The 72,089-nt window shown below is 39.3% G+C and overlaps 2 protein-coding genes across 8 annotated transcripts; both read left to right on the forward strand.

Moving 5' to 3' along the window:
• The first annotated feature begins 7,239 nt into the window (after nucleotides 1–7,239).
• nap1l1 (nucleosome assembly protein 1-like 1) lies at nucleotides 7,240–29,823 on the forward strand. 4 transcript variants are annotated; one of them, XM_028449985.1, is made up of 16 exons: nucleotides 7,240–7,361; nucleotides 15,556–15,594; nucleotides 17,737–17,825; nucleotides 19,008–19,110; nucleotides 20,923–21,064; nucleotides 22,303–22,383; nucleotides 22,552–22,680; nucleotides 22,863–22,934; nucleotides 23,298–23,437; nucleotides 23,556–23,701; nucleotides 24,014–24,033; nucleotides 24,406–24,528; nucleotides 24,611–24,643; nucleotides 24,749–24,799; nucleotides 26,739–26,775; nucleotides 28,465–29,823. In XM_028449985.1, the coding sequence occupies exons 2-15, from the start codon at nucleotides 15,578–15,580 to the stop codon at nucleotides 26,742–26,744; spliced, it is 1,152 nt and encodes a 383-aa protein (XP_028305786.1). In that variant the 5' UTR covers nucleotides 7,240–7,361; nucleotides 15,556–15,577; the 3' UTR covers nucleotides 26,745–26,775; nucleotides 28,465–29,823. The 4 variants fall into 4 exon arrangements, with proteins under 4 accessions (XP_028305786.1, XP_028305785.1, XP_028305782.1 ...); XM_028449984.1 differs by having other exon boundaries at nucleotides 28,468–29,823; XM_028449981.1 differs by lacking the exon at nucleotides 26,739–26,775 and having other exon boundaries at nucleotides 28,465–28,595.
• A 4,203-nt stretch (nucleotides 29,824–34,026) lies between these two features.
• phlda1 (pleckstrin homology-like domain, family A, member 1) lies at nucleotides 34,027–42,550 on the forward strand. Of its 4 annotated transcripts, none has more exons than XR_003674282.1 (4): nucleotides 34,027–34,683; nucleotides 37,040–37,198; nucleotides 39,232–39,417; nucleotides 42,324–42,550. XR_003674282.1 is itself a non-coding variant. In XM_028449980.1 (2 exons), the coding sequence occupies exon 1, from the start codon at nucleotides 34,198–34,200 to the stop codon at nucleotides 34,642–34,644; it is 447 nt and encodes a 148-aa protein (XP_028305781.1). In that variant the 5' UTR covers nucleotides 34,027–34,197; the 3' UTR covers nucleotides 34,645–34,683; nucleotides 37,046–37,063. The 4 variants fall into 4 exon arrangements, 1 of the variants encoding a protein (XP_028305781.1); XR_003674283.1 differs by having other exon boundaries at nucleotides 39,232–39,319; XR_003674284.1 differs by lacking the exon at nucleotides 37,040–37,198.
• The last annotated feature ends 29,539 nt before the right edge of the window (nucleotides 42,551–72,089 follow it).

The following is a 72,089-nucleotide window of genomic DNA, read 5'->3' on the forward strand; positions in this document are numbered from 1 at the left end:
TATCCAGACAGTAAAACATCATTTGTAAGCAAAGCCAATGCAGAGGTGATGCCATTCAAATGCATGTATGCCTTTAAATGCCTCTGGGACATATTCAAATGGTAGCTTAACTTGGAACCAGAAGCCTGTAATGAATAACTGTGTTATTTAGGCCTGAGTGGAGGAAAAACCAACATAAAGAGAAGTTTCCAGTGAAGGTCAGAATGTCAGAGTCACTCCACCCAGCATGCTGGATAGCTGATAGTCGACTCTTTCTTCTGGTTCACTGCTCGTCGTTGAGTTCAGGCGGGTTGGGCTTCGTTTGAACATGTTGGACTGGAAAAAAGAGCTATGATTCGTGAGATTATAGAAAAACATCTCAAAGAAAATACAAACAAACTCATTGCCATTATGGGGCAAAAAACATACAAATGCAAACATTTTAATAAACTGTGTTCTTGGACTCAATATATCATTCGTTCTTTTATTTTGAAATGAATCTGTCCAATTTGGCTTCTTCAATCAGTGTGTCACTGTGAATTAGTATTGGTTACTGAAAATTATAAATGTGCTAAACGAGGTTCAGAGTTCAACCCAGCTACACTAAGGAGCTTTGGCCTGATGGTCTTTGCTTTAAATCCTGGACCTAATATTTAGAGACAGTATAATAACAAAGTAGGAAAAGCATGGCACAGTGTCAAGTTTGTTGACTAAATATTTTTAAGTATAACGAGGCCATGACTAATTAAAAAACAAAACAACAACGTGAATGAATTTTCGTCACATGGGACGAAATCCAATCAGAACTCGTGGTATTATCCCATCAAATCTGTCTGTGTATTTACAAACATTAATACCATTCCATATCACATTGATCAATGGTAAATGAATCTTTGAAAAAATGCATAAACTCTTCTTATGATTTGTGTTTTAGTCAACAATATCTGTAACAGATTTAATGGACTAAAATCTTAAAAGTCATTTAGATGACAAAAAAGTATATCATGACTGAAATAATCCCAATGACTAAATTTTGACTAAAACTAATTTGGATTATAGTCAAAAAACAAAAACTAAATCAACATTTGCTCTCTGAATATCAAGGCAATCAGTGTTGGCTATTTGGATGTCTGATTGCTTTCTTTGTGTGGAGACTGTTTTTGTTTCATTATTTCTATCTTTTTCTCAATTACAAGACTTGCTCAACATCCCACAGTAATGGTCCATATTGGATTTAAACCAGAATTGATTACAAGCCCACTTCCTTAACAGTTACGCCACCACATCAATATTTTATTATTTAAATTGAACAGCTACAAACCTTACCTTACCTTTTATTTATACAGTCCCCTCCAAGAGTAATGGAAAGGCCAGGTCAATTCCTTTGTCTTTGTTGAATACTGAAGACATTTGGGTTCCAAATCAAAACATAAACATGAGACAAAAGTTCAGAATCCCAGCTTTTATTTCATGGTTTTTACATCTAGATGTGTTAAACAGCTCAGGACAGAGCACCTTTTGTTTGAACCCACCCACTTTTCAAGTGAGCAAAAGTATTGGAACACGACTGATGGGTGTTTCTAGTTGCTCAGGTGTTGTCTTTTAGATTGATTGCTTAAACATTAAATAGTTCTTGTTTTTGGCTTTGGTTTTCACCTGTGAAAATTGCATTTGCTGTTAAGCAAAGATGAAGACCTGAGAGCTGCCTATAGGAGAAAAGCAAACCATTTTGAAGTTGAGAGAAGAGGGAAAATTGATCAGAGCTATTGCACAAACGTTGGGCATAGCCAATACAACAATTTGGAATGTCCAGAAAAAGAAAGAAACTACTGGTGTACTGAGCAACAGACATCGAACAGGTCGGCCAAGGGTATCAAAGGCAGCTGATGACAGAATCATTGTGAGAGCTGTGAAGAAACACCCAGGGGTGAAGGTATTACAATTCACTGTTCGAAGAAGACTTTGAGATATAGAGGCCATACCACAAGATGCAAACCACTCATCAGCAGAAATAATCAAATCCCAGATTGGATTTAGCAAACAAGTACAGAGATGAGCCACAAAAGTTTTGGAACAAAGTTTTATGGACTGATGAGAACAAGATTATCCTCTACCAAAGTGATGGAAAGACCAAAGTATAGAGAAAGAAAGGATCTGCTTATGATTCAAAACACACAACCTCATCTGTGAAGCATGGTGGAGGTAATGTCATGGCTTGGGCTTGCATGGCTGCTTTTGGAACGGGTTCACTAGTCTTTATTGATGATGTCATTCATGATGGTTGCAGCAGAATGAATTCTGAAATCTACAAAACCATTTTGTCTGGCAATTTACAGAAAAATGCATCCAAACTAATCGGGAGAAGCTTCACCATGCAACAAGACAATGACCCAAAACACAATACCAACACAACAAAGGACTTCATCAGGGGGAAAAAGTGGAAGGTCTTAGACTGGTCAAGTCACACCGGACCTTAACCCAATAGAGGGTTTTGCCTCCTGAAGAGGAGATTGAAGGGAGAAACCCCCAGAAACAAACAAGAACTGAAAAAGGCTGCAGTAAAGGCCTGGTAAAGCATTTCAAATGAAGAATGCAACAGTCTGGTGGAGTTTCAGGCTTGATGCAAGTTATTGCAAGTTAGGGTTAAATGTTATTCACTTAAAATCAATACTTTTGCTCACTTGAAAAGTGTGTGGGTTCAAACAAAAGGTGCTCTGTCCTGTGTTGTTTAACACATCTAGATGTAAATACCATGAAATTCTGCCCTTTTGTCTCATGTTTATGTTTTGATCTGAAACCCAAATGTCTTCAGCATACAACAAAAACAAAGGAATTGACCTGGCCTTTCCAATAAATGGTAAATGGACTTGATTTATATAGCGCTTTATCACCACACTGAAGCAGTCTCAAAGCGCTTTACATATCAGCTCATTCACCCATTCACTCTCACATTCTCACACCAGTGGGACAGGACTGCCATGCAAGGCGCTAGTCGACCACTGGGAGCAACTTAGGGTTCAGTGTCTTGCCCAAGTACACTTCGACACATAGTCAGGGAGAATAACAAAAAAATCCATTCAGCTCTTTGTCTACATAACTCTTTGCTCATGCAAACCTGGACTCCAATCTGCATAACTGAACTTCAATACGTCACTGGATTTTGCTTTGTCAGCACCTGTATTTTTCTTCTTTGTCTTGATTTCTATCACATGATAGCGTGGGATTTTCACTGTCAGCCATACAATAACAGATACAAGCTGGAAAAAGGGCTTCCAGTGCTCTTTTTCTGTTTCTTACTGAACTTCAGTTAGAAACACGTCACAAGTAGAAATACCTCCACACAGAAACTCCACAAAATCAATGCGGGAATTAAATACATCTCCTTGTGTTTTTTAAATTGTTTCCAAACCAGCTACAAAATGAGATTTGGTTCCGTCGCTTCCCTGTTTGTCATGTTACCAGGTCTCTGTTAACTATTTGTCTTGAAATGTTGAACCTACTTGTCTGAAGGCTGACTGACTGTTTCCATGGTACCAGGCCTCCTCTCCACATCTGTCCCTCGTTCCCTTAATCGTCCTCTCCATTTAATTGCAGTAACTGCGCTTTCCAGTCAGTCAAGGTACAAAGCCATTCACACCACAGTGGAAGTGGCACTTTTTATGAGTAAAATACCTGGAATGCTTATGAAAGTGGAACACGTTTAATTTTTTAAAGCTTCATTCTTTCTTTGCGATCCAGCATCAAAATGTCTACAGACCAGTACAGGTTGCATCCTGGTGGTTGGGGACCACTGGTGTGTACTACTTTAAGTGTATTCGGGTAACAACCATCATGAGTCACAGGTAATAACTGCTCCTCTGGAAAGAAGAGGGCTGTCATATTATACAGTACCTGTACTGATGATAATTAGGAAAAAAATACATGTATCGGGCTTACGTCACAGATGACGTTTAATAAATGGGCGCCATCTTGCGATGGGGGAGAAATGACTCATCAGCGTCTTGTATGTCCGATGACAAAACCGGCTTTATTTACATACAGGAGTGATTTATATCTCTGTATTCTTATACAATGACATACAATTATGAAGACACTACCAGAAGTGGCCATGGGATGATATAAGGCCAAGTTAACAGTGATACAGACTAAGTGTCAATACAAAGTCCCAACCAACATTTGATGAACAATTTCACCGACCCAGATCTTTACAGGTACCTCATAAATTAACCCCTTGAGTATATGACAGTGTTCAAAAGTTATTCTGATCACCAGTACATCATGGATTATTGAAGCTATCAAAAACATATTTGTGTACCTGTAGCGCTTTGATTTAAAAGCTATCAACACATACTGCACAAACAAATGTAGAGAGCAAACGTAGGTATGAGATGTTTTTAAAAAATAGCTTTTACCTTTGTCCACCCTACCAGACTCGTCCTGTGAGGGAAAGTCAGCATTTTCTGCGATTTTTGTCTTTTGGAATTATAAAAAACTTTATATCTGAATTTTTTTTGCCATACGACGAACAGCCAAACTCACAGCAGATCTTCTTCATGGTGAAACGTCTTCTGTTACAAAGGGTGACAACACGTTTTTATAACCCAAACAAATATGGCGACCGACATTGCCAGAAACGTCACTACTTGACTTCCCAAATATTGCGTTCCAACTCGTCTCCCCTGGTTGATTATGGACTACTTTGTTTGCAACGCCACCGTTTCCCTTCCACACAGACACACACTGGCTAGGATGCAAAACTACTTTAAACATGTTAAAATAGCCAACAATGACAGCAACACTCTACCATAACCACTAAAGTGAGAAGTGGCTACTGTGGGAGTTTTATTATGTCCCTAAAGTCAGCCAGGGAGTGGATGATGCACCATTTTGTAGAAAATGTTTTGCTTGGCTATTTAATAAACTGGGAGAATAGCACGCATACCTCTTCACCCACCTCCGCCTACATCACTCTGATGATTTTGTCACAACAAAGAGAGTGAGTTACATAAACAGGGACATTTTAATTTGACCTTATTTTACCCACAATGTTTCATGGTTGTTTTTGCTAAAATTAGAATCAGAGTTGCGGTGTTTCTCAGGTGTTGTAGCGTTTATCATTCAGTTCATTTTGTTATCTTTTAACTATCTATTAATGCAATTTTATTTTTCATACAGATGTGTTTTGAGTCTAATTTAGATGATTTAGATAAAACAGACACAACACAACATTAATCAAATTAAAGATGAATTAGAATTAAAGATGAAGTGAAAATCTGGTATTATGACAGCCCTGGTGTACGCAATAATGCTGCACCAGCATGATTTTTTATCTTTCATCATGCACATCTGAGGCAGAATATTCCTACTCAAAATCCAGCAATAACAGTTCGTCTCCTACTAGGAATTAAAATGAGCTTCCTGGGTTAATAAATGCACAACTGCTCCTAATGTTCTCTGAACGTTACCCAAAATGTCATTTTCATTAAATTCACTCCACTAAGAATCCTCATTTGTGTAGTTTTAAATCAATAGAAGCTTAGTTTGTGCACAAGTATTGACTCTCCACTCATCAGATGCTCAAAACAAACACATCAAATGAAAATAAAATATCTTTTTTTTTGGTTACCAACCAATACTTCTTGAAAACTAAATTGTCACAGTTTCACTTTATTTAAAGGGTAATAATATGATTATTCAGATTGTCAGTAACTTAAAAAGGTTGGAAATGTTTCAACATGCAACACTTTATTTTTCTCAATGTATGCAATTGTTTCATTTTTAAAATCCTATCTGTGACAAACACATTTGTCCCAATGTTTCAGTGAAAACCAACGTTAAAAGATTAAGGTTAACCTTGTGCAAAAACGCATCATGTGCAGCAGTATTTACCTCTAACAAGGCTCGGACTACATCTGTCATGTCAATTTATCTTTGAGTTTGAAGCCTGGCGAGTACATGAGATTTGAGATGTAACTCATTGGTGACTAGTTCTATTGTTAGAACATTCCTGAGGGCACCCACATGGCACCATATTGGTGACCTCTGCTGTATAAGTTGATGTTTGATGATGTAAAAATACATATGTTAATATTTAGATTCAATATAATCAGTTTCAATTCAACACAATTTCTGAAGAAGTGTTGTCGAAAGTTTGGTAACTGGTGCAGGATGATGATAACAATAATGATAATAATATAATATCTGGTTGAGTGGTTCATCCAATAACCAAAGGGTTGGGGGTTTGAATCCCACTTTATACAAGTCACTGTCGTTGTGTCCTTGGGCAAGGCACTTTACCCACATTGCCTCGTATGAATGGGTATGAATTGTGTATGAGTGCTGGTGGTGGTCAGAGGGGCTGTAGGCCTGAAATCTGTCACTATGCCCTAGGGCAGCTGTGGCTACATTGTAGCTTACCACCACCGGTATGACTGATGTGAGTGACTGGGGTGAATGAATAATGGTTTCTGTACACAATTTTAGTCTCCTTGAAAAAAGCGCAATATATATATATATATATATATATATATATGCGCAACACTTTTGTTTTTGCTCCCATTTTTAAAAGATCTAAAACATTTTTTATATAAATATTGTTTACAAATCTGTTTAAATGTGTGAGTGAGCACTTCTCCTTCGCAGAGATAACCCATCCCACCTCACAGGTGTGGCATATCAAGATGCTGATTAGACAGCATGATAATTGCACAGGTGTACCTTAGGCTGGCCACAATAAAGCAAAAACAAAAGTTTGCATTTATATTTTAATACTCTTTATATTTTTGTTCAGTATATCTATCTATCTATATATATATATATATATATATATATATATATATATATATATATATATATATATATATATATATAAAGTTGATTAAGGACGAGATAATTGGATCGACATTAATTAATGACTTGCCGAAAAAAATGAAGAGTAGTAATAAATCAAGGATAAATGAAAGAAGACAATGATGATAATCATCAGTAATGATAACAGTGAAGGTGGTCACTAATCTCAGGGACAGTGATAATGTTTTTCCCTTAGATTTTACAGCAAATAAAGGAGATACTTAGTAATGATGACATCTAAAGTTTATTAGGGACGATGATGATGAAGATATCAACAGTTAACATGCATGAGAATGTTTAATAATGATCGTAAAATGATAGCGGAGGTCCCTCAGGGTTCTCTCCCTCGGCCCCTCCCATAACAGCGCGTTGCCCCGGTGACAGCCGGTTTACGTGATGACGTCAGGTGTATATGAGCGCAGGCGGCGGGATATCTCTCCCTTTTACCGCCATCGGAGCGGAGAGTGTTTGTTCTCAGTCGCCTCACTGCGCAACTCCGTCCATCCAGGCCAACCTCGCGCCGCACAGCGAAGGTAAGGACCGGGACTCACACAGCGGTGTCAGCGGCATACTCCCTGAAAGTAAAGAGTCGTCCCCGGGGGGAAATGTGAACAACGGGTCTGTTAATGAAGCGGCGGAGGGAGGCGGCTTTGCTAATGCTAGTGATGCAGCCGCTGAGACGGGCTCCACAATGCTATGTGCTGCTTAAAGCACAACATAACGGCGTGTGTTCCTCCAGCTGGCTCCTAAACGGCGGTATTAATTAAAAATGAAATTATTAGACGACCACTGCTTGTCCGTGAAGGTGACGTTTGTTGACACGTGTCCCGTACCGTGTAATTTAGATGTGACCTGGTTTGTGAGGATGTCAACGGGCTGCTAACTGACTGGATACACCCGGAGCCACGGTACAGGGCGGCGGGACTTACAATACTGGTTCTTTCATGTGTTACATAACGGCAGCTAGACAACGCGTTCTGTCTGTCATTGTGTTCCACTGTGTCTATTGCAGGGTTTCATTATAACTCGCAATGCTGCGCATGACAATAGCGGTTCACGCGCTATGTTAGCAGTGACATGAGCGGCCATGCCGGCCAGTGTTACTGTGTTCAACTATCACAGGCTTGGCCTGAGGAAGGGACTCAGTTAGTGGTGGTTAGACTGAAGATGGTGAGGGTTTCAGTGAGTTGTAATGTATGGGCCCACTGCAGCTAAACATGTGGTCCTCCAGGGGAGAGGTCTGTCTGGGCAGGGCTTCTCTAGTCCTGTGGCTTTATGGCTTCCACATGCAACACGTGGTCCATGTGCAGGATGCTGAGTAGTTTTTCCTCCATAAAGGCCCTGCGTAGTCCATCAAAGGACATGTTGGATCCAGTGGCAACAATAAACACATTTTAAAAAGTTATGTCACTCGGGTTATTTCCCAAACTGTCATCATGACTCATCGTTTAAATAGATGTGATTGATGACGCAGGCTTTAGGAATTTGACTTTAATGGCTGACCTGGCTGGTCAGTGAATGTTTGGTTGTATATTAAGGGACTATTTAGTGCAGGTGCCACCAACCTTTTTGAAACTGAGCTACTTAATAGTTACTGTACAGTGTGACAGGCTACTAGTTATATAAAAAAAAACACTATTTAAATTCTACATTTTTACTTTTGAGGATAAGATAATAAGGAAGGCTAGTAATAACCTAAACAGGTCAGAAATGTTTATATCTCTTATCTATACACCTGTTTCATTTACAGTATATTTTATAAATAAAAAATTCACCTTGCTTATATATATATATATAATATACCACTGACCATACACCACTGCAGCACTTGAAAACGCTTGTCACAATGTTTCAATGAAAATAAATATTTAAATTGGTTAATTTGATACTAAAACTGTATCTGCAGTATTTAACTTTAGTAAGTTCCAACATCTATCATATGTATTTATATTTACGATCTTGGATCCTGGAGTATTTGGACCATTGGGGACGAGAGCTGCTGAGGGCACAGCATATGGTTCATGTGGGATACCTGGTGCCCCTGCTTTAGTGCAATATAATTTTTTTTAATTGAAATTGATTTGATGTCAAATATAAAATCATGGTCACCACGGTCATTAAATTAAGTCATGGGAAATATTTTGGAAGTTTTGAAATGTATAATGTATTGGTGAGTAGTTTTGTGAAATTTTTTTTAAAAGTGCAATTTTTAGGTATTCCCAGCACACGTGGCTGTAAATTGGCTGTGAATCCATTTAATTTAGCATTTGGCAATTAATTTTGTCCCCACTTCAACTCGTCTTTTCCGATTGATGATTAACACGTTTTTTTTTCCTGTATAGATCATCCTGAGGGTTTTTTCAAGAAAGAGCTTTTCAAATGTCAGCCTAGGGACTCTGAGGCTGTTGAGAGGTCTGATCTAATAAGGAATTGATTTGTCCATGTGCTCAGACAGCTGGTGGTCAAAAAATAGGACCAGAGCTTTGTCATAACCAACATCCTCTGTCTCAGAAGCAAAACATTCAGTATGTTTTGATAGTCTTTAACCTCAAACAACTGTCAATGTGATGACTGTCATCTTCTTAGAGTGCTTGTAAAAGACGCAGCATAATAAATTGACTGCTTGCAAAAAGATGGATTTTTGGAATATTTGTTATTAAAGTTGTTCAATCCAAGCACATGCAAGCTCCTCCCCTCCGCCCCGCCCCTCTCAAAGCCAACGCTAGCCTGCAGGTCAACACGGAAGTTGTTGCTAGTGGTCTTGAAACATGGCAGGACAAACGCAGCAAAAACACTTGGTAAACAAGTCAAATTATCTTCTATGGGAACACTTTGGGTTTGATGAAAACCTAGAGCAAAGACGCATCACGTGCAAGAAGTGTTTTGTTTTGTGCGAAAGTAAACATACTTGATTATAGTGTTGGAAGGATTTTATTTATGTTTAAAGAATGTTTTGTTTAATACAAAAAATAATTAACTTTTTGGTTAACAAATAATCGTTTCATTAATCATGATTCATTTTTTTCTATTATCGGGCAGCCCTAGCTTTCACTATATATGTCGCTTTAACCTATAATAATGCTAAATATTATGCTCTGCACAGTTCATTTCGTTGACTAGCTACAAGTTACTGTTTATACTGCCAGATTTCATCCCATTTGAGAAGATGTTGGTTTTGTTCTTTACAAATTTTTGTGCCAACAATGACATGAATAATATAAATAATCAAAACAGTAAGGCCTTCTGTTGCCTTCTCAATTCAAATTCACCAAACCCTTCTGAGTTGTGACTGTTAACACCATTCACTTTGAATGAGGAAAGTGTGTGTGTCAAAGTAGTAATTTTTACACTGAACAGCAGGTATGGGCACTGCTCGGCAAATGTTACAATTTCCTGTCTTGCCTTTGTGAAACAAGGGATTTTATTGCCTGTTCTAAATGAGCCATCGCCTTGTCAAACTGAGTAGACATGAGCATGTCAATCACACAATCAGATTGTCTCTCATCAGATGTGCTTGCTTTACCTTTTGTCATGTAAAAAAATACTTGCATATCTACATATTCATATCTTACCTTGAATATGTTCAAAACTAGGTAAAGACAAGGAATTAGAATATTTTTAAAGATAGCCAAAACAAACTAAGGGATGTTGCCTTAGTCTACAACCGAGCTCTACAATTACCAGTTTACATTGTTACTGATAATGGTGAAGTTAGACTTTAATTAGGGCTGGGGGGTATACCGGTATATATCTCTGATATATACATTTTTAATATACCGCTGCACCGGTGTATTTGATTACACAATGATCGGAACGCTGCACCGTGTTTCAGTCAGGACCCTTTTCATGGTTGCACTTCTAAATGGGAAACAGTAGCGTTATGGTGTAAATAGATAAGAAATGTATTGAAAGCTCTAAAGCTACATGTGTGAATGTGCCTCTGCTACAGGATGACAACACTCACGGACATGGAGGCACGGTTAGCTTAGCATGTTGGCAGTAATGCACAAAAGAGAGCAAAGGATCGCAGTTTGTTATTCCTGTAACACAGAAATAAGTCTTGGTGGATCTGCAAATCTTACTCACCATAATTAACCACCACACCACTGAGTATGCAGCATTTAAAGCTAGAAATCAAGCTATTGCTAAGCTAGCGGAGCACAGAGCCAGTGGCTGTTACGTGTGGGTGCCTTAACAGACGGAGTCCGGCTATGTCTCATTGTAGTTTGTATTACTACTGGTGTGGAATTATTCTGCAAAATTCACTCATGACAGTAAAATAGACCGTTCTAAGTCAATTTACTGCAGTAATTCCTCTCTCAACCAGTAGAAAGTGCTGTGAACACCTGGTTATGCATGAAAAAACATATTGTGAAACTGGAATAATTTTGAAAAATACCGTGATATATATATATTTTTTTTCATACCACCCAGCCCTAACATCAATGACGGCAGACGAATTCATCAACTCTCAACAAAACCCTCTGCCCGGCCTGCTGCGCCCACGCTCGCTAGACACACATCCCCCTTTCTCTTTCAGCAAGCTGCATATTTATGCTAGCCTAGTTTACAGTGCTAAATGTTAACCCTCCCACTTTTCTATAGCAATACATACTTCCTACGGGCACTGCACTATCATCAATCATAATAGGAATGTTCTATTTTCATAAACACATTGGACTAAGTGCTAAAGCTACTGACCTACAGTGCCTCCTCGTCTGTGGGGGAGCAACTGCATCAAATGACTGTCATGATGCAGCTCTTCAGAAAGCTTCATAAATAGCTACTTATTACAATCTGGTACGAGCCAATACATCCTGTTTCATTCCACTTATTAACAAAATAAGATTATGTAAAATGTGTTGTCACTCATTAATTCCATAATTATGCTCTATAGTGAAGTTTGAGAATCACTACACTGAACTAAAACATGCTGGCAATGGGCTTCCCACTTCTGTGAACGCTGGTAGAGCACACATAGCACAAATATTTTCACACAATCTTATTTAGGCTTTAAAAGATCAGGATACTTGTGTTGATCAGTGATTTAAAAAAATAAAAATAAAAAATGATTTGCTCAAATGAGTAGAGATGGGTACAGAGTTCAAATTTATGTTAATGTACAGTGTATATCTTGTTTATATCAGTGTTTCATATATCAGCTGATTTATTGGCATCAGTCTTTTGACCCCCCTCTATCTCAATTGGTCCTAAAAATCCCGATTCGGTCGGGCCCTAATTGGGGCATTACTTGTGTACAGGTATTACAGAATTATTGTGGAGTCCAAAGTAGTTGCTCTCCTTCTGTTTCGAATCCACTCGTTGTTTGCTGAAATCCTTTTGAACGCTCACAACTGTGGAATCATTTGTTCTGTTATATATTCCATCTGTTATCATTCTCCCTCTTATACGCTCGATTTTCCTTGTCATTCTTCTTTTTGAGTTGTAAGCCTTTGTCTAAAGCTGCGATGGAGACTTTTCCTATTCAAACATTTGTCATTACACCTTCACCACCAATGGGATGTGATGGTGCATCGACTTTAGTCGAGTAGCCTATAGTCATGCCCAAAACTGCTCATGGAGCTCTTGGTTTGTAAAAAGATCTCTGATTGGTTGTTCTATACTATCACGGTGCTTATTTTGTAAAGCTCAAATTTAAAGCTAAGAGAAGGTGCAGAGGTCAAGGGTCCTCTCAGAACACTTTGGATTACAATATGCTCAAAGGATGTTTTGTTTTTGTTTTTTTACCAAATTATGCCAAAAATAACTTGAATGCAATATGTCGAATCGTCCCCCCCCTCCCTCTTGGGAACGCTAGTGTTCACGCGCTACTACTGTGCCACTACTGTGGAACTCTTTGACTTTTTCCCTTGGACTAGTAACAAATGTAAAGACTTTATCTTGTATTATTGGTAGGGATGTAACGATTCACTCAACTCCCGATACGATTCGATTCACGATACGATTCTCTCACGATTTATTTTACAAAATGGGAATGTAGACAAATTTTTTTGGGAAAAAAACTAAAAAATACTGTATTTTCCTTTTATATTTCATTGTCAAAAGAATCCCTTGATAATCTATTCAAAACAATGCAATTTAACTAAAAATAAATCTTGAATTAAATAAATAAAGGAATAATAGAAATGAAAATGAAGCCTATTAATTTAAATTCTGGTTCTATAATAAACAATGCAAAACTGCATAATAGTTCTTTTTCTTTTTAAAAGTGCAACTGAAAATGTATTTTGTGCCTTAACAATTGGACTTTTAAAAAAAAAAAAAAAAAAAATCGTGATTACACTGATTTACGTCATATTTGTTTGGACCAGCAGAGGGTGCTGGTAACCCAGTGGTCGGTTGGCATGCAGAAATTCTTGCAGTGAAGAAGAGAAGCTATGCTAGCAGACAGAGCTACTAGAAAAATGTGACTTTTACAGATATTCAAGTAATATTACAGATATTCTTTCGGTGCTAAAGGGGTAATGAATCATTTATTAACATATTTAAGAGTAGAAGGCGGTCAGAAAGAAAGTATTAGCAGACTCCGCCCACCGCCTACACTTCTACACTTGCCCTCTGCTGGTTAAAAAAAGTACTGCGATTCAATTTTCAGAAAATCAATATCAACCGTGATACCTATGAATCGATTTTTAACTGCCTTACGATTAATCGTTCCATCCCTAATTATTGGAGAGTTTTCTGATGTTCTACAGACTAGGAATGTGCGATATTTTATTTATGATTTATCGTCAAAAACATTCTCACCGGTAAGAATGTCATCCCTCGATATAAACGATAAATTCCCATGTCGGAAATTAGCGAGGGCCATGGGCCATTTGTCCCTCAATTTAGCAAAGAATGCCCCAAAAAACCGCGTTCCATGGGCCAAAACTGCCTCGTTTGTTGAGAGCGGAACGTTGTTTGCGGAAGCTCTGCACGGTGTGCACCGCCTCCAGCACACACCGCCGTCTTGTGTGTTCGTCACGGCTACCTGAATCTACTATGCTGCGATACAACACGGACCGCTACTTGGTTAAAACCAGACAACCATCCAACAAAGGGAACCGACTCAAGTTTTCCCGTCAGATCCACCCAAAGTTCCACAAACACAGGGACAGAGATGAACCTGCAGCGTCTATTACTCAACTAAAGCTAACTATGCTAAGCTAACCCATTGACACAGACTGAGCTATGTGCTAACGCTAACCTCCATATAAAGAATAGACCAAGTAAAAAGATTAAAAGAACACGTTTTACTGTCGTAAAACCACAGAGAGCCACCAATTTGTTTATGGTCAGATTTAACACTTGTATGGAAGGATAAAAGCTAAACATGTCACATGTTGTGTGAAATAAATATTTACATAGTAACTATTGTCAGTATTTATTCATCCCAATTTGTGAAACGCAATATTTTGTAATTATATTTCATCAGCAGTAAAAACACCATTGGAGTTATTTGTGCTTTTAATGTGCTTTCTAATATTTTTATTTTAAGTGAGGAAATAAATTCATTACATACAGTATCACTAATAGTAATCCACATGCACAAATATATTTCATAAAATCAGCTCATGAACTCTGAGTCAGCAGTTATTTTAGCCTTTTTAAATGCGTCGAGTGTTGATGTATTCAGATTTATTTGTGTTTGTAAGGAACATGTTTACACCAAGTTGTGAAGTTTTTATTTATCGGGATTTTTATTGTTATCTTGATAAATACTAGAAATAATCGGGATAACATTTTTTTTTTTTGTCATTATCGCCCATCCCTACTGCAGACATAAAATCATGCATAACTCTCTGCTGTGAGGACAGTAAGAAGCTCAGAGCCGCTCCTCACACACAAGCAGCTGATCGGAGCAAAATAAATTGGGTCTGTTCTTTCCACCTTAGATAATTTTTAATAAGCCATTCATTCCATCTGTTATCTCTCTCTTTCTGACTCAGGGCAGACAGCGCACAATCCACTTCCAGTCAGCGCGCTGTCTGCCCTGAGTCAGGGCTTTTAACAGCCGCTGTGTTAAAAGCCAAGTTAGAGACTTCAGCTTGAATTTAAAGCCATGGGACTGTCCCTACTTTCAGATCAGAGACTCGCATTGACTTTTGACGAGCAGCCTATGGTAATGCTTATAACAACTCATGGGATCACTTTGTTGGTGGAAAGATCTCGATTGGCTGAAGTCTAGCGTCATGCTGCTGTATTTCAAGCTCATTTATTAGGGATGTCCCGATACAACTTTTTCAGTTCCGATATACCGATATTGATCCGATGCGATATCAGCACGAATCATACATACCATTACTTATTTTGTAGTGTGGAATGTTAGAAAAGGCTTGATCAAGTGATGTTACTCAAACAGAGAACAATAGTCAGCAACATTAGGTTACTTTGTTGGAGTGTGAATCACAGTCACCTATGGATAGAAGTGCTGGAGCGGGTGATTTGGATGCAGTCCGATAAAATCCGATTTGTTTTCTGGCTGATATCGGACCGATGTCAATATTAGATCAGGACACCTATAATTTATAGGGCCAGGAGAAGGAGAGTATCAGTCTACTCCGAACACTTTAGATTACAATATGCAGTACGTTATAATGAGATGATTATGGATTTTTGACCAAATAAAACCCCAGAAAGATTACATATGGAATAATGTAATGAAAGCCAAAAACTCACAATTAGCATTTGTTAAAATATTGTTTTCTCTTTTTTTCCCCTCAGCATCATCTAATTCTCAGCAAACATGGCAGACATTGACAAGTAAGTGCATCCTGCTCCACTGGCAAATGTATTTTTTTTTACTTCTTCTTGACTGTGCCCTCAAAGCATTTTTATATGTACTGTGTGCGTTCATAGCCATTGGATCATTTAAAATCAATGATAAGATTATTAGGTTCTTTTAAGTGTATGTTATTGATTTGTTAGGTGATATTTTAAAGCAGTGGTGAATGATGTTATTCATGGGCATGGGTCCCAGCAGTTGAACCTGCAGAGGGCAGTAGGGATGACCTGATACAGCTTTTTAACTTCCGATACGATACAGATGTTGCAGCCTTGAGTATTGGACGATACCGATATCAATCCGATACAATATCAGCATTAATCATCCACACTTTTTAAACTTTTTTTCTAGTGTGGAATGTAGGAATGTGCGATATTTTATCGTTTATGATTTATCATCAAAAACATTCTCACTGGTAAGAATATGTAATCCCACGATATAAACGATAAATTCTCTTGTCGGAAATTAGCGAGGGTCACGGGCCATTTATCCCTCAATTTAGCTAAGAATGCCCCAAAAAAATGTGTTCCACGGGATAAAAACTGCCCCTGTTTGTTGTCAACTTATTATTCTCTGGAGCGGAACGTTGTTTACAGAAGCTCCACGGTGTGCACCGCCACCGCCCCCCCTCACACATCGCCGTTTGTCTGTGTGTGAGGTGATAGTCACGGTTGCTGTGCTGCGGTACAACACAGACAGCTATTTGGTTAAGCTCAGATAACCATTCAACAAAGTGAACCGATTCAAGTTCCTCCGTCAGATCCACCCAAAGTTCCACAAACACAGGGACAGAGATGAACCTGTAGCAACGATTATGAACTGGAAACGCACCTAAAGCTAACTATGCTAAGCTAACACACGACACACAGAGCTAAAGCTAACCACTCCAAATAAGGAACAAACCAAGTAAAAAGAACATGTCTTACTGTTTATGGTCAGATTTAACACTTTACTATGGAAGGATAAAAACTAACATGTCACACATTGTGTGAAATAAATATTAGCATAAATAATATTGTCACTATTAATCCGTCCCAATTTGTGAAACGCGATATTTTTTAATAATAATTCACATGTTCACAGACTAAGCTGGTCCCATTAGACTAATGTAACTATTGAGATTATTACACCTAAATATACTGAATGATTAAATCATCAGCTTGATCTGGTTTAATTATAGGAAATCAGAGATATATTTATCAATCATAACTTTATGTAACTCATTCTCAGATATAAAATAAACAAGATTCATCAGCAGTAAAAACACTAATGGAGTTATTTTTGCTTTTCATGTGCTTTTTTTTTAGAAAATTTTATTTCAAATGAGGAAATAAATGAATTACTTACAATAACACTAATAGAGTGATCCACATGCACAAATATATTCCATAAAATATCAGCTCATGAACTCTGAGTCAGCAGCTATTGAAGCCTTTTTAAATGTGTCTAATGTTGATGTATTCACATGTATTTGTGTTTGTAAAGAACCTGTTAACACTTAAGTGGTGAATTTTTATTATAATTTTTTATATAGTTTTTTTTTTATCGTGATTTTATCTGATATTGGTCTGATATCGGATCGGGACACCCCTAGAGGACAGTGCAGCCATCACATCCTTACATATGACTAAATGTATAGCAATGTATGGCCTCTTGTTGCAAAGTAGCACAAGATGCACCATAAAGTTGATCAGAAATCCCTCCTGGAGCCATGACCTTTAGTTGTTGACACACATGATAGACGTACGCACCACTTAAACTTTTGCTCTTAATGTTTGTTCTAATGCTGCAGACCAAGTAAATCATTGAGCTTCTGCTGCTGAGGCTGCGTCATGTTTAGTATTTAGCTCCTCTGCCCTGCATTAGGAAGCAGGGTATTGTGTTTCACTGCTGGTAATAGTGTTGTGGGTGTATACAAACTCCATTTGTGATTGCAGCTAGTGTTTACATGGTAGGAAACATTAATGACCCATGTGATTCTGCATGTGGTTGAGTACTTACTAGTAAAGCAGATGTCTTTTAAGGAGAACAGAGACGATGCATGGCTAAATTCAATGAAGGCTACAGTAGTGTTTGAGGATGTTCCATCTTTTCACTCTGCCTCTTTTGCCTCTGAGCAGCAAAGATCAGGCTGAGGTGGACCCCGCTGATATGGAGGATGTAGAGGAAGTGGAAGAGGATGAGACGGGGGAAGATGAAAACAGCAAAGGTAGGCTGGCACTGCATATTTGATGCAACTTGAAATGCATAAATTCAGCTGTAGAGGAACAGCTGGAATTTAAATCCAACAAATTTGCATGAAGTCGAGAGCTGAGGCACTAATCTGTTTATTTCAACCCTGTGATGCTGTTCATGCATCTTTTGATGCTCAGTAAATGATTAATCAGTGTGCTTTCCACTGGTTGTAGCCAGATATAGATTGGTGTTGGGCCTTATTTTTTTTTTTTTTTAATGCCAAGTCAAAATAACTTTTTAAAAAGGCAAACTTTAAAGAGAACCTTGTTTTATTGCCCTGCCACTGATCTGTCACAATCTGCACTTTCTTGGGAAAGCTGTACATGAGTACTGAAAAGCTGAGTGGGATTATAAATGCATTAGTAACACTCAGCTTTACCAGTATTGGCATACTCAACCAGTTTGGTCAGAGAACACTAATATCCACACAAAGACTGGATTAAAACTGGACTTGATCTGTTTTTGATAAGGTTTTTTGTGTCCTGAGGTTGCGTTTTACTCGCACACTCCCTAGTATAATTACCCCAGTTTCTGATCAAATAAGATGATTTGGCAAATGAATAAACTTGGCTGCCCTTTTAAAAGTTCTTATTTAGCCACTGTGGTATATGTGCCTGTAACAGTTTATGTGCATCAAATCAGCTGCACACTTATTTTGTGTCTGTTGAATTGCATTGTCCCTGTCAAGTAAATAACTAAATGTTGACAATGAGGACTTTAAAGGTTAGTGGATACTTTAAATGCTCAGATTACTCCTAACTTCAAATGTTGACAGGTTCATCTTTCTCTAGAAAAACTTAAAATGAAGCAAAACACAGGGTAAAGAAGTTTGCACTACTTTAAATTCCTTTGGCTGTTTTTTTATTATATTGTTACTAGGCTGTTTCTATACCTACTGTACCGTGAGGCTACCGTGATATCAAATCGTGGGATTTAGATATCGTTACATCCCTAGTTGCATTGTAACCTCACCTATTGGTACCAAAACATTAGTACCATTTAGAAGCTTTCTTTGCTGATAAAGCTGCTCTTCGTTTTTAAATGATTTCCACTGTGCTGCATAAGACCCCTAAACTAAAAGCAATCTGACTTGATTGTGTTTTCATCACTATTTCTAAGCTCTTACTGTCCTTTTTCCCCACATTTGTGTCCACAGCTCGTCAGCTAACCGTGCAGATGATGCAGAACCCTCAGATCTTAGCTGCACTGCAGGAGAGGCTGGATGGGCTGAATGGCTCACCGTCAGGGTATATTGAGAGGTAAGGTGACATGTCACGCAGTTACCCGTTTTTAATGCAAATGTTTAAAAGTAACCATTCTTCCACCAGAAGTTCTGACAAATCTTGAACAAACACTTTATCTGGACAAAAGCCTTTTTATTGATGCGTTTCCCTTTATTTAAAGGGTACCTGTGCTATTCATGTATAAAATGTAAATTGTTTATTACCAGGAAACATATCTGCACATTTATTATTAAAACACATTTGAGCAGCCCAGAAGTGTTGTGAGGTTGTGTTGTTCTGGTGCTGTTTACATTAGGTTCTACCAGATTTCTCTAATTTTATTTAGGTTACTGTAGCCCTTTTCACCACATTTTCTTCACCAACACACCACTCAAGGATGTGTGTTGGAGCTCCCTTCAATGTGTCTGAAGCTGTTATTGGTAGCTTTAGCTTAGCATCAGCGCTGTTTACTTGCGCAACATTTTTTATTTTATAACCAGCTTATAAATAGCGTCTTGATTCTACTGGTTAAGGTTTTTCAGTTGAGCTGTCAAAATGTGGGTTGGGAATCCCTGTAATGCTCGTTTTTAGCCTGCAGGTAATTTGGATGCGTGTCAAACCTTTAATCAGTTAATTTGTTCTCAGGTTGAGACCTGAACTGAAGTTCACAAGCAGGATGAGATGAGTGCTTTCTGCAGGGAATGGTGTCGTAGTGATGGCGGCCTCTGAGAAAAGGCCAGCAGGCTAATCATGGCTGCTTTCATTGTCTGATCTTTTCTTAAGAAAAACCACCAGCAGCTGTTTGACCAATCTCTCAAGTGTTGTGCGGAGTGCATGAGTCATAGACATGCTCCTGTATTGATTATCCTCTAGGACAGTGTAGGGCTGGGCAAAAAATCGATTAATCGAAATTGTAGATAAAAATGTTACATTTTGCAAATTCGAGTTTAAAAAAAAAAAAAAAAAAAAAATGTTGTTCCCCACCACAGGTTTTTTGGACTTTTTCTTGTGTTCCGATGTGAGCCAGCCCCCGCTTTGTTTACATTTGTTTATCTTTAAGTAGACTGTGTGCTACAGGCATGTTTCAATTTTTTTTTTTTTTATTTGTACTATGCTGAGATGCTCAGGGTAGAATTTAATGTTTTTATAATTGTAATGTTATGTTACAGAATATGTATTTATCTGATTTCTTAATCAGAAAATTAAAGCTACTGTGAAGTTGCTGTTGCATTTTTGCTTAAACCTCATTTACATTTTATTTTGGGATTGTTCTATTCATTTTAACTCTTGAGGACAATCACAGCAATAAAATTGCACTTTTGACAATATATCTGATGTCTGCAGTCATTTTTAAGTGCATTAAAAAAAATCGAATCAAAACTTTTTATTTTAAAGGCAAAATCGCCCAGCTCTAGGACAGTTGTTCCCAAACGGTGTGCTGCGTCAAATCTGGGAGTGTCATACAAAATAAATAATTATTTTGTGTAGTTGTGATTTACTACTTTGTATGCACTAATTTCATAATTTGGAGGCAGACCTAATTAAAAAAAGAATCACAATTAATATAGTCTTTGTCACATTTTATTTGGCAGTAGTAAATAATTCTGCACATTTACAGATATATTACATGTTGAGTGATGACATGTTATAAAAGCTATTTTGCACAATGTGCCTTCAGATTTTTACTTGTCCTTTGGTGTGCCTTGGGCACAAATAGTTTGGGAACCACTGTTCTACGAGTCCAGTTAAATTAATTTTGTTTTTGACTATTGATTGAAGTTAAGTGGTTGTGAACAGACTTTTTGTATTGGGTCAACAGAAAGATTTTTAATGTTTTTCACCCAACAGTTTACCAAAGGTTGTAAAGAGACGCATTAACGCCCTCAAGAACCTCCAGGTCAAATGTGCTCACATCGAAGCAAAGTTCTACGAAGAAGTCCATGAACTGGAGAGAAAGTACGCAGCTCTCTACCAGCCCTTCTTTGACGTGGTAGGTTGACTCATCTGCTCATAATCAAGAGCCTTCTTATTACCGCAAACGATTGGTGTTGTGATTGCTTAACGTTGGTTCTGGGACTTTTCTGTGTCGGGAATAGACATGTTAATTACTTGGCTTTAGTAGAAGAAAAAAATCTGACCTAAATTTTCTTGATGGCCTTAAGAAAATAAGAGGCCCATAAAAGGAAGTCTTTGAAATGACAGTTTAATTGATTAATGCCCAAAAGACAAAAGCATCAGCCATTTCATTCTGTAATAGTACTTTTGGCATTAGGCCACATTCCTCAGCTAAAATTTCTGTGCATTTTTTTTCATCTTTCAAAAGTCGTGGCCAAGAAAGGCAGCAGCAAAATTACAAACAGGCATGCAATTAGTTTACAACACCAACAAAGTTGATATGCCTCTAAATACAAACAAAGCAATAAAAAGTTTCTGCAGTCGTTAAATCTGCCTCAAATGCTCTATTTGGATTTTAAAATTTAATGAAATTAGCTAATTTTGTTTATTTGATGCAAATTTCCATGAGTGAGGTACAGAGTATAGGAAGGCCTTTTTCCAGCTCAGTGTGAGTTCAATGAACATTAAGCGAAACATTTGCTGTGATTGGGAAAGAATGAACAGATGTAGGTTTGCAGGAGTCCGAGTAAGTATTCGTATATGAATGTATTTCTTCTGATGGACAAAGCAGGCCATCTTAACAGATAGTACAAACCAGTGGTGAATCCACATGTGACAATGTACGTTCTCTGAAAATGTGACTAAATTTATAATGGAAATAAACAGGCTTTCACGCGATGTAGAATTTGCTATAACAATGCTTTTAGACAAATAATTTAACACACTTGCTTTTTTTTGGCAGTCGACTAGAATGCTGTTGATTACACTGTTAACCATTCTCATGCCAACATTCTTGGGTAACATCAGTTTATAATCATGAGATATTTTTAGCAACACAGTCCTTCAGAATAAGTTGCATTAAAGAAAAGGGACTTGAATAGCTCTGGATGACAAAAATGCTTTTTAACCAGAATGTTCTGACCAAACAGTGTAAAGTAAGACACGGATAACCACAGTACAGCCTAACATGGTGCTTAGCATGGAGAGGGGAGTGACTGCCTTGTACTGTATGCAATTTCAGAGCTTAGAATTGATTTGTGACCTGGTTTTGTTTAAACCCAGTCTTTGTCTGTCATGCTGTTGTTTGAAGATGACACTGTCTGTTCCCCACAGAGGAGCAACATAGTGAAAGCAGCCTACGAGCCTACAGATGAGGAGTGTGAGTGGAAGGCAGATGAGGATGAAGAGCTGACTGTAAGTAAACCTAAAAACCTGCGCAATTCCTTTCTGGGTTCAGTCCTTTTAATTTTCTGCTGTAAAATATCAATGCATGTAGCAATTAGATTCTACAGTCAGCCTGTACTATTGGGTGTGTTATGAACAAATGGATTCTGTGATTTACTGAGAGCATCTTTGTACCAGGATGAAATGAAGGAGAAGGCCAAGTTGGAGGAAGAGAAGAAAGATGAGGAGAAAGAGGACCCTAAAGGCATCCCAGAGTTCTGGTTAACGGTTTTCAAAAATGTGGATCTGCTCAGCGATATGTTGCAGGTAAGGCTGTCTCAGCTACAGCCTGATCAAAAAGGAAACCACTTATGCACAGTACCGCTTGCTGAAAAATAGTAGTTTGCTTCCACCTGTTGGCCAAGTTTGCCTCTTACACATGTACAGCCCATGCATTTGCTACTTCGTGTTGACATTTTTCTAAGATGTTTCTTTTTTTTCCCATCCAGGAGCATGATGAGCCCATCCTTAAACATTTACAGGACATCAAAGTAAAATTTTCTGACCCAGGACAGCCAATGGTGAGTCATGATCAGTGATCCATCTCCCATTAGCCCAGTGGTTCCCAACCTTATTTTGGGTCGTGACCCCATTTTGATATCACATTTCTGGTTAATTCTTTTTAGAATTAGTTTTGATCATGTTGTTGTTGTTACAAGCATCCACATTTTGTACAAAGCGATGAGATGCACCAGCTCAGATATTTTTATTTTTTTCTAAATTTAGTCATTTGAAAATTGAGAATATTGTAATGTAATTTTTTTCATCAATTACTAGACATTTTAGGAGACCCCATTTAAATTCCAGGTGACCCCAAGGTTGAGAAACACTGTATTAGCCCTTTCATGTTAAACACTGTCTAACTGGGACCTCGTTATGTGCAGAGCTTCACATTAGAATTCCACTTCGAGCCCAACGACTTCTTCTCAAACACAGTGTTGACAAAAACCTACAAGATGAGGTCAGAGCCTGATGAGAGCGACCCGTTCTCCTTTGATGGACCAGAGATCATGTGCTGCACTGGGTGAGTGAGAGAACGAGGGACCATCTGATTCTGCACATCTGTGTTAATCATAACAATAACTAAAGCATCATTAGCAGCTCCCCTCCCATCCCTTTAAATCGTGTTCTGTCCTTTCCAGCTGCACCATTGAATGGACAAAGGGCAAGAACGTCACGTTGAAAACAATCAAGAAGAAACAGAAGCACAAAGGCCGGGGCACAGTCAGGACGGTAACAAAGACGGTCCCCAACGACTCCTTCTTCAACTTTTTCACCCCACCAGAGGGTGAGCCCATCACTGCTAGCTTTTCCATGCTTCACTTAAAGAGTTGTTTGAGTTTATTTAAAACAGGGACAGTACATATTAATGAACATATACATGTAAATATGTAAGATAATAGCCAACTGCTAATTTCCCTCTTTAGCCCCTTTAGGTTGCCAGTTAATAACACGGCTTTGTCTGTCAAACGACACTGGTAACAAATGTTGCAATCCCAGTATGCAGATTTTTTGTACAACTCTGCACGTTCCTTCTGTGCCTGTAATGACTGTTGTACCAAGCTGTGAGTTATTTATCCTTTTGTTTTTCTATTTGCAGTTCCAGAAAATGGAGAGCTGGTAAGTCTCTTTATAATATGAGCATCTTTTACTGAAAAACTGTTGGTGTACTGACCAAACAGCTGAACGTAATGACTTTAAACAGTTACAGAGACAATCATTAATGTTTGGATTAAGCACTTCTTTCTTTGTTTGTCTTTATGTAGAGAGTTACTCAACAACACTTTCTGGGAATTGCTATGGTTTTTTGTTAAGCTTTGTTGAAAAAGTTATACTGTAGATGTTAAACACTCAATGTAATTACATCAGCAATGTCTCCTGGTTTCCAGTGCAGTGTTTTATTCAAGCTGAAATTGTTATAAGTATAGGCTTGTTGAGAGCATGGTTTATTTATTTTTTGATGAAATCAACAAACTAAAAATTGTTTCTCAGGATGAAGACTCTGAGGCAGTTCTGGCTGCGGACTTTGAAATCGGTCATTTCATCCGTGAGCGAATCGTCCCTCGAGCTGTGCTCTACTTCACAGGCGAAGCTATTGAGGATGATGATGATGACGTGAGTAAGAGAAGCTGAAAGCACATGTTATACAGCTGAGGTTTTGACGTGTCTGATTATCTGGTTGCTTTTTATTTGGCAGTATGATGAAGAGGGGGAAGAGGCCGATGATGAGGTAAGACACGATACGTTAAAAATAGAATTCTAATAAGAGCTTAGTCTGTGAACTGTGGGAATGTTGAGTGAATACTTGGCCTGAAGTGGCTTTGATCATCTTTAGGAAGGTGAGGAGGAGGCAGATGAAGAGAACGACCCTGACTATGTTCCCAAGGTGAGAACCGTTCACTTTCATGCTATGTAAAGATCTCTATGCTGTAAAGGGTTTGCTCAGCTCTTCTCCACTCAGTCAGTTAAAGGTTAAAACATGACCCAGTAAACTCACATCAGGGCATGGAGGACTGAGGCTAGTGCTACTGTTGGCACACACAGTGTAAAGCCTTTGTTGAGCTCCGTGCTGCTAGTGGAGAACAGCTGTCATACAGACATACAGAAAACATGCTGTCAAATGCATCTCATTATTCACCAGCTTTTGGTTTGCTTCATCCTTTGTTGTGCTGATCTTCATTTAGCTTCACCCTTAAGTGCATGTTCTTACTAAAATATGAATGCTTCACAGATCCAGTGGAAAAATGTGATTGTGTGCACATAAAATCCTGTTTTAAACATGATTCAAAATGTAATTTTTCTGTTTATAAGTTGATAATTTTTAAATGCTACTAAATGAATAGAAATACAAATGCTACTGCAATGATAAATTATACGCCATCCCAGAATTAATATAATATAGATCATTTATATATATATATTTTAATGATTTATATATATACATAAATATTTTTAAAACCAGCCTGGTTCATTTAAAACTTGCTGCATGTCAAATCCATTAGCAGCTGTTGGTCGCTTCCTGAATCCCACATCGTGTTGGTTCTAGTGGCGTTAACAGTTAATATACAAAAACATTCATCGTTCTTATTCACAGACTGGTAAAACCTGAATTTTCAATAGACCGTTCATAATTGCACACTAAAGCTGGTGACGTCAGGGATCATGGGGTCATTTATGATAAACATGATCTTAAAGGTTTCCTGACTTAACAGCTCTGAGACTGCACTTGTACGTAGGAAATAAGCTGCTGCGATAAATTAATCCTTTCTGCTTCGTTGTTCCCTGATGGCCAAGAACATCAACCTTAGACAGTGGACGATTCCTGCATCATTTTATTACGCGTTTAGACACAAAACTCCTGTGTATGAGCAACAGTTTGTCACAATTATTAGCTGACATCACATTCAGACTAAACTTTCTTTCCAGAAGTCTGCTGCCACAGCAAATCCTTGCCTGTTTTGTTTTGGCAAATGTTTTTACGTTGAATTGCACAACCCTCTGCATTTATCTGGGCTTTGGACCGGCACACCTCGGCCCACAGTGTGGATGAAACCAGTGACCCTCTGGTTTTTTTAATCATTAGGCCACCACTGCCCCATCACATCCAGACTGTGGCTCTTTATGAAGCACGGCTCCAAGCCTGATTGTTTGATTGTCTATGTTCTGATAAGACATTTACACATTTTCTCAATTAATCCTCTCGTTAGCTTAAATGTGCATAGAAATAGATGGGATGCATTTAAACCCAAACATAGTTACTTTACGTTGAAACACAATAAATGCATGAAAACACATAAAATAACATGTACACCTAAACATCTTAATTGTTAGACCTTTTTTTTTTCTTCCTGTATTTTGACTGCCTCCATATGAAGTCAATGGGACAGAAGCTTTATCACTAAACACTTCAGGCAAAAGCTGCTGTTCCCATATCTGCGCATGCACATATTATAATTAAAAAATGGTTTATTCATATTCAAAGTACTAATTGCTCCATCCACCATATGATGAACTTGGTCTTTTCCTAAGTGGCTCAGTGAAGCTTTGATCAGAGGGTGAGGTCTCAGACTGTAGAAAGCAACAAACTATTGTAGAACAGTTTAACTACATTCAAAGTTTTAATGTGCTTCAGTGGAGATGGTTTGGATTTTATGTGAACACACTTGCCTGTGTGGCGCAGCCTAGTTTTGACACTAAGAGCATGACCACACCCACTCTGACGTGCTGATTTCTGCCAGGTCATTTGGTTTCTTTGCACATGACTGTTTTTTCATCCTGGGTCACTTTGGCACCTGTCAGCTCCTCTCTAAATTTTTCCTCACTAGGTGTAAGTGGTGACAGTAGAAAAATAACCCTGTCCTGGTAGGTACAGCTCGTGACTCTACAGCTTCCCTTCACCCTCCTCCCACTGCATTCACCCCTCCCCTCATCACCGCCTCCCCCTGCTTCACTAAGTTGCTGGTTTGCTGTGTGTTAACCCAACATGAGCTTTGCATTTGTGTCTGTTGGTTCTGTATGTTGGAGCCTGTCCTGCCCTTGTTTTTGTTGTTCTTGTCATCTTCTACAGACCAAAGTAGTTTTATTTTGTTCTGTTTTTGTCACATTGAAGATTTAGGCATTTCATCATCAGCCTGTGCATTTATTTTCACACCATGTTTTTTAAAAGCATAATTTCATTGGACTAACCTGCAAAAGAGATGTCAGCAGATTGTGAATTTGAGTGTCAGATATGGAAGCAAACAATCACAGATAAGCCAAATTTAAGATATCTGAAATGAATGTTAACAGCTGTGCAGCTCCTACACTGTAATGCAAGCACATTTTTTGTCAATGGGTGACACAGTTCCACCTGATGCTTTAGCTAATTGCTGGAATGGCAGGAATCATACATTTTATCCTGTGACCATTTGTATTACACATAAAACCTAAATATTTGGGACTGGCAGTGTTCACTCAATAGTCCATCAGTACTGATGTATTCATGCAGTCTGTGGCTTATGGTCTACTGAGAGCTTTGGTCAGTTTATATAGAGTCATTACTAAAAGGAACTAGTATGTCCTGAGATTTAACTGTAGGATGACTGTTGCTATTAAAAGGTAACGCACCAATCATGTGCTCTGTCCAGTCCTGGATGGAATAAACAGGAACAGCTACTTAAAGCCCTTATATCTAGAATTAAATTTAGATTTATAGAAGATCTGTAGATAAAAGCTAGACTTGTACCATGTAGTGCAGAAGCCCACTAAGGTGTTGAACTCAATGGTTTTGTTCTTGGTTGAAAGACGGTGTGAGAAATGTTACTCAGTGTTGCCTTCAGATGACATCACCTGAGCTCTGCAGCAGCTTCACAAGGAAGCCCCCAGTCACTCCTCACATTCTTTTAGTTTGTAGTTCACTGAGACATGCATTTTAAAAGTGCAATCTGTAGGCAAAGACCTCATCGATTCACATAAAAAAAACTTACATATCTTTGAACAAATCATTACTTTTGAGTTTATCACATTAACATTTCAAGTCCTATATAGCAAATAGCAATTTTGGAATTCAAACATTGTATGAATAAAATGCCTGATTTTGGTTAGTCTTTATTTTGCATGCTTAGTGGAATGCTCTCCAATGTGTATCTATTCAGTTACAAACGTGTTTTCATGGAACCAATTATGGGTCAGAGCAAACGGCAAAGTGAAATAAAATACGACCTCTGTTTAAGGTTTAAGTGACTCCAAAGCACTGAATTTGAACTGATCTCTAGTTGGAACGTTTATCCTAGTCTGGTTTCAGTTTCCATGGAAAGCGACTCACACTCTGCTGAGAGATTTTAGTTTATAAACAAAAGTTTGCAGTTAGCTCTGACCTGGTGACTTTTTGTTCAACGGTCTTTGCTTTATTTTAAAACTTGTCTATGTGGAATAAATAATTCCGTTTTTTTCTTGCGGAGTTCAGTATTTGTTTTCCATGTGAATGCGTCATCCATGTGTGATTTCTGGTGAGAGCTGTTGTGTGATGGTGGTTTTTAACCAGAGTCTGACAGAAGTTTCCCTTTCTGTCAGCAGGATGCAGCCCCCCCAGCAGAGTGCAAGCAGCAGTAAAGGCCGGACCGCTGCCTTGGATCCAACGCACTGTAACTGCTTATCAGACATAAAAAGGAAAAAAAACAATTAAATAGTTACTTAACGCCTTACCATGTTTTGTATTTTTCTTGGTAGAATTTCAAGTATAAAGGTTTTTGTTACAAAGACTTCGTGGTAACACTGGGAGCTGAGGCTCCATATACATATTTTACTAGACTGGTTTTTCTCTGTACAATCAGTAGAAGACAGGCAAAGTATCAACTTCAAACAGCATGAACCTGTTTCTTCACTGCTAAACTAGTTTGGGTTCTTGTGGAGTTTTGTTTTTTGCTTGGACAACAGCTGAGGCTCTTTCCTCTTCCTTCTTCCTTCTCCTCCCAAAGCTGCAGGTCACTCAGTTCTGCTCGTCCCAGATGATTTCTCTTTTCAGCACTTGTAAAAGCACTGTAGCATTTCCAACTGGAGACACTGGACAGAAGGTTGACCTGCAACTAGGCAATTCATTCCAATTTAGTCAAATTTGAACCATTTTCCAATAGTCAGACATTCCAGTGAGTAGATCAGCTGGTGCCATGTCACCATCCTTGCTCCCAAAGATGATTTGCCATTTTTCAGTAAATGGATTATTATTCCCAGTTTAATGGTTCCTGTAAGGCTCTGTTCACACCAGCCTAGCCTGCCATTCCAGAGAATTTATTGACAAAGTTTAAGATGACCGTTTTGCTAAATCACCTTATGCTTCAGTTCCACTTTGGCTTGTGTCGGCTGTCATCTCTTTTTAGCACTTTGTACCAATGTGAGCATTGTTGGTATGAAGCTTAACCAGTGAGGTTTGCACTCTGGGATCACTTGAAACATAAGGACAGATGTAGCACAGGTAGAAAACACAGAACTGCCCATGTCTGTATTAACTCCCTGTCACTAGCCCATCTCTGATCCCAGCCTAGCTCTGAAGGCCTGGGTTTATTTAGCACTGTGAATGTTAAAGGGAGGTGTGCGACTAGGACACCGGACCAACCATCCTCCTTTACCACCTCCCATCCCTCGGTTTTTCTTTGTTCCCAAAATCTTGTTGGAGCAATACTTAAAGAGAGGAACAGAAGTAATGGTAGCCTGCCTCCATCCCAGTCTATTCTCAATGCCTTTCTCAACGTTATCAGCCTAGTGCTGGGCAGTGTGGTGCCCTCTGTAGGGAGTAAGGGTTCCTCATTCTGCAGGGAGTATTCAGATCATTTACTGGGTCCTTCTGAGCAGCTGTTGTCAAGGCAAAATGCTATGCTACAAATAAAAATGTACTCTTAACTGTTGGTGTCCATGAATAAACTGGTTGAATATGTACCATTGTTTACCTTTTTTTTTTTTTTTTTTTTTTTCTCCCCCACATTCATCAATATTCTCCCTACACCTTTGACGAAACAGTCTATTGCACCACGTGTATTTAAATCTCAGGCACCTTCCATTCTCCATCAGTAGGAGATCATGCTCTTGCTACAAGTTACTAGTTTAAGGGGAAAAAACTTTTTGTTGTGAATATTCCACACCAAAAACCAAATGCTTAAAGCCAGTATTTATTTATTTTACTTTATATAGCCTAATGGCACATTTATACAGAAGTCTTCAATTATGGATAAAATGTAACATTTTCAATTACGTATCAGCCACAAATAAATGTATTTGGTCACAAACATTTTTCCGATAATTCGAAGTGACATGATAAACATTGAAAACAATCATCTGAACAAAATTGAGTGCCTTTTCATCTAATGTCACACCACATAATACCCCTGAATTTTAATTTATTGAATGTATAGCATTCAGATTTGAGGTTGTGTCCATCAGCATCGAAGGCATTAACTTTTTTGCACACAGCATTTGGTGATATTTTAACACCAGTTTATATATTTGTCACTGAAATTAAGAGGACACAAGTAAAATTAGGATTGAATACATTTGAGTCAGTGAACGCATCTGTTGCCATTATTCACTGTTGGATAAAAGTATTCAGACATGACTGGTTATCCAACAGGAAGTGTTTCCCAACATATACACATTAATATGGCGTGTTTTGATTGCAGCTCTAACTGCTTTCATTGTTCTTGAAGACTTTGTTAAATTTTGGAGTGTTTGTGTGGGAATTAGTGCCCGTCAAATTATTACAGCAGATATGGAACTGTTATCACAAGCAGGGCCACAAATGTCTGATCTAAGTGCAACATTCATGTCAGCATTTAGAATAATAACCAATCTGAGCATTAATACAGGAAAGAATGAAATGTCTTGTTTTTCTCTTTGGTCTTTGTACGTTCTTGTTCTGTCTTTGTCAATTTATGTATTGTTCTTTTTTGGGTTATTGGTGTGATTTTTTTTTTTTTTTTTTTTTAATCATTTTGTATTTTTGTTGCCATTTTGCATGTTTTTGAAGTCTTGTAAATTTTTCAGGCATTGCATGTTTTTTTTAGATTTATTTTGTGTGTTTTTTTCTGTCATTTTGTGTTTATGGATTTATTCTGTGCATTTACCTTTGGGGCCTGTATGAAATTAGATTAAGAGCAGGATGTGGCCCCAGCATTTATGAAGTCAGGCACTGATGTTGGATGTGAAGGCCTGGCTCACAATTTCTGCTAAATTTCTTCCCATAAATGCTTGAGATTGAGATCAGGGCTTTCTGTACAGGAAACTCCAAACATATCAAATCACATCTTTATTGTCCTGGCTTTGTGCACAGTCATGTCTGTATAACGAAGTCTTCCCACAAAGGTGCAAGCATGGAATTGTTCAAAATGTCCTGCTATGCTGAAGCTTTTACTGAAGGTAAAGGACCCAAACCCTGGAAAACAGATGTGACCATTGCTTTTGTCTAAATATTTCTGGTACCATAAATGATTGTTACTTTCCTAAAAAAAAAAAAAAGCAATCTGTAATCAGAGGCTTTCTGTCCTTTCTAATAAATGAGCTCTGTGTATTTACAAAATTAAAATATGACATGTGTAAAGTGTATTAGGCATAGCTGTAATTTATTAAAATGAATAATCAAAGCCCTAAAGCAAAAAAACTGAACGTGACCTGCAACCTTGTATATGAGAACATCTGGATTTTTCTAATGTGTATGAATAGTCAGCAGGGGGCGCCCGTGAGTTAAAAAAGTTAAAGATGTTTACTGTGGGTGAATAGTAGTTAAAGTCTTCATTTAGTAGCACATTTGTAATAAAAAGGGAATTATACAGTATGTGACGTTAACAGGAGTGTAGTGCAGTGGTTTACTAACTTGTCACAGTGCCGTACCCCTTCATACATTTAACCTGAAGCCATGTACCCCCTAAATCTGCACACGTAAAAACATAATGTAATGTCAGATATAATGTGTACCAACCTATAACCTCTACTGTTGAGGAATAATATATAGAATTAAAACAAAAATCTTTAAGCACACAAGTCTTATTTCGAATGATCACTTTTTCATTTTATTTATTTAATTAATTCGCCTACTGGCAGTTTCAACATACGACTCACTACAGCTTTAATGAGATGTGTGAGGTTGAGAGGATACACATGACTGTCATGATTGGCTAAATTTGAGAGTCTGGGTCTTAAATGTTTTTCCCCCAGAAAGCCTTTCTCTATTTTGTTTTCATGTTTGTCAAGTACATATTGGCAAAGGGCATCAAAGTCTTGGCAGCACGTTTTGCAAACACAAAGCAACATAGCGCTCATCATATCTGCACTTTTTAGATGAGATTCAGTTTCTCTCTCACCACTAAACAGTCTAACACAGGCCAATGTGTAATGTGTGGTAATGCATGGAGGTTTTTTCTATTTATATTCCAGTTTTCAAAGTTCTCCATTTTTAATCAGGTACGCCCATGACAATTTGCGAACCCCTGGGGGTAACCGTACCACACTTTGGGAACCTATTGGTGTGTAGTGGTTAGCACGTCCGCTTCACAGAAAGAATGTCCTGTGTTAAGGCCCTAGGGTGGACACTTGGGTTCTTTCTGTGTGGAGTTTGCATGTTCTCCCCATGCTTGTGCGTGTCGACTTCTAACTAGAGCTGACGACCTTTGCCTGAAGCTGATGGGACCTGACGGACTGGTTCAGTCCTCATTTATTTCATTTTACAACCGGGTAAATGAGTGTCAGGTGATATGTTTCAATTTGCATGAGAAAAAAGCTCAAATAGATGCTGAGTAGGTGAATAAAAGGCACTGACAAAAGAATTTAAAAACGTACTAAACGGTTTGTTCTTGAGCTGTGTGAGTGCACAGTTTTGAATAGTATAGGGCTGTAACGGGTTCATGTTTGGTCCTATTCTGTCGCTGTGGACCTTTGAGGCCCTGACTAGAGCTCTACACAGGACTGGTGGTGGACTGGAGTCTGTACATTGCCTGTCTAGTGAATGGGAGTGAGTGGTTGTCTCTCTCTGTGTTGCCTTGTGATGGACTGGTGCCCTGTCCAGGGTGTACCCCCGCCTGATGACAGCTAGGATAGGCTAGAGCTGGGCAGTATATCAAGATTCAAGATATATTGAGTTTTACATTTTTGGGATATAAAAAAGGAAGTGTCTATTTGTACGTTGCCGTACGGACAACCCCCGGTACTATTGGTACGTTTACCAAAGTACACATATGTAGGTTAGGGTTAGGTTAAAACCCTATATCAACAATTTTTAGGGTTAGGGTTAGGATTACGGTTACGTTTAGTCTTAGTCACATGACCTAAACTGGCCAATGAGGGGCGCTGTGTACGGATAGAATGTCGGTATATTGATACAACTGTACAAATAGCCACTGCCTATAGAAAAATGTGTCTATATCGACGAATATTTATAGCTTATTTTGTTTTAAAATACATGTATCAGGAATCGCTGCTTTCACCAGTTTTCAGAAAAGCACCATTAAATGGATTGCTGGGTGTGTCCAAACCCACACCCTCCACTAACAAGACTAAAGTGGCACATATTGTGCAGCTGTTAGTTCATAAATGTGTATGTATGGCATTTGGATTATCAACTTTAACCCAGAATTGTCTTTCTGGTCAGACTTCATTTGAAAAAAAAAAAAAATATCGAGATTTATATTGTATATATATATCGCTATTTTGAGGCAAAATATCAAGATATAAGTTTTATTTCATATCGCCCAGCCCTAGGAGCAGGTTGGAAAAAAGAGATGTGGAAGTTTTAGGACCTGATGGGAGTTTTTTTCTTGCCACTGTCGCTAAACGCTTGTTCATGTGAATTTTGTTGGGTTCTTTCTTTCTTTTTTACAGTGGACCATATATTTTGTTAAGCGCGCTGAGATGACTTTGTTGTAATTTGCGCTTATATATAAATAAAGTTGTGTTGATGTAGAAGATTGTTTCAATAAAATGAAAATGAGAATGACTTTAACTAAACATGGTGAACGATGAGGAGCTGTCAGTCAAAGTCTCATTAGGATGTTATTGTTGTCATCCACTCAGGGGGCGGGGCTTATCTCTTTCTCTCTCGCGCACACACGCGCGCGCGCGCGCACACACACACAGACACAGACACACAGACACACACACACACACACAGAGTGTAACGTGCAGGTGTGACAGACAGACAGACAGACAGACGTCCTCCGCCTTACATCCAGCTCCAGTCAGTGTGTGCCCCTCTCTCTCCGGGTGGTCACTAGCACACTAGCCGTGTATCGTCCCATCCTCCCCAGCTGACAGTGAGCGGTGTCCGTGATGCTGGAGAACGGGAGGAAGGTGTTTAAGGAGGGTCTGCTGGAGAAGAGGAGCGACGGTCTGCTGCAGCTGTGGAAGAAGAAGCACTGCGTCCTAACGCAGGACGGAGTCCTGCTGCTGCCGCCCAAACAGCACGACCAGCAGGCACCGCACGGAGCGGACACCGCCAGAGTCAAAGAGCTGCATTTCGCCAACATGAAGACGGTGGACTGCGTGGAGCGCAAGGGCAAGTACGTGTACTTCACCGTGGTGATGACGGAGGGTAAGGAGATCGACTTCAGGTGCCCGCAGGACGAGGGCTGGAACGCGGAGATCACCCTGCAGATGGTCCAGTACAAGAACCGACAGGCGATCCTGGCCGTTAAGTCCACTAGACAGAAGCAGCAGCTGCTGGTGGTGCAGATGCCCGGACACAAGAGCGTCCGCAGCGCCCCTAGCGTAGCGTGACCTGCTGGGATCCCCCCGGACACTGGTGCGCCCTCAGCGGTAAGAACCCTTTACATCAGCCCGGGCTGGGGGTCCAAGCCCGGGGACCTCCTGTGAATCCCTGTTCTCAAGCTTTGCAATTTTGTGATCAAATACGGAGGTCAAATCCCTTCAGACGAAGTCAGGGAGCTGCATAAAGTGGATATTTGGAGCTGATAAGTGCACACGTTGGACATCCATGACAGTCTTTTCTTTTCTAAAATAGACCCACTCACCATTGGAACAGAAATGCGTTATCTGACATACAACATTATTAGGATATTTGTCTCCATAAAAAGAGGTTTGACCCGTAAAGTTCTGATAGATTGTCTCAGTTTCTAAAGCGTGCATTAAAATGCACGGATAACAATTATACACAATTAATGTGTAACGCGTGAATGCCTTACGGTTCATTCATAATGTGATGCACCTTCATTTTTATTTTTATTTATTATTTATCTTTTTATTTATTTTTTGTGATGCACGTTCATTAGGGTGGGACGATATACGATACTGGGCTCATGGTAACGATACAAGATTATATTTTTGGCAAGGGAAAAAAGACAAAAAATAAATAAAAAATAAAATATATATAATATGTTTTTATTTGATTTTAAATCCAGGCATACCGTACTTGCATATCAAATATGAAATAAATACGACTACTTTTCCCTATTTAAGGTGCCAAAAGTGCAAATAGGAGACCATTCATGCCAGGCTAAAAGTAAAACCAAATCATGTCATCAAGACATTTTTCAAAATACATATTCCTATCTGTGGATGAACTTTGTATAAAAAGGTTTTTAAAACAGCAAAGTGAACAGTCTACACAGCCCAGATTTAAGACGTTAGAGACAACAGTTACATAGCAAATCAAGAGGAAAAAGGCAGACCGAGATGGAGAAGCAACAGAATAAAGTCACAAACATACTCGGGAGGAATGGATCACTTTGCATCCTCGCGGATCCCTGTGACTGTGCGGGGTCCGTCGCACCTACTGGTGTCAGGGAGAGTAAGAACAGATGGGATACATTGCACGTAAACCTAAGAGAAGCTTATCCAAGGTGAATTAATGTTACAGTCTGGATGCAGAGTGATGGTTGTCAGTTGATCACAGCTCCCTCTGTGTGTGCTTTTTCTGGTATCTAAAACACCAGAAAAATCTCCACTAACACAAGATAAAGTCTATACATTTGTCACTAGTCTCTATTGAGAAAAAAGTCGCAAAGAGCATTTACAAAAAATACTTTTAATGGAGCGAAGTGAGGATTCTACAAACTGCAGCTTTAACTTTAGTGGACAGTTTAGGGAAAATTAGAGAAAGAAACTTAACTAAACTCAAATATTATTCACCCCTTTGTTCACTTATAATAAACCTTTTAACGTTCGTTTTAATGTGATTTACTGTACATCATATTTAATACCTTTGCCTTCAGTGGTGTTTGATTGTAGCGCAGCAGGAACGTTAATTTAGAAACATGGTTTTATTTGTAGTACCCACATTCTGCTTGTATTGCCTCTATTGGATGAGTGTTGCTACAAATAGTGAAACCAGCTCGTCACGTTTAAGAGTCAAGACACGGTAGGCAAACAAATGCTGAAAATGAGTATTTCTCTAGTCAGAATAGAAGTAAAAGTGAAGCAGAAGGAGAAGAAAGTGACTGTGTGTCTGCAGTGAGCGACTCCGTGTTTATGAATTATACCATAGTATCTGTAACAGCTACTGTTCAGTACGTGTCCAATGCTTTCAGGCTGACCTGTCTTTGTTCAAAAAGATAAAAACATCAGGGGTGGGCCGTGCATTTGGTATCTGGGTTTTCAGCGGTGAATTACCCAAACCTAATCACCCCTTATTAACGCCACCATGACGTCACAATTACAAGCATTCATTTCGCAAATGAGGCTGAAGACTAACACAAGAAACTATGTTACATGAAGCATGAATAGCCTCAAACTGGCCCCATTCTCATTAAACAATGTCCCAAAACGCTTTTAACATTTCCCCGTTGCTCCGTTTTATTGCACACTGTTTTGTTGAGCTGGAGATCAACTCTAGGCAATGGTCTTGAGGTGGTGGACAAATGCTTTACGGTGCTCAGTCAAGTTAGCCAGCTTGAAGCTTGGCCAATCTCGTCTTGAAATTGCCGTATAAAGAATATCTCTCCATCTCTTCTCCTTCTTAAGACATTGTGGGTTGAAAAAACCCCCAGATTCTGCACAGCGGTGCCTCTCACTGCGTATCTAATCCAAAGACGTGCACCTGCTCACATTGTCCATAACTCTAACGCTTGCCCGGTGTCCACAGTGACTCGACACCATGTCACCAACTTGAAATCTGATTGGTTAATGCCACATTCACTTTTCCATTCACTTTAAGCTCCAGTCGCCGCACTGTTGATTCTGAAGTCCTGAGGGCAGATTTCGTCAACCTTGGCGACGCATGATGGATGAAATCTGATTGGATAAAATCTCCATCATAATGGCCCGCCCCCAGAAACCCCACCTGAGGCCGGAAGCAGTGCAGCAAAGACGAAAGGTGTGAAATAAAGATAATACACTCAGGGAATCAATGTTGATGTTCTGATGATGTTTATGCCAATAGATAGGACCCTGACGGCCCGCTACTGAAAAACACAGTTTAATTAAAGCTGCAATATGTAACTTTTGGTCAAAAATCCATAATCATCTTTGAGCATATTGTAATCAAAGTGTTCAGAGTGGACAGTGAATCTATTCTTCTTCTCCTGGCCCTGTAAAATGACATTTATAAATCCAGTAGCGTGACGCTCCTTGAATCTGAATGTCAGCCAATCAGAAGTCTTTCTACAAACATGTGTGCTCCATGGGCTGTTTTTGGCATTACTATTGGCTGCTCAACTGAAGTCAGGCGCGTTCACGTACCCTCAGTAGTAAACGTGTAATGACGGACATCTAGGCAAAAGTCCCCATCACGGCGTTAGACACAACAGTTACACGGCAAATCAAGCGGAAAAAGGCAGACTGAGGTGGAGAAGCAACAGTTTAAAGCCACAAATACTGAAGAGGAAAGGATTACTTTGTGTCCTCATAGATCTCTGTGACTGTGCAGTGTCCGCCCCACACACACACTGGTGTCAGAGGGAGAGTGATAACATATGGGATAAATCACTTGTAAACCAAGAGAAGCTTATTCAAGGTGAATTAATTTTATAGTCTGATCACAGCCAACTGTGTGCGTGCTCTCTGGTGGGGTACGAGTCGACGATAACAGCCACTGCTCAGGAGAGTGACTACAGTGATGCGTGCATTCATGTTAGTCACTAAAACACCAGAGAAATCTCCAATAACACAAGATAAAGTCCATACACTTCACTGTGTCTTTATTAACAAAAACGTTGCTAAAATACCGGTATGGGAGGTTGAGTTTTGATTTCAATTTCAAAACAAAGCGGAGAGAGGATTTTACAAACTGCAGCTTTAAGTAGCGCTAGCCACAACTCCCAATCAGAATAGCTGCTTAAGTAGCCATGTGTTCCACTTCAACATGCTGCTGATTGTATTTAGCTAAGGCATTGTGTAATGTAGGAACCTGGGGACGGAACGATGCAGATTGTGCAGTGCAGGGAACATGTTTAAAAGGTAGAATTAGAATAGAAGGTTGTTTTATGCCCTGCTACTCTACATCTGGAACTTTGTTATGGCTAATTCGATAGATGTAAAAAGCACGTTGGGTGCATTATACAGGTCGGTTATGTTTAACCCATTAAGTTTTATGTGGTGTCGTTCAATATCAATGTGATTAAAACCTGCAGTAAATTCTGATGCCTTGAAGCGGATGGTGGTGTCATTCGTTTTAGCTGCTGCTTCTTCTGCCAACATGGCTAAGTCACGTGATTTCCAGTGCTCTGTTTTTCCTCTGACACACATTGGGTGCTGCACTTCAATGCTGGTCAGGGCGCACACACACAGACCTTTGATCAACACAGAGAAAGAGCAGGGCTACATAATGCATCATCATTTAAGTTTCTACCAAGCCTGCAATGGTACGAACGCCTTAAAAAATTAAAAGAAAATCACGATTAATACTCGTTAAAATTATTACCGGTGTTAATGAGAAAATTGCGTTAATTGGATAATAAAGCGTTAACTATGATGTTATATATAAAGAAGAAAAAACTATTTTCTCTTTCCATCCTCTCCATTCCTTTCTTTCTCTTTTCATCTCTCTACTTTTCCTTTAATTTATCATTTCCCCCCTTCTTTTTTACTTTAATTTATTTTCCCTCCTTCCCCACCTTCCTCTCTCCCCACTTTTTTAACATTTATTTATTTATTTTTTTACATTTTTAGAAGTAATTTTTTTAGTCATAGCCATAGCCATAAATATCAATTTTTGGATAATTTCAGAGTGCGTGAAGATTATTCTTCCCAAATGTATTACAAAAATGAGCCCATGTCTGAATTAAATGCTAAAATAACTTCTGCAGTTATGCTTTGATTGACCCACACTCCTAAAAAACAAATGTTGTTGTTGGTCAGCCTCTGCCTCCTGTGTCATACTGCAGCCTAACTATTTGATTTCATCCACAGGTTCATTGGAGACTCAGCTGGAGGACGATTCTGATCTTCTCGAGCTGCCTCTCCATCTGCCATTTTTTCACCAAGCTCCATCCTGAAGGTGAAGCCCTCTTCCATGTTGTGGTTTTCACAGACCAGCACCCTCTCCCCTTTTCAATACAGGGACTTGATTCTCAAAAGACTGATGGACAAAAAAATGTGAGAATGCATCTTGATTCTACAATGCCATGGGTTTATCTGTTATTTATTTGATGTGTAAATATATGTTGTACATACTATGTTGTGTTGAAGAACAATGAAATGTGAAGTCCTTGCTCTGAAGGTATAGACGTCTTTTTTGGCAGTCTACTTTAAAGAGTAACTAAACGCCCCAAAAAAGGTATGAAAGAGTGTTCTCTATGAGTTGAAACCTGGCTGTAACAATCATATTTTTCTCTTGGTTGAGATGGAAGCTTGTGAAGTTTTAAGGGCTTCTTATGTCATGACCAGCACTGTTAGCCCCGCCCCTCCTATAAAAACTGGAGTGGAGCATCTCAACCAGGAGCCCGTGCTGTCTTAGCATCTTTATTTGGAACTTTGCAGCCATTCTTTGGAGCTACAAAGGAAAAAGTATAGTTCAGGTGCAATCAAGGTTCACTTTGTAACACTGAAAAGGCCCTATAACCACTAGAGACAGTAACTGCTGTAGAGGGTGACTGGGCATGTCTTCACTTTTCCAGGAGCTCCGCCCATCCTCAAGCCATTTTTTACATTTACAGCCTAGGCGTTTGTCAGCCAAACCCTTGGGGTTTAGTTACTCTTTAAGTTAGCCTGATAAAATGATAATGTGTAAAATAAATAATAACGTTATTGCATTTGTCAACAGAACCAAAGACACATGACATGTTATTGGCATTTTCTTCTCTTCTCTAGTGTTTAGTCAGAATATTAACAACCCGTTGATACTGCTTGCGACAAATCTGCTTGACATAAACAAACTTTGTGTTTGATTTAATAATGACAGTATATTTTTGCATTTTCATATATATTTCATTGTTTTTCTATTTTCCTTTTGTCAAGTAATTCAAAGCTATGTTTTCTTGCAAGTCTTAAATCTGAGGAAGATTCTTTACGTTGCCCTCAGCTTGTGTTTAGTGGTTACAAAGAGAAGGAAGAGCTTCTCTTACTTACTTGCTCATTCATTTAAAGCAAACTGTATAAGAATGTGCAGTTTCTAGGTCTCATACTCGACAACTCCGTTGCCTTAGCTATAGATTTAAACCTCACACTTTCAAAATCCTAGCTCCTTTATCACTATTATGCTGTTTAGGCTACTTTCACAACAGGATAGTTCTGGACTTGGGCTAAATGGGCCGAGAACACCCGGTCATTTTATGTATTTATTATTTATTGATTTGGCTCGGTTTGTATAGAAAAGTGCATTTTTGCAATTTCACCAAATACATTTAAAATCTGATGCAGTTGCATGAGCTGCCTGTTTGGGTCGCCATTACCGGAGCAGAGATTCCTCTGTAGAAAGAGAAATGAGAAGAAAAAGCGTATCCTATCTGTTGGCCAAAGCTGGCCTATTCCTTCTACTCTATCATAGTATTCAACAATTGAATTGCGGTGCTTTGGGGTTTAGGTGTTATGTTAGAGCACATACTATACCTGATATTTTCCACAATAAGCTATCCAACATGAACAACAGGCGTTTTATGACGAGCGATCCAGTACTCAATTTGCAGTTTTTCTTTCCACCCATAATGCCGCGCACTCTCTGAGATTTTTGCTACTTCCTTTGTTTGGTCCAAGCCGAGCGCTTTGTGTTCATAACACAAGGAAATCGCTCTAGACTTTGATTGAAACTGCACCAAGTGCAGGAGAAACAATCAAAGTAGAATTTGCTTGCCTGATCTGCTCTAGACTTGGTTTGCGTGCTCACACTGACCCACCTAAAGCAGACTTTCCAGGCAAATGAATCCTAGCGTGTTTTAATCGCTCACTTGCTGTTTCCTCTTTCTAAAACATCGAGTGCTTTTCTTTTTTTTTTTTCCAGTTTTTGTACAGCTGAACTGCTTAAACCATAGGAAGAGTGTAAAAAAGCAGTAGATGTGATAGGGGTCAGGGAGAGTGCCAAATAAATGCCCTTGTTTGAGAACCAGAGATTTTAAGACAGCAGCCGACAGCAGAGGTAGAGCTCTATAGACAAAGTCTGAAGTGTTTTTTAACTTGGGTCAAGCATGTCTCAACTTAAAACCCTTGAAGAAAACCTTGTAGAAATCCCTTCAGAAAAAGTTATTCGATATTTTCAAAGTGGTGGTAAATAACACAAAAACAATAAGTAGAAAACTTGAGTTCTCTTCTACCCTTTTAAATGGCTTCTGGACCATTAGTAATACCTGTCTTTTTTTGATACGTAGACATTTAACTAAATAAAGTTTTATTCCATGATTGTTAATTTTAACCAAGCTAATTGTTTTTAGCTATTAGTAGAACAGAACTCTTCATTTATGACCACATTAGTTAATTTTTATTTTCCTATTACTGATACAAGTGAGTGCTAGCTTCTTTGTACCTGACTGTAAATTGCTGTCCTGCCCAATGGCAGATCAAATGTGTTTCGATATAGTAAACATTGCTTTTGACAGCAATAGCAAGCAAATTTATCAGCAACGTCAAAGCCTCTGAATCACTCCAAGTTTCTTACCCCAGTTGTATAAGCCATATAAGTAAGTGAACAAGAAGGTGCATTTATAACACTGTTTAATAGGTGAATGTCTCAAGTCACTGCAGATAATCTTTTCTTATCACATAGATCATTTAGACTTGCCACTAGTTAAAGTTTCAGATCATGTCTTTAGCAGCTCTACCTCTGATAATCTATATCTTACTGAAATAAAGTACTGAATCATAATTAGAAGAAGTAAAAATTAAATAAAAACCAAACTGAATTTATTACATAATTTAGTGTAGTGTATCAAAGTAACGGTTGAAGAACTTCCTTAGTCCTGCTTTTATTTCTGGCTGACATTCTTGTTTTTTGAAGATACTTTATTTCACCATGTTGTTTCCTGTTCTCCTGAAGATGAATTGTGACTGTTTCCACCTCTCTGCGTCCTCAGTGAATCTTTTGCCAGACCGACACATGCCTCTGTGCTGCTGTCATCTCCCACACAGGGTCGGGGTTGTGGTGTGATGCTTCTCTGAAATGCCTTCCTGTTGCCATCATTAGACACACAGTTATAGCTGTGCCCTTTTGTCGTCACTGTTCAATTTCTTATTTCAATGTGAGATCTATTTTCATACCTTGAAAAGAAACATTCCATTAAAAAAAAAAACTATCCAAGAACCTGCTCAGTGTTTTATGTTTGTTTTTGTCCTGTGTATGAAATGACACACAGCTCTACTAGAAAGACCTTTTTAACTAGCTGCTGCTCAGGCTTTATGACCAGTGAACCTCTCGCCCTGCGTTTCATGGTCTAAAAGTAGAAGTCACAAAGTGATTTGGGTTTCACTGCCAGTTGTTGCTGCTCAGATGAACTGCCAGTGCGTAATGTCAAAAGCCCATGAGGCTCCTGCTACTCAGCCAGTCTAAAGCCCTGCTAATTCAATTACCCACATTGCTCATGACGGCATCCTTTCTGACACATGGAGGCCTCTCTGCTGCTGCAGGGCGGCACAGCTGAATGTTCAAACCTGGATCTGACACTTGCTCTCCTTGAACAGTTGTTTACTGTTCATCAAGCGATATTGAAAATGTTTCCTTTACTGTTTTAATAATACCGTTATTTTCTATCTATCAATGAATGGGTCTGACTGGGTCTATTTTCATAGATAAGGCGCACCAGTTTGTTATTATTATTATTATTATTATTATTATTATTATTAAGGCTCATTAAGCTGAACAAAATAGTCAGATAAGTCAAACTTTATTCAACTCATTAACTCATAACTCAACATTGTTCAGGTTTAACACATAAAATATAGAACAACAAACTCTTTTGAACTTTTTCAGTTCAGTATGTTGAAGCACAGTACTGGTTCATATCACTCCACGAGGCACCTGACTACGGTAGCCCTGAAGCGCCAAAAATCCATCAAGAGGTGCAGCTTCATAGTTTACCAAAGTTGTACTAAAACATTTCGACATATTAATTTCATACATAAGGCGCACTGTCGATTTTTGAAAAAATTAAAGGATTTTAAGTACACCTTATAGTCCGAAAAATACGGTACATTTTTTATTACAATACGGTGCATTGCTTTAAAGGGTAAAATCACAATTATATTCTATTAACTATTACTATATAGTAATTTCAAACAAGAAATGTTACAATATGCAACTATAATAATAAGTATTATAATAATGCATTGGATTTATATAGTGCTTTTTTGGACCCTCAAAGCACTTTACTTGGCAGTATTCTTTCACTTCACACACAGTGGTGGTAAGCTATTACTGTAGCCAAAGCTGCCCTGGGGCAGACTGATGGAAGCAAGGCTGCCATAGTGCGCCATCAGTCCCTCCGGCCGCAACCAACACTCATGCATACACCACATTCATACTAGGCAATGTGTGTGAAGTGTCTTTCCTAAGCCAGGACACAATGACGGATAACACTGGAGTGACAGCCTCCCCACTGTGGCACCTGGAATTCTCAGTGGTCTCCCATCAAACTACTAACCCAGCACTGCTTAGCTGCTGAGATCTGACGAGATCGGGCTATGACACGCAGGTATGGCTACACCCCGGTATCTATCTAGTATCCAATAAGAAAAGTGACTCAGGTATCGTGATTTCAAATATTAACAAATTTAATTGGTAATAGGCAACAATCAGTCTTTTCTTTCCTACTATGTCTGCATTTGTCATTGTTTTTTTTGGAAATGAAAAAAGACAATACAAAATTGCAGTTATCAAAATAATCTCGCTTTTATTTGACTTTATCTCTGAAATACTGTATTTATTTATTAAACCAAACCATAACATTCTTGTGTGTAGTAGATTGTGACAATCTTTTATATCTCCCACTCCTGATACCATTCGCACCCTCGACGATATATCTTGTGATGTTTTGTTATTGCAAAATTTTATTTCCCCATATACTGTATCGTGACACCTTTAGTTGAAACTATTGTGCAGTGGGAGTAAAATCTGCTGTCAGTGTAATGATGAATGCAGAGAGAATATTCAGGAAAACATCCCAATGCACGATTAATATACAAGTGAACAGAGGGAGTAGATGTGTGCCTCAAAGTGCAAACCTTTTTAAGTTATGTCACAAGTTAAAGGAGAACTAAGTAACTTGCGCTTAGTGCTCCCCCTAAAGGTCCCTTTTGGTTTGGTCACTGTCATAAAAACTCTGCACCACCCGCCACCTTCCACACCCCACAGCAACATGCGCACATTTGCTCTTCCAAGAGAGTAGCAACCGATCACTGAAAAATCCTAATACAACGGTGACACTAAGGGTGCTTTCACACATATAGTCCCATGTGACCATGTGAACAGTATGAGGAAGAGAGACAAGTAAAATAAATGAATGATGTTGGAGTAATACAGAAGGGAGTGTGGAAATGTATGTGATGTGTTTGTTTGTGTGCTGACAAAGTGGCTCTGAAAATGGATGGATGGAATCATGGATATATAGATGGATGGATAGATAGAAAGATAGATAGATGGATGGAATAATGGATGGATGGAATAATGGATGGATGAATAGATAGATGGATATTTGTGTGTGTGCTGCCTGATGGAATGCTGGGTATGTGGGTTGCGCAATAACACACACTGTCATTGCGGCGCCGTGACAACAGTGTGTGTGATTGCTGTGTGTTGCTGCTGAGCTGTCACTGCATGGAGTTGCTCCGTTCCTCAGACAAAGGTCTTCTCTGCCTTTTTTTGCTGGCTCCTCCATGATATAAGTTTGAGAAAAGTGAATTTGTAGACAACCGTGTGCAGCATAATCATAATCTAGCGTCTTGCCACCGGGTCGGAGGCAGGACAGTTGAAGTGCGATTTTCTGGCCAGAGACAGCAGGGAGAGATGAAAGACCCTCCAATCACCATCACCCCATAAACACTTGTATTACCCTCACAGGGACTATGAGAATGATTTATTAAGGTGAAAAGTTACTTAGTTCTGCTTTAATGAGGGTTATTCTAAGGCCCCAGGCATGTATGTGCATCCACAACTGATGTGTGTGCATGATCTGCTATTGGAGGCCATTGCGCTGCCCAGGATCCACAAGACCAGCCAGGCAGGTGGCCCCCAAGGAACACCCAATTCAACCCCCACCCCCAGACATCTCACAGACAGACTCCAGGACATACAGAGGCACCCATCCAAACTCCCCCAGTGCAGATGGGGAGCCTAAGCCCATTATATGCAGCCACCCAACTCTCCAGACTGGCCACCCATGCAGGAAGACCAAACCCCCCACCAAGAAAGGGCATTGCCAGCGAATATTTGGGAAATTTTTCATGGGTGAAACCCACACATACTTAGTGTGGGTTCTGGAAATAAACAGGCTTTCCAGTGCTATACGATTTATCGCAAAGAAGTATTATTACAACAAATAAACTAATCACAAACGTCCTAGCACGCACTCACAGACACACACACACACACACATACTTTTGCATTTTTCAATAAAACATGATATACATTAGAAAAATAGAGTATTAAAGTGACAAAAAGCTTAAAGTTTTTAATGAATTTGAAAAGAAATACAAAGTTCTAAGAATAATAGGTTGAAGTGTGTACAACATACTAGTGACGTAGAAAATGAAGCTTTTTAAAGCACTGGATTAATTTGAATGGTATAGATATAATAAAATCTGCATATAACATGTTGGATAACAAAGAAATGTGCCAAACAAGAAGGTTATGTTTGGCAATATTAAGTGAAAACAAAAGCCCCAATGAAGCATGATGTTTGGCAGTTTATGAACTGAAAAGAAAAATACTTTTTTAACAATGGCATCAGAAGATAAATAAATAAACAAATATACTATATGAAAATAGCTTCTCACAGAGGAATCAATCCCAGGCCTTCTTGCTGTGAGGTGGAAGTGTAAACCCCTACACCTCCATGCTGCCTGTTATTTCCCATATCATTCAGAACTACTGATTATCTAATCTATTTGGGGGAAAATCCTCATTATTATTACAATTCCAAATAGCAATTCAGTCTTTTTTAAGAATTGAAGTCTAAATCTGATAATTGACAATGTTTCACCACAAAGTACATTCTGTCTCTGATAGTTCCAAACGGTCAAAAATCGAAACAATGCTAAAAAGAAAAAAAGATGTTATAATCTATGTAACAAATGCTATAATTTGTTTCTGTCAGACAGGGCTGCATTTATTTTGTCCTACAAACCCGAGGAGACGATTGAATCCCTGCCCTCTGTGGAGTAGATATCCGTCCAATGTGGCAGTGTTCCCCCCATGACTGATCTGCTGCAGCAGCTGCTCCACAAACATTACTTAAGAGGCCTCTGTAGTTCCGCCTTGGAATGTAGGATGACCGCTAACTTATTCCTCACCATCGGCAGCTCACTTTGATCCAGAGGAAGCTGGACGGGCTTTTAGCAGCAGGTGCACATGGCAGTGAGTGATCTGGGAAGAGCATCCAATCCACATTGGTCAGGTCTGACAGGGATACTCTGTTCTTTTTGTTGCTCATTCAACACATTAGGGAAACATTTTAATTTGAGTGTCATACATTTTTATCAAATGCAGCTGAATCAATGAGAACACTAAATCACCTCTACAATGAATGAAGCTGCATTCAGACATTCTTCATATTCATTAGATTTCTACCAAAATGATCAGGAAAAATAAGCATTATTTGTAAATTCCAGCAAGTTCATTTTATCTTTTTTTTTTAAAAAAAATAAATGTTAAGGTTTTGTTTATTCAGATAAGGTTTTTCAGGATTTTTTTTTTTTATCTCCTGATGTTTCGACTGTCAACTGCCAGTCTTCTGCAGAGGTGATATGCCTTCATGTGTCCCTATATGAGTACGAAAACAGTTAAGTTAAATTAAATTGGGTTTTTGCCTTTATTGGTCATATATATATGTTGGTACACATACATTGAAATTTTTCCTCTTCATTTTAACCCATCCCTGAAGAGCAGACGGCAGCCATTTTGCAGCGCCTGGGGAGCAGTTCGGGGTTAAGGGACTTGCTCAACATCCCACAGTCCTTAACCACTACGTCACGTTCTCTCCCTGTCCAATCAGAGCCTTCCCAATCCCCAGACCTAAAGCAGAATTATCTAAAGCTGAGCAAACCAGTTTTCCATGTAAACCTTGTTCAGGAATTACCATTTCCTTGCAAACATGAAGCAAAAACACTTTAATTTCAAATGATTTAATTTGGAATAAATAATTCTGAATTAAAAAAACATCATGTAACCACAGTCTATGTCCACGTGGTTAACCAGCAGCTGTTTGTCAGTCTGGAAACTGAAGTCCCACAGGATCTTAGCCCTGTTCTTCTCAACCATTTTTTGTGGTGCATGTGTCCCATCGGGATTTGTATCAGTATGTATTCAAACTCCCCGTCTCTTTACCAAGAACACTACAGTATTGTGTTGTGTCTAAGGCCTAAAATCCACTGTGCTACAACTCTATTTGTACTACAGCAAAGACAGACAACAAAGCACTAACACTTCATACTAGGAAAATACACAGCTGCTGGTCCATGAGCTACAGTTTTGTTTTCTCTCCCACATGCACTGACTTCTGTAGTTTTACAGTAACAAAGAGGCGCCCTGGCTGTCTGTGTCTGTATATGTGCTGCGGCAAGTGCTAGCCCTGTCTGTCACAGCGCAGAGCACACATTGATCATGGTTCTTCTTCTTCTTGTTCTGTTGAGTTTTACCTCCTCCCGTTCTAGTTTTTTGATGTTGCACCATCATGTGGCTCAGCGGCGCCAGGCAAGCAAGCAGTCAGGCTCAGCCAGGCCCGCCCACTCAATTCTTGTTGTGATGTGATATTTTTGTACCTTTTTTTATTGAAGAAAAATCCAGGAACGAAGCGCACTAAAGGGGAGTTTCTCAACTCTGTACCACAGATTTATACTTTAAGTTGTAAAAAATCCAAAAGTAGCAATAATGATTGTGAAAAATACTTTATTATTTTCAAACTGTTCTATTGTTACTAATAAAACATGTTTATTATATAATAAAGTGTCTTTGTCACCTATTACTGTACTTTGCCCAACGACTTTCCTGGATTTTAACAAAATTACCCAAAGGAAAAATCACAAAACACCTAAAAGTCAACAGTTTATTGACAAAATTTCACATACTGCTAAGTATCGGTATCAGTGATACCAGTCCTGTATTCACTTGATATCGGATCGATACCAAATCTTGCAGAATTTCACAACACTGACACCGCCCAATGCTTTAGTAGAGCGATGCAGCATGTTGAGTCACTAGTTGTATCGTTTGATGTTCCTGTGTGTCTCCATGTGATTAACAAGCTTTTCTGTAAAACATTGCAAATGAAACACCAATGTTTGTATGCCAATGAAAAGCTATCATTACCTGAGGATGTTCAATGCTTGAGATTACAGGACTCTGCTGCCACTTCACTTGAGCTCCACTGTTGTCAGACATGTAACCAGTAATTAGGATTTAGCTGCCCCTCAGCCAGCTTCTTTATTCAAAGAGAGAGCAGGTACATAAAGAAAGGCCTATTGTTCTGGGACATCTGGCCATACTGCGGGAACGTGGAGCAGATTGTTCACACGCTTACTGTTTTGTTTCCGCTCTGCTGTGTGGGTAGAAGACAGATAGTTGCACTCTTGCTCACGGAGCTTTTTCAGGCTCTGCAGTGAAATCACAGCCTTTGTGATGGATTGGATTCCACTGAGAGTCCAACCGAGACATTGTTTTTTTCTCTAATCTGCAGTCACAGAGCACAAAATGAATAATTCTGCACTTTAGGACTTTATTTGTGTCGTTGAGCATTATGGGGTCATTATGCTTCATAAAATGAGACATTAGCCGTCTGCATGGTGTGTAAGCGTGTCAAATTGTGGAAGTACTTCGCCATCTGCTTTATTTTGTTTCCAAATGACCCAAATTGTAAATAAATTGTCATAATGAGAAAGAGAATGTGGCTTTTAGAGAAAATTTAAGCTGAACCTGAGCCTGGGTTTGTGTATGCGTGGGTGGGGTACAGATGTACAATCATGCCTTGAAGGATAAGCAGCCTCAGTGCACAAGGTCATCACTGGCCCTTCATCGCTCTGTGACTTGTTTTGGGTTTACTTGCTTTTTTGTCAGACTAATGTGGGTGAGGATTGCTGACAGTCTCAGACCAGTTTTTGTCAGTGGATGTTTGTCTTAGGATTAAAATAAATAGTGTGAGTGGTTGTCTCTTTGTGTGTGAGTGTGTTGTTCTGAGACGATTTGCGCCCCGTCCAGGGTGTACCCCCACCTAGCTGGAGATAGACACCAGCAGACCCCCTCGGCCATGAAAACTTTTAAAATCTGAATAACCTCTTCACTTCATTCTCAGTTCCTGATCTGAGTGCTCTCGCGTAATTAAGGAGGCTAAGTAATGCCATAGTTCTTCTTCTTCTGTTGGTTTAATGTTGTGCACAGATCAACGTTCTGGTCACTGAGCTAGTCCCTCACTAGCCAATGAGGATGCGCGCCTAATAAACTTCACCCACATGAGACATATGTGTCAAGAATCACAAGCAAAAAACCAACAATCCCGAGGAAAAAGTCAAGAATCCCAAGCAAAAAATCCAGACTCAAATGTATAAAGTCAAGAATCATAAGAAAAAAGTAAGGAAGCACAAGCAAAAAGACAGGCAGTGGATACATTACAAGTAATATGTTTTATCTTTTAAATTACTTTTTTTTGGTAAAGTCTTATTTTTGATTTGCAATTCACACATTTTGGTTTGTTTCTTTTTGACACAAATCTGATTCCATAGTTTCGTGTCTAATTAGGCTTGGTTTAGCTGTAGACTCTCAGCACTTTCTCTCACACACAAACACCCTCACAGTAGCATAACGTCATGGTGATGGGCCCCGGTGAAAATATTTTTTGTGCCCCGCCCAAAACTCAAGCGCATGCTCTCTATTGTCACCATAGGCAAATGTTAGAGGTGACTCATCCAGCGACCGCAACCTCTGAGGCTGCGGTGGCGGGAATGTCTCATTCTGACCGCCCAGAGAAGCGGGACGTGGCAGTGACGTTGATGCTGCTTCATTTATGGAGCTGAAAGGAAACCAGTGAGATGCTAACTTTTGCTAAATTTGTATATTTTGGTATACATTTCCCCTCATCTCTCGCCCTTTTCTTTCCCTTTTGCGCTTTACTTTTCTAAACATGGTTATGCTCCTCGTCATCTTTCATCCACTCGCATCATGTCATTGAGCGACAGGTGGGCTATCAAGGGGTTTGGACAAATGATAATTTCCTCCTCCCATACCGGCCTCTCAACGTCACCTTACTGACCCTGCCCCTGTGGCATTCCCGCACAGCTGCTTTATTTACTTCTTTATTTGCCCCTGATGACATCTGGTCCTCAGTGCAGCTGCATCCGTTTCATCGTTGATATGTACACCACTGCACCCACGCACACACACACACACACACACACACACACACACACACACACTGCTCGGAAATTTGGTCAGTGATTAGAGGTGAAAGTTTGTGATAAGAGCTAAAAGGTCACCTTGGGTTTTGCTGTATGTGGAAACTTAATAAATCCTAGATTGCAGACTCACAGACAGAACTTTGTGCTCTGTGAAAATGAACTTTATGAGAATATGATTTATGGCGCACTTCGGAGGAGTAAAACCCCAGCTGGCAGCAGCTGGTGAGAAAAACAATACAAACTTAATTGCTATCCTCTGCAGTTAAAGTTATAATTTTTCTTTAAAGGGGACATATCATACTAAATCCACTTTTTTAGCCCTTAAATGCATTTTGTTGTATATTTAGTGCTTAGAAGTACAGAAAAAATCAAATTAGTCTCTTCAGGTGCTCCGTAGATATCTTTATATTCGGTTTTGCTCATATTTTTCAATCTGTTTCGATTTTTCTATTCTCTATTATGTTTTTTGAACGATTACATCACAGTATTTGCAGCCGAACTGCCAAATTAGTACATCAACTCCAGGTCCAACACTTCGAGCAATCCGCCATTTTTATTTCTCGCTTTTATTTTGTAGTCCAAGCTCCAGGATGCAGAAGTTACGAGAGGATAAGTCAAAATGTTGGGTTGTTGGATGTAGTAACCCACACGCTTCATTACACCGTCTCCCAGCATCAGAACCTTTTCAAAGTGCCCGGTTGAGTTTTATTTTTCATGGAAATGTACCCACATCTGTGGGTAAGGTCATTTTTGTGTGCGCGCGAAGCACTTCAAGGATGACTGCTTCAGCAACCTCTGCCAGTATAAAGAAGGATTTGCCGAAAGACTTTGTCTGATTGAGGGTTCAATTCCTTCTATCTTTGGAGACGACGAACAGAGCACTTCGGTAAGCTGTAAATAACGCTAAAAAGTGTGATGATAAGACGTCCTTGTAATTGTTTTGTTAGCATTAGCAGTTGCACCGTCTTCAGACTTCATATGTTAGCGCTGTGTGCTCGTTTTAGATCCTTGATGATATGGCCTACGTGATTTAATTTAAGTCTAAAGTTTTCATTAGTCATTTCATTTTGCCGTTTTTGTCTTTGAAAAGACTGTATTAAAATGCATTTCGTGACGTTAGCTTGGCGCTAGCGTGCTTGTGTTAGCTCACTTGTTAGGGTTCTGCAGGTTCATCATCTTCATTTTCATCTCGCTCCGCCGGGTCCGACTCTGGCTCGAACATGTAAGGCTGGATGGACAAGTCTTCTGTTGTTGACATTTTGTAAATAACCTCTGAATAAAAAGTTTATGCGCTGCTACATAGCCGTATCTCTTCTATCAAACTACAAAAATGGCCGAACAAGGTGGCGTTGAACCGAGTGTCACCTGAAGAGGGGGCGGGGTATGGAGTGTCTCATTTGCATTTAAAGAGACAGCACCAAAATGAGTTGCTCTCAGAAGCACATCAGAAAAGGGGTAGAAAAGGGGCCTGTGGAGCTATAATAATGAGGAATTCAGACCCAAGCATTGAAGTTCCTCTTTTTATAGACCACAACTGTATGATTTATATGTAAAAAGGAAGGATTTAAAACCATGATATGTCCCCTTTAAGTTTTACATGTTTCTTAGAATTTATACATCAAAATGTTCTTGGTTTTGGGACATTTGAATGATCATCACTAATGTGTAGTTAAGATGAATTGTTTTTCCAGCATGTTAGTTTGGATTTTGCACAAAAATAAAAAGATGATGTTTTGATTGGAGCACAGGTGACCCCTGTCTGAGGTTGAGGGGCAAGATCCTCAGCAGAGAAGCCCAGATAGTCCTCTCCCTTTTGCACCAGTTCCTCCAGGGGAATCCTATGGTGCTCCCAGTCCGGCTGAGCGATATACAGTAGTTGTTTCCTCCAATGCGTCATAGGTTGGCCTTGTGAAATGCCCAACACATCTCTCTAGGAAGGCATCATTAATAAATGCCCAAACCACACGGAGAAGCAGTAGCTCTATTCTCTAATAATAATAATAATAATAATGCATCAATTTATTATAGCGCATTTTTTGAGACTCAAGGCCACTTTACAGAATACAGAAAAATAAAGAAAAGAAAGAAATAACAATAAAAGTAAAAGAAAGGTTAGGAAAAAGCAAGTTTGAACAGGTGGGTTTTGAGGAGTGTTCTGTAATGAGTCTGCGTTCTTGATGGATTATAGGAGTGAGTTCCAGAGGGTGGGGGCAGCACCAGCAAAGGCTCGGTCGCTCAAGGTTTGGTGTTTAGTGCTGGTGATGGGTGTGAGGAGGTTGGCGTAGGCAGACCGGAGGTGGTGGGTGGTACAGTGATGTTGGAGGAGGTCAGTGAGTAGGGAAGGCGGTTGCAGTGTTACCACATTGTGGACTGATGTACAAGGATTTCAAATAATGAAAACACTCAGTGACGTGCCGTGAGCACTACAGTAGGGTAGGCAGGGCGTTCCAAATCAAGACCACCAATGTCAACACCAATTACAATTTCATATGTTTCTGCTGACAAGTGTTATTTCATTTTAATTCAATTCAATTTAACTTTATTTGTATAGCGCACTTTACAATAAAGTCATCTCAATGCACTTATCAAAATATAAAATTCATAATAAAGAAAAAACCCAACAAGATCCACATTAACAAGTATTTAGCCATCTAACAAAATCAACATTGTAAAACACCATTAAAGAAACATAAACATTTATTTAATATAGCCTCCATACTCACCCAACAAGATATATGTCATGACATGGCAGCGCATCCGTTGTTTATGTTGGAAACACAGAAACATGGAGAAAATGACAACAACAACAACTCAGAACAGCCTCAGTGAGGAGCATCCACAAAGCCAATCCTTCCTTTTGTACCATTCACTGTAGAAAATACGAACAATGTTCTGATCTTACCTTTGCTGAAGGTCTGGTAGTTCAGGTGTTGGTCTCCCATCTTTTAAAAGGTGTTGTTTTTCCTCAAAAAAAGTTTCTTTATCGTCTTTTGCGCTGTCATCCTGCCTGTAGTGTTATCCCACTCACTAGCTAGAGAACGTAGCAGCAGTGGTCATGTGATATCAATTCACTAATGCACTGTGAACTTAGGTATAGCATTTAGCGTAGCGCGGTTGTCATCTTGGGAAACTGACTGCGCATGCGCAAACACATAAAAACACGCTATGGGAACAGAGGCAGAGCAGCAATGTGCCTTTGGGAGGGGGTGTGGCCTCCTCCTGCCTTACAGCGGTTAGGAAATAGCGATGCTTAGCTATTTGAGCTATGAAAAGCACAAAATGCTGACACTTTCAAACTTGTAGGGATTGTAGGCTATCGGAAATTGAAAAATAAATAATTTATAATTATATTATAATAAAACAAATAATCAAAATATCAATTCACCCTTGGGTAGGCACTGCCTACCTTGCCTACCCTGACTGCAAATCACTGAAAACACTACATTTGTTGTACACACTAATAAATTGCAATTGCCTTGAATAATTAAAAACATACCTTGAATAATTCAAAAACGGCCTCTGATTGCATTGTGTTTGCTGCGCTGCTGAAATAGCATGCCTTGTGTTTTTATTACCATTTAATTCTTCGAAAACCAACATGATTAATCCAGTTTGATAACTTCTGTAGCAATGTGTGATTTGCCAGAGAATGGACAGAAGCAAAGTGTCAGGATGGTGAGAGGATGTGGGTAGGTGGAAGACAGATGTCCAAGCAGAGAAAGGGACTGTGGATGGTGGGACCACGAGCTAAAGAACCGATACCAGGCTGCTGTGGAGACATGTGAGTGGTGCTGAGGAGTGGGTGGACCAACCATAAGGCTGGATCAATTTGCTTCATAAAGAATGTTAGTGAGAAACGTTGACTCATCATTTCTCTGTGTGTGTGTGTGGAACTATATGGATCTTATACCGCAACCTATATTAAAACTACTACACAGTTTCTGCTCTGTGAGTTGTTACTGTGGGAGCAATTTTGCTATTTATCTAAGTCCCTTGTATTTGTTTAGTGTAGCTGGGTAATGGTGATATTGGGATTTGTAATAGATTCACGCATTTCAGGTCTCCCCAAATTTGAGTCAGGATCACTTTAGTCAAATAGCTTTATTTAGCATGCATTTTAGATTTGGCAGTAAGGCTATGCTCTGGGTACTCTCTGCCATTCCAGCAGCTGCGTGGAAAGCCCCTTCGCTCTTCCATGAGCTACATGGAAAGGCATATACAGCGAGAGCGGTCAGCATGACCCCCAAAAACGCTATAACAGATTGTGTCTTTCTGTCTTTCATGTAAGAGCCAGTAGAAACATGACTGAAAATAAATGAATAGATAATGAATAATAACTATTTTAACTAGAGTAGCTGGCTATTATCTAATAACAAAGCAGGGAGAGTGATCAGCATGACCCCCAAAAACACCATAATAGCGATTATGTCTTTCATGCCCTTCTATAGGAGAGCCACTAGAAGCATAACTGAAAATATATATATATAGATAATGAATAGATAAATTAATAAATAATTAATATTTTAACTAGAGTAGCTGGCTATGATCAAATAACAGAGCAGGGAGAGTGGTCGGCATGACCTCCAAATACCTCATAACGGAGGTGGGAATAAGTCACTAAATGCAAGTCTTGAGTCAAGTCCATGTCTTAAAGTTACAAGTCAAAGTCAAGTCAAGTCATTCCATTGTAAGGGTCAAGTCAAGTCAAGTCTTGCTCTTTGTCAAGTCACAACTAAATGATGAAGTCATGCTAAGTCACACGCAGGCTTGCTTTACAAATTTTAACTGTAAGACTTTTATTACTAATTTAAATACAAAATTGTACAACACACAGAGCTTATGGGTTACAAAAGTAAATAAATCAACCTAAATATAATTAATAAAATTATATATTTACTTCAGGTTATTGTTTTTATTTAAAAATAAAAACAATAAACATAAATTAATAAAGATGTATTAAATGGACAAAACTTTGCAATAGCAATATACACTGTCCATATGGTGTTTACTAAATAAAAAATGAGGTAATTTAGTCATAGCGCACTTTCTACCTGAGGCACTCAGTTTTGATTTACCTCAAAAATATGTACGTAGCACAGTATGAACTACCTCTAGGGGGCAGTGCTCAGAAAAAAATAGAAAAAAAAGTGCCAGACCTACTGTACATGTAGTTATTTTGCTGTGATGTTGTGGCCTTGTCCCATATCAAAGCGTAAACTAAACAAAAACTTTCACAGTTTCAATTTAATTTAATTAGGCCAAGATGAACAAGCTTAAAAATAACTTGGAACATATCTGGGCATTATTATATTGTAACGTGTTCAGACAGTAGAACATGCTGATGTTTCCCTCTCAGGAGGGGTCAGAAGCTAGTAATCCAGTATCTGTACTATTACTTTAGTACGTATAATAAAAAAATAGAAATATTACAATTGTTGAACTGGATAATCTCCATCTATAATTATCCTGATGCATCTGTGTAACTGCCACAAAATGCCTGCCCCCATATCAACATACAGTAATACCATCTTTAAGTCTAGAGTATATTGTCATTTCACCAGACACCAAACAATGGTTTACATTCACAAAGTAGAATTTTTATAATTGTCAAAATATAAGAATTAAAGAATATTTTTTTACTGTACTGGTGAGGCAGTGGGTTTAAATGTGCCGAGCCCAGCATTGTTTGTTCTGTTAAGAGTTAGATCCAAACTATTATAAGTTTTCTCATTTTTTTAATAATGTGAAAAATGTATCAGGTGGTGCCCCAGTAATTACAGAGATGTTAGACATACATCAAATCAAATTATATTATATTCATATAAATGAATTTGACTACATTTTTTAACCTTTATGGGAACCTGAAGTTCATGCAATACTCAACTAAGGGTCGGACATTGAAATAAAAGAATGCAATTGAGATTTCCTCAAATCAAACAATTTATTGTAACAAATCAAACAGTAGTGGGTATAAATATTTATTTAAATAAAACAGCATCCCTTCAGTCACACACACACAGTATGGAATGACATGGGGACACACGTAAGTTTGACGCTGATATTCTGATCGTATTGAGACTCAGCAGCAGCGCAGTCATGGACGTGCACAGTCAGTCAGCCTTACGAGCATCTATAATGAACAAACATAAAAATCAACGTATTGCCTTTATCTGCTGCACTTATGCAAGCGTAGTCAAAGCTAAGTAGCTTAGCAAAGGCTAACACTAACACAGTCATTGTTAAGAAATAAAACATCTTTGATAATTACCTGTGTTCCTGAACATCGTCACAGATTCCTGTGACTCCAATGAAGACGGGTAGAGTTGTTTGGCTGAATCTTTACGTAGGAAAAGCAAATCCGTGGGGGAAGTTGTGTAGACTCTTTGATCCATTTTAAATTGCCCGGCTGTCTGCTGTGTTGACATTTTACCGGAAGTCTGCAACGCATACACTCTAATTGCGTATTTCCGGGTATTGTGAAAAAGGTCTATTAAAACATTTATAGTTAATTCTTCAATATTAAAAAAAAAAATCATAAGTTTTCCTCAAGTAATTTCAAGTAAATAGGCTAAAGTCCGAGTCAAGTCTAAAGTCATAAGGAGCAAGTCTAAAGTGAAGTCGAGTTTTTTCAGAGAACTATTCAAGCAAGTCTCAAGTCCCGAAAATTGCGACTCGAGTCATGTCATTTGACTTGAGTCTCCCACCTCTGCCTCATAACAACAGATTTTGGGTCTTTCATGCATTAGCATGGAAGAGCAGTAGAACATTACTGAGAAAAGATATAAACAGATAAATGAATGATTAATGAATAATAAATAACTAGTTTAACTAGAGTAGCTGTTTAACTAAAGTTGCTGGCTATGATCTAAAATTGAAGAGCTTAGACTGAACTATATATATATATATATATATATATATATATAATTTAGGCTGTTTTATAATTCAGAAATTAGTTTTTCTATTTTCGCGATATAGAAAACTATATTTCATATACCAATATATATATATATGCTGCAGCTACAAGGGGCTAAAGCTTTTGAGCTTTTTGGATGGCTTTGGCCTCAGGTCGTAGGCAATGTTTGTAAGCAGAAAATGGCCAGCGGCCCATTGCCTTGGGCGTAGCAATGGGCTTTAGTAGCCGCTGTTGCAGCAGCTCTGAAGCGGAAGGAGTGGGCTGAGCCTGTGTGCTTGGCAGAGAAGGTTACAGTGAGAAATGAACTGAGCACAACACCTGTACTCCCCTCCTCCGTGGCAAAGAGGGGTTCTTGTTGCTGGTTGGACATCGGCATCTCAGGAAGCGGGTCGTGAATGAAAGACAGAATACAGAATTAATTACAGAAATTAAAATTGACAAACATTCCCTCCTGGTGTTTGGAGTGCTTGGGTAAAAGAGAAAATGGTGACTGTTAATAGTGACATCAGCTATTGGAGATTTTGCAAAGGGTTGAAGAATTCTGAGCTCTGAGAAGCCATATAATGCTGTGAGGAAGGTTGACTCTAATAAGGGAATTGTGTAGAGACTGAAACATCCATTTCTCAGATGTGCAAATAATTAAGAGTGGGAGATTGAGAGGGAGGCGGGTATCAATGCTTTGTGGTTATTCTTTTCTTCGGCCAATTAGCAGGAGATGGATGGGTTTTCCAACAGCTGTTGGTGGAGGAATCCGTGCAGCGCAGATGGAATTGATGCCAGTTACAAGTCCATGGAAAAAGCCGCATATGGCAGGGATGTTGAAGGGCAATATAACAACAAGAAGGTAGCTCGGAAAAATGTTATCTGACTGGATTGTACGTTTTAATGTTGGTTTACCGAGGCAGAGCACCAATAGTAGACCAGCCGGTTGGTGCTGCCTCTGGATGAGCGACCCTGGGGAATGACATGCATGGCAAGTTGAGATGACCAAGCAGAGTAGCAGTTCTCTTTTGGAAATCGCTACTGACTTCTAAACTCCTTGCATAATTTCTCTAATGTGGTTTAATTTTTAAGAGATGGTCTTGAAGGATGTAGCAGCATAACTGTACGGCATCGGCGATGATGTTTTAGCAAGCTAGGCACCCCAGCCTGCTATTTTAATGTGTCACATAGTACCATCGACGGAGGCGTATTAAATGCCTATCATGAATAATTTCTTTACCTCTTTGTCTAGTAAGGCGTCAACTGACTCCCTCTTCCCAGATTGTAAATTATTTCTGGCAAAAAAATTTTTTGGCGTAAAGACAAACCAACAGGAACCCTTGGACCAGTCCTGCAATTTAATGACAAACAGCCGTTACTTTCGTAGAGCTTCTCCCAGCATGGAGATGTTGATCGGGATGGAATGTTTATTTCTTCTTTTCTCGTCTGTTGGAGCGGGTTTGACTTAGATGCACAGACTTGGGAGGGTATCACCACAGAGCTGTAAAAAAGCATGCATTTACAACTAGAATATTTGCATTTCCAAGGAAATACAAGCAAGGACGCAGGAGCCGGCCCGCGTTGCGTCGCACCAGCTATTGCTAGCATTAGCACGAGTTAGCACCAGCACTAGCCAGAATTAGCATTAACCAACATTAGTATAAACCAGCGTTTAACATTAACATAACATTACCATTAGCCATCAACACTAACCAGAATCAGCATTAGCTGGTTTTAGCAGAAGCATAAATAAAGATTTAGCATTAACAAAGCTCTCAACCCATGCATTTTAACCTGTTCACACGCTCACACTGTGTATACCTCACGCAGAGAAACGGCTCTGAGAGCTCTTTGCGTTCCTGATTGGGAGCCGCTTTTATTTTTCCTCTCTTCATGCCGGATTTGATTGGTCAATGTGTGTGTGACATCTGTGTCTGCGCTGAGCAAAGGAGGAGGGGCGGAGTTACACACACAGCAAGAAGATGAACAGGAGGGAGGGAGAATACGGAGTAAGTCATCTCTTCATTTGATTTCTGAATGTTTGGGAATATTGTGTCCAGAGAGCTGGTAATTAATGATATTTGCTAACAGTTTGACCGGAGTGTGTTAACTTGCCAGCCAGTTGAATCCTTGCTAATTTCAGCAGGTGTTCTTACACCTGTTTTTTAGCCCGAGATGAGGACCTGTATTCACAAAAGTTTTTTTCTTAACTCTAAGAGAACTTCTAAACTACGCTAAAAGTTTTTATGTGGAAGGTTGTTTTCTTTTAAGTTGATGTGCATTTCTATGGTCATTTTGTGTATTTTTCCTGTTTTTTGGAGTCATATTGTGTATTTGTGCTGCCATTTTGGGTTTTAAGGACTCATTTTTTGTGTATTTCTGTTGTTGTTTTGCAGTACTGTGGGTTTGCAGAGTAATTTTGTGTTTATATTGGGTTTTTTTGGGGGGGAGTATTTTCTGTGTTTTTCTCTTGTCTTTTACTGTATTTACCTGCAATGTTGTAATTCTTTGTATTTTTTAATGTATTCTTGCTCTTGTTTTGTATATTTTTTGTGTATATATTTTTTTTTTCATTTTTGGAGTAGTTTTATGTGTTTTTGGAGTATTTTCTGATGCTAAATAAATTGTTGAATGTGTCTTTTACCGGATTTTACCCAAACTGCCGCTGTAGCCAAAGTCTCACTCTGAACTGAGTTCAAAACTTGAGAACCCTGCATTAACTAGCACTAGCGTTACCCAGCATTAGCATTAGCCATCATCAGCATTAACCAGCATTAGCACTAGTATAAGTTAACATCAGTATTAACTAGCATTTTGCATTAGCTAGCATTGACATTGCATTTATTGTTAATATGACATTAGTACTAATACATGTAAACCATATATATAGAGAGAGTTGCGACAACACCGTTGCCTCCAATGGTTCCATTTTTTTACAGCATGGTGGCTCATGGAGCCTCATAATTGTTCCCGGAAGTGATCAATGTCAATGTCAATGTCAGGTTTATTTATATAGCACATTTCAAAACAGCTACAACTGCCCAAAGTGCTGTACAGCAAACATTATAAAATACAATGTAAAAACACGCTCCAGGTCGGCGTGAGGCAAATAGGATTTGATTTTGCTGAGCAAACGCAGCTGACAAAAGCTATTTTTGACGACTGAACCTATTTGTCTGTCAAACTTAAATGAACTGTCCAAAACAACCCCAAGATTCCTAGCAGAGTCGTGGAAATAGATACTCAAAGGGCCCAGAGCAGTGACATCACACGAGTTACCAAATACAACAATTTCAGTTTTGGAGTCATTAAGCTTTAGGCAATTTTGAGCCATCCAGTCCTTTACTTCCTCTAAACAATCAAACAAAACTTGAGCATTGTCTGTGCCTGGCTTCAAAGGCAGATACATTTGCAGGTCGTCTGCAAAACAATGAAAGTCAATTTTATATTTTCTGAAAATTGACCCAATGGGCAACATATACATTGAAAACAATAAGGGGCCCAAAATGGAGCCGAGTGGGGCAACTCTAGAAACATAAGGACCAAGGTGGACGGCAAAAGATCGATTTTCAAGGTACGATCTAAACCAACTTAAGGCAGTACCTTTAATGCCAACATGATTTTTGAGGCGTGAAAGCAATATTTCATGGTTGACAGTGTCAAATGCTGCCGTTAAATCTAAAAGTACCAAAACAGTAGAGCAGCCTGAATCAACAGTTAAAATAAGGTCATTAAAAACTCTTAAGAGTGCAGTCTCAGTGCTGTGACGTAACTTAAAGCCAGATTGAAATTTTTCTAAAATACCATTTACATCCAGATAAGTTTGTATTTGAGCAAAAACCAGTTTTTCCAAGATTTTTGATAAGAATGGCAATTTAGAAATTGGCCTGTAGTTTGCCAGGACTTCAAAGTCCATGTTTTGCTTCTTAAGCAGAGGCTGAACAACAGCATGTTTAAAGGAACTTGGAACGCAGCCTGATGTCAGCGAGGATCGCCATTATAATCGCCAGCAATATGAGGCCCAATCGCGCCCAAAACATCTTTGAGCAGTTTAGGAGGGAGACAATCAAGCGGACAGTTAGAAGCTCTTAATTTATGCACAACGGACAGGTCGCTAAGGGACACAGGTTCAAAATGCTCAAAAGTCGCAGAACACACAGAAGTAACACAGGGATCAGTTTACTATTGTAGCCAATGGAGCTAGAGCGGATTAGATGGTTTGTGATGCACTTTTGAACAGTAAGAAGTTATCATTATTATTATTATCAGCATATCTATACCCATTAACGTGTGCATTATGGCATGTTAGTGGATTATCCCCCGCTAAACTAGTAAATTTGTATTTTTATTTTCATTTTTTTGCATTTTCATTTTTATTAACATTATTATTAGCATTTTTTTTCATTGTGAGATACACTGCTGTTGCTTTCATGTTCAAAAAAAAGAGAAAAAAAATTTCTAAATTCAATATTAAGGGATCATTAGCAGATACACAGCGTTTACTGCACCCACATAGGCTACATATCTTCTTTTTCTTTTCTACATATCTTCTTTTTCAATTGTGTTATTTATGGGAAAAAGTGCAAATACAGTGTTTGGATATGATCGCCTCACAGATTTTTTTTATTGTCATGATCCTGATTTTTTTAATTTACATTTTTTTAGATTGCTCCTGCTGATTTTGTTTAATCATTTGTTTCTCCTCTCTGGTTCGGTTGAGAAGCCATACATTTTCACTCCTTTTTCGGAATGAGTGGCGCATCCCCATACAGCACAGCAAACTGCATGACAAGTTATTAATATTTCTGACTTTGTTAGACATTTATTTAATTAATTTATCTTGGTACATGTGCATAGTACAAAAATCTAATGTCTATTTTTATATATGTATGAACATAATAAATATGTTTTCAATGTGTCCTGTCTGGATATGGTGTTTTTTAATGACCCCTTTTTTTTTTAAGAAGATTCAATGTAATACATCCTGTATTCAATACACATGAACACATTTTTTAACCAAATTAATGTTGGCCTTAATTATGTCAAAAAAAAAATGAAGGTATAGTAGCTGTTTACACTAATTGTTAATATAAATTTACATTAGGAAAAAAACTTTATGGAACTACATATACATATATTGTATATACACATACATATGATGGTGTACTGTATAAATATTGTCAATCAATGCAGTTACTGATGACAAATTACCGAAAATCGCACTTATGTCACTAGGAATCAATGGAATCAAATGGCCCACCACTAACTTCCAGGAACAAATTCAGTCTTACTTGAATCACATGATGTAAACAAGTCACTGGGCCTGAGAGGGAAGCTGTTGGAGGGTGCTGAAGCAGTTTCAAGGCTTGGATGCGTGAGCTGATGCTGGACAGAGCCGACTGGATGATACCCATGGTCTAGAGGACGGGGCATCAGTTGGGACCCGAGTTGTCGGCCAGCTGCAAGTCGAGCACCCTGCACGTTTAGCCGCAGCACCAAGAGTTGGGGCTCGTACTGCAGCGAGGATGATGTAAAGATGCTGCCTTTTCTCCATGGCTTTCCTGTGGAGATTTGCTGTGTTAGTTTGGGCGATGCTAGAGCCTCCTTTTTCAGGGAACACATAGTATGCTTGCAGATGGCTTCATCTGCTTTGGAGTCCTCGATTCGATCTGCCTTGGAGCTTCGTTGTGGCCTAGGACCTTCTGATGAGCAGCAAGGTAAGCTGAATGATGCATCTGATGATCCGAGTGATATCATCCGAGATGCTTGCAGGGCGTTTGCGTACGTAGCGTGCAGAAGTAGGGGTGTATGCAGTGGTTTAAATACAGCACCATGACTCATTCTAACCAATGGGAAGCATGGAACATGATCAACTGGATGATTAACTGATTAGGGAATTGCTACTGCCAGCTGGTGGGACTGGCTAGCTTGACTTCCGTGTCTGCCTGAACTAACGTGATGCACAATTTCTGGGAGTCTCCCACATACTATTAGAAGGTCCCCGATAAATGCAAATAATCTACAATCTTCCAAAAACCTAAGCAAGCACTTGGCCGAGAATGTGTTTGCGCTATGCTTGTGCATGTTGCGTGCACATGAAAAGAAGGTAGTTTGTAGAGAGGGAGAAGGTGAATGCATATGTGAAAGTGTGTGTACTAGTTATTTGTTGGGTCACTCCTAAATGAGCTCCAACCCTGTCCTAATGTGATCCTGCTGTGTAATGGTATTTTATTTTGTATTGTGTGCTGTGCTTTTAGTGTGTTTTGTATTGGTTTTATTTTTGCAGTGCATTTTAGCTTTTGTTTTATGAACCTTGCCAGTCACATGCTGTCATTTGATCAACCCCATCACATGACTATGTCCAACCCCTGAGGCTAATCAACACACCTGAGGTTAATCAGCATCTGTGGCTGCAGCACAACAAAAGGGGCAGACAGGAGAAGGAGCGGAGGGAGGAAGAACGACACAGACAGGAGAAGGAGCAGCAGGGAAGCTGTGGGTCCTCCCCAGGTTCCCAGGGCACAGGACGGCACACGCACCGGGGACCACAAGCACGCCGGGATCACAAGTGTTGCGAGGCGATATACACGCAGGGGCAGAGGAGGACTCTGCCTTCCGTGTGAGTACCCTTGGGGAACGTAGTAACACTTGTTGGACAAAGTCAGATCGGGGATATTGTTGTGGGACGTTTGACTGCCGATAGCTGTTCTGTGTAGGTGTCCCAGCGTGTGGAGGACTGGAGCCAGCGGGAAGTATCGAGACTGATTGGAGTGTTAAGAGCCACATACACGCAGAGGCAGAGGGGAACTCTGCCTTGCCCTGTAAGTGGCGTGGCAACACCCCACCCTCGGACGTAGTTTTCGGACCCCTGTGCTGGCCTATGTTTTGCATTTTCAGGGGACCCTGAGCCTGTGACCAGAGGAATCTACCGCCTTGGGACAAGAGAGAGCGGAGGCCCTGGGCGTAGCTGCACATTGCACTTTATCGTGGATAGTGACTTTTACCCTTAGTTTATTCGTTCCTTAGCCCACATTGTTAATGGATTTTAGCATACATTGATTTTAATTTGTGGGCATTTTAATCTGTTTTATCTTAATCTTTGTAATAAATTTGACTTCCGCAGTTGCTGTCCTCCTTGGTAACTAAGAGGTGCTCACACCCGGTCGCTTTACTCTCCCTCCATAAACATTTGGTCAATTCATTGTTATTAAAACTTCCCCAGTACCTCCCCAACCCCCATTACACTAAAACAGTCACAAGCAGCCCAGTCCTTTCCCAAAATGACAGATTCTTAAGTTGACTTTTGCAAGACTTCCTGGATGAAAGCAATGTTCACGTAAACAAGCTACCTTAACCCACACCTTATCTAAAAGTAACACCTTAAAAGATCAAATACTAGACATAATGGTTTTTTTTTTCATATAATGCATTTTTTTCTCGATAATTTGGTAATAAATTAATGTTGGCAACAAAAATTGTAATCTGAATAATATTTAGTAAAGCAATAATTCTTGTACACTATTCAATTATAGCCTTAAAAACCAGGTCTATCAACAGCCCTCCCTATTTTTTATTTTTCCTACTGACTAGGCTTAGAAAAAGCTACAAGGGCATATCTAGCTCTATATTAGCAACAAACAGCAGCAAACTTAAATACATTGTCGATGCAAGATATTCATGTTTTGTGTGCCAATAATCATTTGAGGGTGAAGATAAAACAAGTCTTTCTCTCTCATAGAGCTTTTGGAGTGTTTTTGATATAGCCCTAATATATGTAACATTTGCAGTGCTTGATACCTCAGTACAGTAATGATCTGTGTTGAAGTCTCACCTGGTATTTGAGGGGAAATATTTATTTTATGTTTAATAATAAAAGCCTGTAGATCAAGACAGCCTAAAAATTGAACAAAAAAAACAGGAATGCCTTTTGTTTTTTGTTTATCTTGCCTTCATGTATCTTTTTTTTAAAACAGGTTTATTTTATTTTTTGGTAACACTTCACTTGAAGTTTTATACATAAGGCTGACATTACACTCTCATTATTATGACATGACAGACACCTGTCATTGGCATGAATAAGGTGTCATGAAGGCTGTCATTAAGTGTTGCTCATTAACCTTTACCCTAGCCCTAACCCTAACTCTGAATCCTAACCCTATCTAACCCTACAAGATCCCTCCACCTAACCCCAAAAATGCCAACATTGCTCCAAATGTGTCATAATTTAGCGAAAAGTGTCTTTATGACACGTTATTCATGCTAATGACTGATAATGACAGCCTTATGTATAAATCTTCGTGTTACTGTTTTTTTCTATATATTCTGAAATATCTATGAAGAGAGGAGTCATTACTTCAACATTGGTTAAATGTTTGCAGCCTTTGGCAAACAACGTAAACAACCAAAAGGTTGCTTGGTAAGAATTGCATTTTTGTTTAATGAATTTGCAAAACTGATGAGTCTCATTCAAGCTACTGCACAGTTAGTATTTGTCTACATATCAGCCATGTCCTAGTTGTCTTTTGGCGGAAGCCTTTCTCCTTCTCTCTGTGTGTTCTGAAGCTGAGGTAAGAGATCAAACAGTGGTGCGTTACAGGGTGGGCCAGATCTGTATAATTAGATCTGTAAAATCACCCAACCTTATGTCTTTAAAATGCAGGAACAGTCCTGATATTTTTATCTTTAATCCTCTTCAATTACATTGTATCTTTGTGGCCATTCTGGCAGGTAATCTGTCCACGTACCATTCTTGTGATGATATTGTTCACTCTACTTGAGGAAAATGGTGTTGATTAAACACATAGCCCAAGGGAATAGGGATCTCAATGTCACGTGACCCCTAGCTGTGTGTCAGCCATTTTGACGGATTACGAGATATACAAGAGGAAGATAAAGGCATTAGGAATCCTAGATCCATATGAAGCCTGATGGGCCTCACGACTCGACTTGGGGGGGCTCTGCCTTCGGCCTGGTTGCGTCAGCGGGGCACACATCACTTTTATTGGAACACGTGTGTGCGTGCTTGTGGACATGAGTTGGGAGGGGCAACAGCCAAACTTCCCATAGAACATGTCCGTCTCTCCTGGCCGTCACTGGACCGTGCCGTGGTAGAGGGGAGACTCGGGCGTGGAGGGCCTTTGGGTGCAGGCATTAAAGCAGAACAAGTGGAGCTGGGGAATGGGGAACATCCAGCTGCTTCACCGGAGGAGAGGAGAGCGGTCAGGCCGTCCTCTTCTTCTTCTTAGCCTGTGTGTGCTGAGCGGGCTGTGCTGGCGCAGCTGCCCCTGAGGCAAGACCAAAGGCTTTCCGGGCCAGCCAGACTAACCGCGTTAAGGTGGCGGGGCGGGCCGAGAAGCGGACGGTCTCGGCGTTCTGAACTGCGGGCCCTGAGGAGCTGTTCGCGGGAACGCCTTCCATCACACGGGTGGAGATGGAGCTGGGGATTTCTGAGGAAGACAGTGGCGGAGAGCCTCATTGTCCTTCTTTTTAGCCTCACATCGTCGCTGCATGGAGGCCAGAGCGAAGCGAAAGATCCGCTCCGGGACTATGGGCATGTCCAGGATGTTGCTTCTTGCCCCGTCAAAAAGATTAGCGAGTTCGAGCCACCGCACCCGTTCCTGGAACACCGGCATCATAGGAATATCTCACGACAAACTGTAGCATCACAGGCGGCTTAGCATTTTTTATTCCATCAAGATGGTGTGACGTCACGCGAGACGTCTCTATACCTGTTTAACAGGCGTGTCAGACTTTGTGTTTGATAATGACACAGTCCGCTTTGACTTTTCCATGGTTGTTTTAGCTGGAAACATTAGGGAGTAGGAAAACAGCCTCAAGATATTTTGTTTATACAAATGATGTGTTAATGTAGGAATATTATCATTACATGTTGGTTTCTCTAAGGTGTGTTTCAATCATTTATTATACATGTGGTAAACTATTGGTAGAGAGGAATAAGACCTGAATTAATTTTATTTAAATGAATAAGTCTTACTGTGTGTGTGTGTTTATAAATTTATCTTCTGCTGGATTTATTGACCATAGATATAGGGGCTGTGTTCTGAAGAGGGAAAGTCAACGTCACATACGGACAGTATAGAGAAGGAGGGAGACTGAACTGTGAGGTGGACAAGCAAAAGCATGATTTCTGTTGAAATGAAATGTAAGTCAAAATGAAAATGTAAGACAATCTCTGGTACACCTCGGCACTGATCATTTGGCATTTCCTGTTCATTATTGATTGTTGTAATTAAAAGGAAATCTCTCATTGATTGTTGTGAATGAGCCTGTTCTGGCCAATTAATGAGCCATGATTTTATGTTGTGTAATTTTTCCCTCCTCACAAGTTTTTTTTTTATTGGGTTCCGCTTAATGTTTCATAAAAAAACAAATAAAATAAAAAAATAAAAACGTGTGCATGTGTATGCCAATGACACTGCATTGACATTTACTGATGGCGAAAAATTATGGGCAACATAAAGTTCTATAAATAACCACTGGGGCGACAATTTATTATGAGTACTTGTATTTTTATTCAGAATGCTGTGGCATTGGGCCAACATTTTATCAACAACCCGTATTGAAACCCACACAACAGAATTCAAGCTAACATACTAAGTGCTGTGATAATAGCATTCATGTTCAAGGTTTTTAATGATGTTGGCTGTATTTATGAGCTCACTCAAAGCTCTCTGCCACCCACTGCTTATGATACTGAATAATATTAATACATTTTAGTTAAAGGCACATTTCAAGCACTTAATCTTGCTTCATAGACTTATTAAACAGCAATATATATACTTAAATAATAATTTTTACAGAATAACCATTGTTGGGTGTACCGCAATGTTTATTACGTTAGAGCTGCTCTTGTGATTTTACCTGTGTATTATTTACTTGTAGGTCAAAAATGTTGAACTAGAAAAAGGGGACAATTGTAAACCCTTATGAATATTGCAACTTATGAGTGTCACAAAGTGACAGTGGTTCAGGTGGTAGAGGGGTCTTTTGATCGAGGGTTGGGTGGTCCATCCCAAGGCTATATCTTTCTATGTATCAAAGAACAACCTTACTCCAATACACACAACAATAATAAACAAACACAAAATGACTCCAAACATATTGGTGAGACTGGTCATTATTTTAAAATCTGACATGAATGTTGATGTGGCCCTCTGTCAGAGTCAATCACATATTTGTGGCCCCGCTGTGATGACAGTTGCCCTTCAATGCTCTAAAAAATTGATGGGCACTAATTCCCATAGAAACACTCCTTGTAGAAAGTCTTCAAGAAGAAATGAAGAATGGATGGGTTTGATCTCAAGACTATACCTGTCTATGTGTTGAAGGGTCGTTGGGGAAGACACTGAACCCTAAGTTGCTCTTAACTCACTCAGTGCCATTGACGAGATAACTCGTCATTTCAAATTCAAACGCTCAGTGCCATTGACGAGATAACTCGTCATTTGTGTTTTTTTCACAGGGATTACTAGAAAACAACCTGGCCCTCATCAATATCTAAGCTGTGGGGTGATGTAGCGACCAACTGTGCCCTGTAGATGGCAGCAGTGCACCTTTAGATGAGAAATTAGCCACTGGTGCTACCATTAGCTGGGGAGGAAGAAGCAGGAACGAGTGAGATTATGGCGCTACAGAGTCATATTTTGACGTATCCAGCAGCTCACAGCTCCACAAACTAACACAGAACATGTGTGGACATGAGTGGATTATTGATAATGTTGAGATGGTGAGATAAAACCATCAACTAACCAGGCTAAACGTGTCATCCCTGCGTGTTGGCAGGAGGGGGGGGTACAAAATACCCCCAGCCTGTGAGCCAGATAGCAAAATAATAGGTGACATGTAGGAGGTAGCAGCGCACCTTTGGATGAGAGATCATCCATGCTCAGCAGAGCTAAGAGGGAGAGGAGGAAAGGCATTTATGAGACAGAAAATGGCGCTACGTACAGAGTTGCCCTTCCCAGCAGCGCACACTCGACCAGAGCATGTGTGGAACTCATGGATAATGTGGCGATGGTGAGATAAAACAATAAAAAAAACTTGGAGGGATGCCAAAATACAGTAAGAAATACATTCAACTCTGAACCAGATACTGTACATAAATAATAATAATTTTGCCATCAACAGCCCAGTCTCAGTGTTTTTTTGTTTTATATAAGAAAACAATGATGCTAGAGTTGTCACTAAAGCAAAAAAAAAAAAAAAAAAAAAGAATAGCTTTAAAGTCACTGACAGGGTTTTTTTTTTTTTAGAAAAAGCCTGTTTTCTCAGCTTTTTGCTCTGAACTTGAAGATTTGTGTAAAACTTGCTCTATTCAATGGCTAATTACAAAAGAACGAAACGAGCCAGAAACAAATTCTTTTTTTTTATGAAAGTAGAGGCTTCAATCTTTCAGAATCTGGTGTCAGATTTCAGATAGTCACAGTAGAACATCAGTCAAAATGCTCAAAAACGGCTGGCACTGAGAGGGGTAGAAAATCTGAAAATGGCTGGCACTGAATGAGTTAATGGACAACTAGCGCCTTGTGTGGCAGTTCCAGTTCATGCAGGAAATGCATGGTGCTGGTGGTTCTCTTCATGTCCAAATAAAGAAAAAATAGAAAAAACCTTCACACCTAATCCACAAATGCTTGCAAATAGATGCTGCCTTTCTCTCCATGTCTTCTTCCCCGTTTCGGTGTATTTTTGTGGCAGCGTTACAGTGCCACATAGAGGCCCCTAATGTTTACTACAGCCTTTTTGTGTGGACGCACACATAATTACCCGATTTAGGGGAAAGCGTTTTCCTTTTAAAACATAGACATTTGCAACTGATTTGGATTGGCCAATCACCAGAGAAAAAGGATCAATCGCAATTATTAACAAAGCATACCACATTAGTTAAAGCTGTAGTCAGTAATCCCTGCGCAGAAATAGGTTTTGTTATGCTGGGTGAAATGGTCCTTCCAATAATGTCATTACATTATATATACAGAAAAAAGTTTGAAAAGTATAAAAAAAACCTCAATACCTGCCTTTTGGTTCCAATGGAAAGAACCAATCATGCTTTCATGTCACGTCCTGCATATGAACCCCTCCATCTCCCTGCATGCACAATCCAAAATGCGCTAAAATGGCAGTCGTCTCCCTTGCCGAGCCCTATGCAACGGGGAAATCATTTTGCTGATATGGCACTTTCTATCGATAACCCAATAACTCATCTGCATCGTGAGTTAATCGGATAGAGATTATTCAATTACAAAAGAGGAGGCAGTGAGCAAATTGATATCCAAAAATAAAGTAAACAAACCAAAACTGACTGACTGAAAAAGGAAACTGAGGTGGCTGAAATAAACGGCAGTGATAGCAAAACACAAGGATCCAACAAGCACTCTGTATTCAACCATACGTTAAATAATAGAGGGAAGGTAATCAGGAGTCCAAGAACACCTGAGTGAATCTGTCATTCAACCAAAATTAGAAATAAATTAAAAACAATTTTTTTTGGAATGTTCGTAACTAATTACATCCTTTTGGCAGACACCATCCCACAGTATACAGAGGAGCAATTCTGCAAACCTGAGATATCAAAAAAGGTGTAACTTAAAAACTCCTTTGAACTCAGATTTAAATTAAAAGTCAAGCCATCATTTAAAAATGTAGATACTGTAGATTAGTTCAAATTGCTCCGTAACCATTTTAGTCTTTGTGCTGCCTGAGGGCACTGCAGTGCACACGTCGTAGCCCTGTTATTTACTGCCTCTCAAACAGTTTTTCCAGGTAATCTGGAATCTAACGGCATGAATGGTGTTCCATAGAGATGGATAGCAACCTTTTAAAGTTTGATTTTAAACCTTTTCAAACTCTTTCCTTGTAGACACTTCCATCCTCATTTGTCTCCCTCACCTCGCCCCTTCTTTTCCTGCCTCACCTGATTTTTCTTCAATTTACAATCCTTTGCTTCTTCTGCCTTAATTTCTTTTTGAAATTCAATGTCTCTGCTTTCCCTTTTTATTTTATTTTTTCATGCCTTTTCCCACCATTCCAGTCCACCCATCCTACTGCTTTGTTCCAACTCCTCTTCCTCCTGTATTTGTCTCACTTCCTTGCCTCTCATCCCTCCTCATCAGCCATGTTATTTTCCTCCTCACTCTGCCTTTCCTCTTCCTCCACCTTCTAATTTCCATGATTCCATTTTCCCCCAACCAACCGTCCTCCAGTTTTTCCTCCCTTCCCCCTTCTTCTGCACCCATTGTTGCAGCCACACTGTGCTAAAGGACAATCATGTCATTCACATCTGTATTAGAAAAATGTTTAGGACACTCCTAAGCCCTGTGTGTGATGCCACCAG

The sequence above is a fragment of the Gouania willdenowi genome, chromosome 6 (assembly GCF_900634775.1).
Source record: "Gouania willdenowi chromosome 6, fGouWil2.1, whole genome shotgun sequence".
Classification (NCBI taxonomy): domain Eukaryota; kingdom Metazoa; phylum Chordata; class Actinopteri; order Blenniiformes; family Gobiesocidae; genus Gouania; species Gouania willdenowi.

Bases quoted from the DNA above. Each gene is read 5' to 3' on its own strand.
- nap1l1 (XM_028449981.1), top strand. The intron at 22,681-22,862 runs GTAAGGCTGTCT...TTTCCCATCCAG, and splicing joins TGCTCAGCGATATGTTGCAG to GAGCATGATGAGCCCATCCT. The intron at 24,800-28,464 runs GTGAGAACCGTT...CCTTTCTGTCAG, and splicing joins ACCCTGACTATGTTCCCAAG to CAGGATGCAGCCCCCCCAGC.
- phlda1 (XM_028449980.1), top strand. From the start codon at position 34,198: ATGCTGGAGAACGGGAGGAAGGTGTTTAAGGAGGGTCTGCTGGAGAAG.